The sequence below is a fragment of the Vicia villosa genome, linkage group LG7, assembly GCF_029867415.1.
Source record: "Vicia villosa cultivar HV-30 ecotype Madison, WI linkage group LG7, Vvil1.0, whole genome shotgun sequence".
Lineage (NCBI taxonomy): Eukaryota > Viridiplantae > Streptophyta > Magnoliopsida > Fabales > Fabaceae > Vicia > Vicia villosa.
This window is the reverse complement of record NC_081186.1, coordinates 21,580,435-21,649,937: the sequence shown is the minus strand read 5'-3', so window position 1 is coordinate 21,649,937 and position 69,503 is coordinate 21,580,435. Positions and strand designations below refer to the sequence as shown.

At 36.9% G+C, this 69,503-nt stretch overlaps 1 protein-coding gene across 1 annotated transcript; it reads right to left on the bottom strand.

The window, feature by feature from the left end:
* Window positions 1–36,521: 36,521 nt before the first annotated feature.
* LOC131618754 (uncharacterized) lies at window positions 36,522–37,339 on the bottom strand. Its single transcript, XM_058889918.1, has 2 exons — window positions 37,088–37,339; window positions 36,522–36,740 (listed from the first exon to the last, which is right to left on the bottom strand). The coding sequence occupies exons 1-2, from the start codon at window positions 37,337–37,339 to the stop codon at window positions 36,522–36,524; spliced, it is 471 nt and encodes a 156-aa protein (XP_058745901.1).
* Window positions 37,340–69,503: the final 32,164 nt, after the last annotated feature.

Genomic DNA, 69,503 nt, shown 5'->3' with positions numbered 1-69,503 from the left:
TGGACAGCTTCAAAGCTTTGAATCTTTCTTTAGAACACTTCGCTTATCAGAGCATCAAAGTAGATTGCTTCAGATCTTTGCAATTTCTTGTATTAGTGCATTAGAATTTGTTTGCTTCAAATCTTTGAAAGATTTTCTCTAGATACGTTTCTCCCCTTTTTGAACATTTTCATATTATCACATTCCTACAAAACTATCAGAGACAAAAACTTGCAATTTTTGTTAGGAATGTTGAGACTTAAGCCCATAAACTGATATAATAAATCAATTCAAATAATATGTTTCTCTCCCTTTTTGTCATAACATCAAAAAGCATAAAAGATTCAGATGAAAGACACACAAAAGATGAAGAAAGAGATTTCATTGATAAAACATAGAGAGAGTATAATCAGATGCAATGGACAAAGAAAACAGATGCAATAAACAAAGAAAACTTTAAACAAAGACTCAAAACACAGACTAAGACTGGGTAAGCTTAAAGGCTAAGGCTGCTAGCAGATTCTTGATCTCAGCAGTGTCTTCTGCCTGCTTCTTGGAGGATTATTTAGATCTTTTCATCCAAGTCTTGAACTCAGCATTTGTTTCATCTTGCTTTACTAAACGACTGAATACAGTTGCTTGATTCTGCTGAAGTTCCTTCAGGAGTATCCAACACTACAGAACTTGAAGGGACTGCATTTGGAGCAGAGGCTGGAATAAGTTGATCAGCAACAGGGTTCTCTTTGAACCAATCGAATAGCGTCTCCATGTCTCCAGTCAGAACTGCAAATTCCTTAGGAGAAACCACAGGCTTCTTTGGAGTCCAGACTACCATGGGTAGAGGGATTATCAATATCCATATCATCATAGTCCAACTCCATCTCATCAACAAACGGAGCTTCCTCCAGAGGCTTCCAGTTCACAATATGGTGAAAATACTTTCCATCGCCATACTCCAGAGCCAGTCCAGAAGGACCAGGAGCAACAACAATACAGTCATTCTAGAGATCTAGAAAGTCTGTCTGCACATTCTTAAAGAAAGCCTTCCAGAGCTTTCTAGCGGCCACATGATCCAACTTGGAGTCATAGGCAATCTTCAGATAATCTAACCCTGTCCGTACCTTACGTTATAATAATTGAAAACGCATATCAACAGAAGGTAGAGGTGGGATGGTTCTGATAATAGTTATTGGCTCTTCTGGGTTGGAGATGAGATAGGGTTCAGAGGGTCTTTCAAACAGAAGGGAGGTGTTTGAAGAGGATGAGAAAATAAATAGAATCAGAACATCTAATAGGTAAAATAAGAAAAATAAATAAAGCGAAATTTTCAGACTAGTCCACATATCAGATCATCTCAAAAACTTCATTCTGGGCATAAATCCATACTGATGTTCTTTAGAATGAACTTAAACCTATCTTCAACAAGGGGTTTTGTAAAGATATCAGCCCATTGATGGTATGTATCTATAAAGTTTAGAGAAAGAACACCCTTCTGAACATAGTCCCTAATAAAGTGATGTTTAATCTCTATATGTTTAGCTTTAGAATGTAAAATAGGATTATTAGATTAACAAATAGCAGAAGTATTGTCACAGGACTATAGGAATGTTACTCTCGTATATCTGATAGTCTTCTAGCTGACTTTTTATCCAGAGCATTTGTGTACTACATCCAGCAGCAGCTACATATTCTGCTTCTGTTGTAGAGAGTGCAATTGTTGCTTTCTTTTTGCTGTATCAGGAGATCAAGTTACTTCCCAGAAACTGACAGCTTCCAAAAAGTACTTTTCCTTTCAACTCTATCTCCAGCGTAGACTAAACCAACATTAGTAGTACCTCTCAGATACCTAAGAATTCTCTTAGCAGCAGTTAAGTGAGTTTCTCTAGGATCTGATTGGAATCTAGCACACAAGCAAACACTGGATAAAATATCAAGTCTAGAAGCAGTCAGATAGAGAAGAGGTCATATCATACCTCTGTAGATCTTCTGATCTACCTTCTTGCTTACCTTATCCTTACCTAAAACGCAAGTTGGGTGCATTGGTGTTTTAGCTTCTTTACTTACAGATAGTTTGAACTTCTTCAAAAGTTCTTTGACATACTTAGTGTGATGAACATAGGTTCCTTCAGCAGTTTGGTTGATCTGAATGCCTAGAAAATATTTGAGTTCTCCCATCATGCTCATCTCAAATTCTGCCTGCATAGACTTAGCAAATTCCTTTCCAAGTGTAGCATTAGATGTGCTAAAAATAATATCATCAACATAAATCTAGCAAATTAAAATATCCTTTTTACATGTTTTATAGAAGAGAGTTGTGTCTACTTTTCCTCTTGTGAAACCACTATCCATAAGGAAAAAATTTAATCTTTCATACCAAGCTCTGGGAGCTTGCTTCAAATCGTATAATGATTTCTTTAGTTTAAAAACATGTTCTGGAGACTTAGAGTCTTCAAAACCAAGAGGTTGGTGAACATATAATTCTTCATCTATATAACCATTTAAAAAGGCACTCTTAACATCCATCTGATAAAGAGTGATGTTATTTTGAGTGGCAAAAGAAATTAACAATCTAATAGATTCTAACCTGGCCACAAGTGCAAAGGTTTCGGTGTAGTCAATACCTTCTTGTTGACTATAGCCCTGAGCAACCAGTCTGGCTTTGTTTCTGATCACTTCACCTTTCTCATTCAACTTGTTTCTGAATACCCATTTTGTTCCAATAATATTGAATCCTTTAGGTCTTGGAACCAAATCCCAAACATCATTCCTTGTAAACTGATTTAAATCTTCTTGCATAGCAATGATCCAGCCAGCATCTTCTAGAGCTTGATCAACAGAAGTTGGCTCAATCAAAGACACTAAACCAAATTTACATTTTGCATTGTTCTTTAGGAATGCTCTTGTTCTGATGGGATCATCTTTCTTTCCAATTATAACATCTTATGAATGAGCAGAGTTAATTCTTGAGGATCTTATGAGGGTTGGCTCTTCGGATATTATGAGATTCTCTATGTCGGTGCAAATTGATCTTCTGATACTTCCTTTCCTCTGATCTCTTCATGATCTGAGTTAGAGATATCTATATCTGCAAAATTATCATTCTGCTTTGGCTTTTCAATGACAAGCTTATTATCAAAACTGATATTGATTGATTCCTCGACTATTAGAGTTTCAATATTATATACTCTGTAGCCCTTAGAGCGTTCAGAATATCCAAGAAGGAAACACTTCTGAGCTTTGGAATCAAACATGTTCAGATGATCCTTAGTATTCAGAATATAACAAATACATCCAAATGGATGGAAATATGAAATGTTAGGTTTTCTGTTCTTCCATAATTCTTAAGGAGTCATATTGAGAATAGGTCTAATGGAGATTCTATTCTGGATATAACAAGGTGTGTTAATTGCTTCGGCCCAAACATACTTAGCCATATTAGTCTCATTGATCATGGTTCTGGCCATTTCTTGGAGAGTCCTATTCTTTCGTTCTACAACTCCATTTTGTTATGGAGTTCTAGGACAAGAGAAATCATGGGCAATACCATTTTCTTTGAAATAAATTTCAAAGAATTTGTTCTCAAAATCACCACCATGATCACTTCTGACTTTTATGATTTTACATTCTTTTTCAGATTAAATATGATTACAGAAGTCAAAGAACACAGAATGTGACTCATCCTTGTATTTTAATAACTCTACCCATGTCCATATGTTATAGTCATCTACAATGACCAATCCATATTTCTTGCCTCTGATTGATGCTGTTTTGACTGGGCCAAACAGGTCAATGTGCAGAAGTTCTAAAGGCCTAGAATATGAAACAACATTTTTAGATTTAAACGCAGGTTTTGAAAACTTCCCTTTCTGACATGCTTCACAAAGAGAATCTGATTTATATTTCAAATTTAGGAGTCCTCTGACCAGATTGAGTTTGTTAATCTGAGAAATGTTTCTCATACTAACATGGCCCAATCTTTTGTGTCAGACCCACTGCTCATCGTTAACAGACAAAAGGAAAGTAACCTGTTGTATCTTAAGATCTGAAAGATCAATCTTATAAATGTTGTTTTTTCTTTTGCCTGTAAGTAGGATTGAACCATCCTTTTGACTAACAGCTCTACAGGACTTTTGATTAAAGATTTTGTCATAACCATTGTCACTTAATTGACTTATGGAAAATAAGTTATGAGCTAATCCATCTACTAAAAGAACATTAGTTATAGAGGGAGAATTACCCATACATATGGTTCCTGAGCCTATGATTTTTCCCTTCTGGTTCCCTCCAAACTTCACTTCTCCTCCAGATCTAACTGCCAGACTTTGGAACATAGACCTTCTTCCCGTCATGTGACGTGAGCACCCATAGTCCAGGTACCATGACATGTTTGTCTTTTGGGCTGTGAAGGAGATCTGCAACAGGAATTATCTTATCCTTAGGTACTCACATTCTTTTGGGTCCTTTGGGATTAGTCCTTCTCATGTTCTGATTAAACTGAGATCTTACATAAGTTTTTCCAGAATATGCAACAGCATGTTTTTTTGTGTGTGTGAGATGGAAACTTTTAGAGTGTGATGTGTGTTTGATATCATGAGAATGACCATACTTGAACTGTTCATACAAAGGTTTGTATTTAATGATCATTTCATCAACAGGTTCTAGTCTATATGGGATTTCTCCCTCAAAACCTATAAATATCCTTTTGTTTCCACTAACACCATAAATCATGGAGGCTAACTGACTTCTTCCTATACCTCTAGATAAGAACTTTCTGAAGCTCAAGTCATATTCTTTCAGAATATTGTTAGTGCTTGGAATAGACGTGTCTGAACTTGAAGATGTTTTCAGAGATTCAACATCTTTAGTTAATTTTAAAACTTTTTCTTTTAGTTCAGATTTTTCTATTTCAAATCTCTTAGTTTCAGATGCAAAAATCTCTTTGAGCTTTTTGTATTTGAGACTAAGTTTACTCTTGACTTCCAGAAGTTCTGATAAGCTAGAAACTAAGTCTTCTCTAGTGAGTTCAGAAAATACCTCTTCAGAGTATGAATCGGAAGTAGATTCTTCTTCAGTATCAACTGTTGCCATGAGTGCTATGTTGGCTTAATCATCTTCAGAGTCTGACTCTTGATCAGATGAATCAGAGTCATCCCATGTAGCCATCGTGTCTTTTATTTTCAAACTTCTTTCTGGGCTTTTCCCTCTGAAGCTTAGGACATTCATTCTTGAAGTATCCAGGCTCTTTGCATTCATAGCACACTACCTTCTTCTTGCCAGATCTTCTGTGTTCAGAAGATTCTCCCTTTTCAGGTTTCTTGAAGTTCTTGAACCTTCTATGCTTGCTCTTCCAGAGTTGATTCACCCTTCTAGATAAGAGGGACAATTCATATTCTTCTTCTGACTATGACTCATCAGATCCTTCTTCTTCTGCCTGAAAAGCGTTAGCACAATGTTTATTTTTAGATTTTAAAGCAATAGACTTACCTTTCTTCTGAGCCTCATTTGCATCAAGCTCAATCTCATGACTCCTCAGAGCACTTATAAGCTCCTCAAGAGATACTTCATTCAAATTCTTTGCAATCTTGAATGTTGTAACCATTGGTCCCCATCTTCTAGGTAGACTTCTGATTATCTTCTTAACGTGATCAACTTTTGTGTATCCCTTGTCAAGAACTCTCAATCCAGCAGTCAGAGTCTAGAATCTGGAGAACATTGCTTCAATGTTTTCATCATCTTCTATTCTGAAGGCTTCATACTTCTGGATGAGAGCCTGAGCTTTTATCTCCTTGACTTGTGCATTTCCTTCATGAGTCATCTTTAGAGATTCAAAAATGTCATGAGCAGTTTCTCTGTTTATGAACTTCTCGTACTCAGCAGGTGAAATGGCATTTAAGAATATAGTCCTTGCTTTGGGATGATTTTTGAACTCTTTCTTTTGCTCATCACTCTTAGCCTGTCTAGTAATCTTGACTCCATAAGTAGTTACTGGATATGGGTAACCATCCAACACTAAATCCCATAGATCACCATCTTGGATTAGAAAGTAACTTTCAAGTCTATCTTTCCAATATTCAAAGTTCTCACCATCAAAGACTGGTGGTCTATTGAATCCATTAAAGCTAAAGTTACCATTGTTGCTTTGTTCAGTATTAGTTGGTGTTGGACTAGGATTTGCCATGACGTGTTTTTCTTCCTGAATCTTTTCTCTAACACTGTTAAGTGTTTGCACCTAAAACCGGCGCTCTTATGCCAATTGAAGGAGTGAAAAACACTTAGAAAGGGGGGATTGAATAAGGGTTGTTTCTAAAAATGGAAGATAAAAAATAATCACACAGTTATTTTTATCCTGGTTCGTTGTTAACCAAACTACTCCAGTCCATCCCTTACAGAGTGATTTACCAAAACTGAGGATTTAATCCACTAATCATCCTTGATTACAATGGTATTCCACTTAGACAACTTTTAAGTCTTCTAGAGTATACAGATCACAACTTGATCACTCTAAGAATTTCCTTTTACAAATAGTAAACAATATTACAAAAGTTTAATGTGCTTCTTAATAAGCTATAATCACCAAGTGATTTTTCTCTCAAGATTAAGTTTTAACACTCACTAAGATACTACATATTTGTGAGGTTGAAGACGAAGTTTCTTTGTTGTTTGTGTGATAACGTTTAGAATCAATTTGGCAGCGTAAGGTCCCTTAGCGTGTGTTCTTCAGCAATCAGAACTTCTCTTTTATAGGCAGTGAGAAATGTGACCATTGAATAGCATTTAATGCTTTACATGAATAGTACACTGCTGCATTTACTGTTTCACTCTTTTATCAACTACCTCGAGCCATGTTTCAACTGCTCTTGCTGACTTTGCCTTTTGTAGCTTCTAACGTTCCTTTTGTCAGTCAGACAGATTTGACGTTGTATCTTTTTCATCTTGTACTTGCTTCTGGACTCAGACTATTAGAATGACGTTTGAATATCAAAGTCTTCAGCGTTGGTGCAGATGCAACTTCAGTCATCAGACTTTGGAAGTTCTTTGTAGCGTGATACCATCAGATATTCAGAACCTTGCTTCTGATTGCCATCTTCTAATGCCTTCCAGACCATGTTCTGATTTCCTTAAGACCATCTTCTGATGTCTTCCAGACCATGTTCTAATGAACCCATCCAGATCTTCTGGGTCAGAGCTTCTAAATGTTGATTTAGTGCATACTCTTTTAGACTTTTCCTGAAATGGAAAACGTGAATAATTAGAGTACCATATTGTCTTATAAAAATTCATATATAATGTTATCATCAAAACTAGAAATATCGATCAGAACATTTCATGTTCTAACAATTCGCATTGAGAGGAGGTTAGCCGAGTTAGTCTTGAGTCGTTGTCGCTCTGATACGTAGCACTCGGGGGGGATGAACGCGTTGATTTACTTGCTTTTGATCTATTATGTTTTTGGCAAATACTTGAGTTGTCTTTTGGAGATTTCCACTTTAATTGTGTTAATTTTTGAATTATGATGCTATGAATCTTTGAACTAATTGTTGAGTTTCCGTTGCACTTATATGGAAGTTATTTTATGTTAAAGACTATCATTTAATGTTGTCGGCTCTTCCGTACTTTGTGAATGCTATGTATCCGCTTTATGTGACGAGGTGATTTGTCTTTGAGAATGAATATGTGATATCTCAATTGTTTCGTTTGTGAATTTGTATACTCTGATTTTATTTAAATTCCGCGGGTAGAATTAGGGTGTTACAAAGTGATTCTTGCTGCCCTATTATTTAGCACTCTGAATCGTGGAGTTTGGTTTAAGTGAATTAAACCTAATTTGTGTTTCTCAAGCCCAAGGCCCATGCGCTATCTTATATAAAAGGGCATCTAATCCTAATTTGAAGACTTGGAGAATTAGAAATTAAAGAATGAAGTTTGAGTCCGTGTTTTCACTATGTGGTTGTGTTTTAGGATTCTCTTGTGAGCCAAGAAATTGTCGCCTAGATAATTGTATTGGACTAGTGTTTTTGTTGTGTACTTTGTTTGTGTCACTCTAAGCTTGTAAGCATGAGGTTGTGTCTCTTGATTGAAGCTTCTAAGCAAGATCAAGATTTGTCTGAAGTGTGTCTTCAAATTACTTTGTATAATTGTCTGTTATTTATCACTGCTGTGATTAAGGGGGGTGAGTAAGGACTCAGGTCTAGCAGAAGATTGAAATTGCATTTGGTAGGTCTTAATTGAAGAGTTGTAAACGGGAGAATTTAGCTCTGAATTAATACTGCTTATAATGGATTTCCTCCCTGGCTTGGTAGCCCTCATAGTAGGTTGGTTGAACCGAACTGGGTACCCCACCACCCACCCAATCATCTGTGTTCTTTACTATTTTGTTATGTCCTGCATAATTAGTTAATCTATATCTCAGTGCATGTCATAACATCCGCGACGACATCGATAGTGTATTGCTAGAATTTTCAGTCTCCATTCCCAGATGCCTGCCCCCACCTTCTTCTCCACTTGAGGCGCTCGCCTCATATATTGGGAGGGGGGCACTTGTTCTCCTCTTTTCACTCGTTGCCACGTCTCCACCACCTAAAAGGTGAGACGCCCGCCTCCAAGGGAGATTGGGTCCCACGTCTCCACTCAGCAATTAGAGACGCACGTCTCCAATACCTTACTTGCCACATTTGGCGGCCGTCTCCGTTTCATTTGCTTCACTTGCTACATTTTAGGAAGACTAAGACCACGACTTCCCACAATTCAGGAAACGGAAGTAAGCAAGCAAGCACTATATAAAGAAAAGAATATTCATGTAAAAGTTGTTGGACCATTTTTAGTCCCAGCCACGGTTCCTCACGTCTAGTTTTCCTATTTTCGATTCCAGCAATATTTTTCAGCATTCAATTTCAAGTTATTTTTTCCTTCTTCTTTTCATATTTCTAGGCATATATTTTGTTTTCTCACAATAGTTTCTATACCGAAAACTATTGTGTCATTTTTACTGGATCTAACTGTTGCACCCCAATTTTTGACCTCTGAGATCCCATCATTTTCTAAGTGTTATGATCATTATTGTTATACCCCAAAATTCGCCCGCGTTCTTTTTTTCAAAAAAAAGAAGTCAACAGACTTCTGTCTAAAAATTTGGATTTTTATACAATCTTGGATTTTTATTTCATAAACATCCTGATTTTATGAATACTCAATTTTTAGAATTTTTTATACAGTATTTTGGTTCGCTGTTAAATTTATCCTTTCATAAACACCAAATACTGTTTATCACTTCATACACTGTTTATTTGAGATTTATTTTCAGATAAATAATGCTGACGCAGTTCGTGCAGAATTAAAATTTGCAGGGCGCGGAGTCCGGGTTTCAGATTATACTGGTAACAATTAAATTATTATTGGTTTTATTTCCCACTAATTTTTATTTTTATACTATATTATTTTTTTTCAAAATCTCTTTCTTTCTTTTCAAATCTTTTTTTTTTTTCAAAATCAAATCCTAGCTTTATTCTATACCCTTTTTTTTCAAAACCTACCATACTTTTTTTCAAATCCTACTACTATTCAAAACGGTAACACTCCACTCCCAACGTCTCTATCTCTCTCTTTTCACTCTATAAATACTCCTCATTTTTTCCATAAATTCTCACATCAAATTTCACTCATCTCCCAAATTTCTCAAACTTCTATCTCATAATTATTTTCTCTTCTTCCTCGGCAAAAATGGCAAAGTGGATGGATACACTTTTTCTTATAGTCATCACTATTTTTACGGTGATCATGTCCTTCTTCTGTCTGCATAGTCCTGAAAAATGCGGACCTGCGATGGTTACACTTCCGATCATCTATTTTCTGTTGTTCATAGCATGGATTATTAATCGTCATTTTTAAAGTTTGTTGTATCTGTCGCTTTCAAATAGTGTACCGTCTATTTTATTTGTCGTACTGTTCATTATATTATGTAATATTTGTACTGTTAGTATTAAATGTTGTACTATCTGTCGTACGGTAGTTTAATTATCAAGATAATATTATGTGTGTTAAATATTTATTTTTCTGTGCATTAAATATTTATTTTCAAGGTTATTATCGGTATTTTCGTTCGCGTACAGTATATTTTATTTATTTATTATGTTTGTGTTTTTCTAACAGCTCAGGTAAATAAATTTTTCACCATTAACACAACAAAAACAAAAAAAGAAAAAATTAACTTTAAACTGTTGAATTTTCACTTTAACTGTTACGTTAATACCCGGACAGCTAGTTACCAGTCAAACCCACTATCAGCGCAATTCTCCGTGTTTGTACCATCAGTCAAATCAATTTTTCGCACTTCAAATTTCCAAGATTTTGTTCTAGAAGTCTTCTGATAATCACGTGGTCAACAGAGACTCAACACTGCACAAAAATCAGGTACGCCTAACTGTCTCCTACACAAACAGTCCCTAACTAGGGTTTTTGTTTTTTTTTCAGGAGAACGAGTTTTTGAGACCTCAAATGGATTTCATGGATCTCCATATGTCTCAAAATACCACCAGACAAATTTTCAAACTTCGATTCGCTCAGACGCACAGTCAACAGCTCAAACAGTCAACAGACGACCAGTTTGACCAAAAAGTCAACAGACAGTCAAAAATGCAATTTTTTGTCAACATCCATATTTTGTCAAAAGATTCATCATGTGATCAATGGTTGATCATAATTCATCAAGAAAAGTTCAGAAATCGACAAAACTCAAAATTGCAAAATTAGAGTTTTTTAGCTAAAAGTCAACTGAACTTTGACCGACCATAACTCTCTCATAATTTATCAGAAAAATTCCAACCAAAGCTCATTCTCAAGGAAATTCAATTCTCTACAACTTTGATGTTGGGACCAAGGTCAAGAAATGCTTCCGCCTAAGAGATATAAGTCAAAACATTACGGGTCATTTTGAAAGTCAACAAAAAGCAGTTTTTTGTCAAAGCCCATATCATCAAAATAACTTCTCCAAATGCAAAAACGCTTCCAAAGTGGCTTGTAGAGGACATCTTGGGCTTTCCAAAAAGTTAAAGAACACTTTCATAGGATCAAAATTGAGGGAGATATGCCTTGATGAAGTTGACCTTTTTTGGAAAAAATGCATGAAACAAGTAATGACCAAAAATTTGATTTTTTTCAAAAAGGCCAATTCTTTTGTGATTCAATCTTGATTCTCATATGTTTAAAGGGCATCCACGATCCATCCATGATTCATGACATTTTTATTTCATTTAATTAAATTTTATTCATTTAAAGTTTAATTAAAGTGAGATAATTCAAAGATATTATCAAAGATGCTTATGGTTGCCAATCAAGACCAATTCAAGATGCTTAAATATATTATTGCAAGGTTGAAGAGAATAATACTTGAGTGTTTTAACCATGGTTAAGAAATACACTCATTGAAAATATTCCATTATCATATTTTTTCCACAAAATCAATCATGACAATTTCCACTTGCAAGGCTTCCAAGATCAAACTCTTTGCCTATAAATAGAACTTCATTTTCTTCATTCAAGAGGAGGAAAGAAAGGGAGAAACAAGAGGAGAGCACAACAACAAACACCAAAGCCATAGCATAAGTTTTATATTTTCCAAAAGTTTCAATAAACTTGTAAAAATCAAGGCTCATTCAAATAGCCACTTTCAATCAATTTCAATCACTCTTTTTCCACTCTTGGAACATCATAGAGTAAGTACAATGTAATTTTTAATATGTAGTAGTGTTAGGAGTTCATGAATTAAAAACTCCATATTTATGCATATTTTCAATTTCTCAAAAAAAAATGTTTTAATTTTAGTTTTAAGTTGATAAAATGTTTATTTAATTTTTAACATAAAAATATTTTATTTCTTTTCATAATTAATTTATATTGCTTAATTAATTAGTAATTATGTAAATATTACTTTTTAATTATTTTTAACCAATCAAAAAACTCCAAAAATATTTTCCTTTTAGATTTAGGTTTATATTTTTTATAATCTAATTTTTGACATATAAAATAATATTTTTCTTGTTAAGTCTAATTATTTGTATAATTATTTGTTTAATTAGCTTGTTAATTAACTTAAAATCAAATTCCAAAAAAAAATCACAAAAAGAATGAATTAAGTTTAATTTGTTTTATATTTATTTTTGTATATTATTTGATATTGTTTCTTATCTTTTTCCTTTGTCCCGAATCAGAATAAAAGATCAAATATGGCAGAGATTGTATGCAGTTGTTTTAAGACTTTTGGAAATTTATCGTGTAGTCGCTATGATTCTATCAAGCTTCTGATAAATTTTCATTAATTTTAAATCCGAGATCATCATTTGATAACACGATTTTATATCGTATATTTAGCCTAAAATCCATAGATATTTATAGCATTTTCCGTTTATTATGTTAATTTATTATGATATTACGCGTGTATTTGCTTTATTTCAGGTTTTACACTTCAATTTCGACTATTTGCGAAAAGGAAAGAAAATTGAGCTTAAATGACCAATATTTATGCCTAAAAGATGAAAAGGGAGTGCTGAAGTGAAAGAAGGGTGCAATTAGGACCCAAAAGGCCCAAAAGAGATATTCAGCCCACCATGAATCAAAAGGCGCGTGGCCCAGACCTGCAAGCAAGTGGAGACGCACGTCTCCACGTTCTCTTCAGCCACGTCACCAAGAGGAGACGCCCGTCTCCAACTGCCCAAGATTTTCTCCACTTGAGACGCACGTCTCAAGTCTTCCTGAAGAAACGGAGACCCACGTCTCCACGCCCAGTCTGCAGAAAGTTCCTCAATTCACGGATTCCAACTGCAAACCTCCTCCTATAAATAGGACCTGCTATCCCACTTCCAAAGAGTCCGATTTCCTGCCAACGAAGTGCTGCCGAAATTGTACCGCGAACTGCTTTTCCTTATTCTGTTTTCATTTAACCGTCTATTTTCTCACAACGATTTCTACACTGGAAATTGTTGTGAACTTTTCATAGATCTAGCCTTACGTTAGATTTATCGCTTTATTTCCTTGTTTTTATTTTCTGCCATTTAAATTCCGAAGAACGATCCAGCCAACCTGTGGTGGAAGTTCGAGTACTTCAAGATTCAATTCAATCCAGATTTATTTTAATTCAGGTTTTTTATTTACCGCCTTATTTATATTATTTATCTGCATGATATATTATATGCCATTTAATATGCTTATTGTTATGAACCGAACCAATATATGTATGTTTAATCGTATTAAGATGTCTGGCTAAAATACTAAAGGTGTCGGTATGTAAAGTAAGTTAACCGTAGGGATCCGAAATAAATTGGCTTAAATTATGTTTTATTAATTATCACTTATTTTTGGTTTATATGTCTAGTTTAATTAGTAAGTCTTAAAACCAATAGAGCGAAAGTTTGAGGGATTAGGACGGTCAAAGGTTAAAATCAATAGAGCGAAAGTTTGAGATCTTTAACTGGATAGTAGACATAGGACATTAGTTTTAAGGATGGCGAAAGCGTATTAAAACTAATTGGAACTTATTTATTTTCAAAAAGTGTTTTTACACCCGAATGGGATGGCGAAAGCGTACGTTAGGGATATTAGCATGTTCCGAGTCAACAGAGCGAAAGTTTGAGATTAGGAGATTTAAATAGATAACAACCTCGTAAAATAGGCATTTTATTAATTACATTGTTTCCAAAAAGCTCTTCTAAAATCTAATGGGATGGCGAAAGCGTACATTAGGATTAGGATAGTAGTCTGAATCAACAGAGCGAAAGTTTGAGACGAGGATTTTTAATCAATTGGAATTAGTAAAGATTTTTAATTTAATTATGCAAAAGCCAATGAACCTTCGGATTACCTTTAGTTAAACGAAATACATACTGATACCTGTCTTTTATTATTATTCTTTATTTTCTCACAATCACTTTCCCTAAGGAACAATCGAAATTTTAGTACTCCTAGCTTTACATAGTAACCTTAGATAACGGTAGATCGATTCATAGTCCCTGTGGATTCGATATCTTTTAAAACTACACGACACGACTGTGCACTTGCAGTTATCAGATTTATAGACACGTAAAGTCGCGATCAGAGCACTTTAGGGGGGAGAGTGGTAACCAAGTGTGCTAAAACAATGTAGTCGTTTAGAACAAGCCTACCATTAAACTTAAAATAAAACAAGTTTCAAAAATGATTTTCCACTTCATCTTCAACCTCCAGCAACAACGATGAACAACAACAACATTACCATGGCCAAATTCAAACTTTGTCAAATCTTCATCAATTTTAACAAACTAAGTTTCTAATTGATCAGCAAAACAACACGAATTCAACCATGCCATTAAAAATTATTTATTCATGCCCTAACACGTGAATGTCTGGATTAAAGTGAAGAACCCTAAAATTCAAATTTTAAATTAAATATTGTAAACACATGATCAAGCCCTAGAACCTTAAGGCTTTCAATCCCTACATAATTCTAAATAGAATAGGAACAAATTTTAATCAAAATGATGCTTGAAAAAGTATCCACGAATTCAAGGTCCTTACCTCTAAAAATGGCTTCGTGGGGATCTATTCAAGGGACCTGGGAATGCCTCAATGATCCAAACAGCTTCTGTTAACCTCAGGGAAGCTTTTAGGATGCTAAAAATGTCTTGAAAGTACATGCAACTCAAAATTCGATTTCCACTTGAAAGAGAAAAGTTATAGTTAGTGTGCTATGAAAATGGTGTTCCAGATGCAAAACAGATGCGTGGTTAGCTTCTATATGATGTTTAGAAGCTAACAAACACAAAAGGCTTGAAAATGCACGAGTACATTTTGTTTTGGCAAGTTTGGTTCAAAGGTTCACTTTAATGGAATTTTGAAGAGTGATTTCTGGTTGTAGGTGTTTGACAAGTGTTTGGGAGTTATAGATAGCTTCTAAATAATTAATAGAAGCTATTTGAATGGTTGTTTTAGTTTGGAAGTGTTTGGTTTGAAAAATGACAAGTTATGAGCTTAAAAAGGTCTTTAATGGAGGTTGAAAAGTGATTTTTGGTTTGGAAATGTTTGAAAGGCTAAGAGAGGTATGTACAGCTTCTAATTGATGTTTAGAAGTTGTTCAAACTCTTGTTTGACACCCAGAACTCTTAGAACAAGAATTCACTATAAAAGTGAAAAGAAGAGAAAATGGAGAATTTCAAGTGACTATGGACTTGGAGAATTCTGATATCATTGATGCAAGAGGCAAGGTCCTCTATTTATAGGCAAGAATTAGGGTTGGTGTATGGAAAAAGTTCAGAGTTTTAAGTTCACATATGACTTGTGTACCATCTTGCTTGTTTACGAAGAAATGAAGAAATTATGGTTCCCATGGTGAGTACAATACTTTAAGCATGCTTGATATGATCTTAGAGGCTTTCTTGTTGGATTTTTATTGCTTTTTATGCAGAGGAGACATGGGAGAGGCTCAAGGAGAGTGGACTTTGTGCATAAAGCCTCTTTACAAGAATGGAAGTGTGAACTTTAGTTCCAAAAAGGCATGAAACTTGGACAATGCTTAGAACACTTGGCCCATAGCTCAAAATCATGTGTAATCTTCTGAGTTTGCAAGGGTTTTAGTCTTTGTTCTTCACTTTCTTCATAAAATTCCTTCATTTCAAGTGTTCATGGTGCCATATTGACAAAATCATATCTCATGAATGGAGCCATGGATTTTAATGCTACTTAGCTCTTTGGAAAGCCCTTGCTACATACTTCAAATGAGTAGTTGAAAGTTTCCTCAAACTCTTCTTGGATCATTGAGAAAAATGGCCATAAAGTGGAGGGAAAACTAGGTAAATAATCACTTTTTGCCAAAAGGTGATGCTGACAAAATGATTTTTATTTGAGGAGATCTACAACTTTCATGTTGGAAGTTTTTTGAGTTGTGTAGGTGAAATTTTGAGATCCATGAACTAGGTTAAAATGCACTTAAAAACCCTAGTTTGACTTTTTGTTGACTTTTTTTATTCTTGATGAATTCTTTGAATTTTATTTGATCAAATGTCTTCAATATCCATATGATGATGATTTGGATCTTTAAAAGTCCATGGTTGACTATTTTTCTCAAAAGTCAAAGGTTGACTTGCATATTTGACTTTTTCCAAATGAATGACTGTCTTGTGATTTCCAAATGAATCACACTCTCCTCTTCAAATGAATGATGTGAATGGACTATAATGTTTATTTGGATGCCCTTGAATCATATTTCTAGTCTTCGAACCATCTCTTGATTAAAAGTCAACCCTCTAGAGAAATTAGGTCAAAAATCCTAATTGGAGCTTCTGATGAACTTTAAGGTGATTGATCTTGCATTGACCTATCCTTGGGCCTTAATATTGATTGAAGAACCTTTTGAATCATAGAGGAATGATGAATTTCTTTGTGGGCCTAAAAACCCTACTTTGCTAAACTTCTCCTTGATCAGTCTCCTACCTTAGGACACAAGCAACAACAAACAGGTTTTGTATTTTTTTGTTAGCAAATGATAAATGCATGATGATAATGATGATCCTAGTATTTAGGCTATGATGGGATCTCAGTGGTCAAAAATTAGGGTGCAACAGACCCGCTGTCGAAATCTTTGTTGTTCTAACCCTGCCCCCACGTCTCTTTCGATGATGTTTTGTCTGGGTGGCTGTACTTGGTTAATAGTTGTTTCCTCCGGGGTTTCAACGCAGTTTCGCCTACTTTAGACTGTTGGTTGAGGGGCCCCAAAGAAATCCGCTATTCGTTCCATTTGCGCTGACAATTGTTGGTAAGACTCAGTATTGTCCTAGTTAGTCTTATTAATATTTTGGATCAAGGGAGAAAAAATTGTGTTCATATCTCGAGCAAGTACACCAAAAATATCATGGTTGCTTGCATCCATTTTTTGCCTAAATGCTGCTTGATTGTTGGTAGTCAGTGTAGGCATTTGGTTCGACGGACCCTGTGGACATCGGTATAGACGTATTCATGGCCATGGATCCCGTAGATGTGAGTATGGGCTGAGAACTGTTTATGGCCATGGATCCTGTCGATGTAGGAATGGCATGTGATTCTGTCACGGAAGTAGAGACATTCGTTGTACTTCCAACAATTGTGCCTGACCCTTGTGGGGGATCTTTCCCTCCACGTTCACTGGTCGAATTAACCATTTTTTATTGTATTTTTCGTTTAGGAATTGATTGTGAATTATTTGTAGATTTACCGCTCCTAAGGTTCATACAAGGTTTTAATATACTCTAAACCTATGAGACACTTTTATAAATACTTAAATGACAACTTTTGACACGGTCCCATTGGGAATGCAAATTTGTTTACGGTGATTTTCGGTAAACAACCGCTAGTCCTCCAAACTATCAAATATTCTTTGGTTACTCGCAGGATCAACTAGATTGATCCTAGGACATGTGTCGAAAAGGTGTCTTTTATGATAGTTGAATTCATATTTCTGGGTTTTGCTTTTAAAGAAAAAGATCCTAATATATGATTTGATGTAAAATAATGTGAAGTACAATGCAACGAAATAAATTGCATAAAGTAATTCAAAATGACTAGACTGTAAATATAAATGATTCGAAAATAAATGTAAAGGTATTTAAATGAATTTGTGTTTATAAAATGAAAGATAAGTATTGAAAATATAACAGTGTTACACGTGCATTTCTCAGCGAAAACTCTTTCTCTTACGCTTGATACTTGAGTGATTTCTGAGTAATTTGTAAAAAATGAATACACTTGGATCTACCACTAAGACCCTTATTTATACTAATTCGACCCTAACAGTCCTACTATAATGAGATGCCACCTCTCTCTTTTGCATGCGCTTCAAATTCCTCGAGTTCCACGTGTCTCTTCGATTTTAAACGAAAACATTTAAAATTTAAATCTTCCCGCTCGAAGCGCTCGAAGCGCTTCGACGCGAAGCAGCGTGATTGTAATACTTCAGAATATTCTAGTCTTGAACCCCTTATACTTCGAAGAGGAATTATCTCAAATTTACTTCGACTTAAAACTTCCTGACACATAATAACTTATAGATAGCCCTTTAAAGGCCATTCTTTCTTCGAATCAAATGACTTCGAAGAGCATTATTGGTTGTGTCGAAATCTTCAGCTAACAGTATGCTGCTAAGTTTGAGAATCTAGTGAAGTATTGCCCGCATTATAACAATCTGGCAGCTGAAGTATCAAATTGTCTCAAGTTTGAGAATGGATTACGTCTAGAGATCAAGTAGGATGTTGGGTATCTTAAGATTCATCAGTTTACTATGCTAGTGAATAAGCGTATGATTTATGATCAGGATACCATAACCAAATCTTCTTTTTATGAGAGTTATAATGAGAAGAAAGGGAATAATGAAGATTGTGGTAAGCCGAATAGTACTTCTTGTGACAAAGGGAAACATAAAGTTTATGATGAAAAGAAGCCAAGTGGGGGAGGTGCTATCGCTTCTGTCAAGTGCTTTAAGTGTGAATAGCAAGGCCACCACGCCAACCATTGTAACAATAAGGTGCTAAGATTCTTCAAATATGGTAAGATAGGTCATCGTGCCCGTAAGTACAAGAATGAATGTCTGACTTGTTTAAACTATAATGAACAGGGTCACATCAGTACCCAGTGTCAAAAGATGAAGAAGGGTGCTACTACTTCTCAAAATAATGGCAGGGTGTTTGCTTTGAGTGGCTTAGAAGATTATAATAAGGACAACTTAATTCGAGGTACTTGATTTATTAACAATGTTAAGTTGTTAGCTATTATTGATACTGGTGCTACTCATTCGTTTATTTTGCTTGAATGTGATACTATAATGGGTTTGAAATTGTCTTATAGGAGCAAGAGTATGTTGATCGATACTTTGGCTAATGGATCTGTGACTACTGTGCTATCCTGTTAGAGTTTCCTTTTGACCATTTATGGTAAGAGTTTCGTGATGGATTTGATGTGTTTACACTAGCACCAAATTGATGTTATTCTTGGAATGAACAGGTTGGAGTTCAACTATGTTCATATCAATTGCTACAGTAAGACTATGAGGTTCCAAGAGTTTGGTGACAATGGAGAACTGATGTTTTTATCTGCTAAGCAAGTAGAAGAACTTTTGGAAGATGAAGCTCAAATGTTTGTAATGTTTTCGGCACTACATGTTGATCGTGAAGTGATCAGTGCATTTTAATGCACATTCTTTCATATTTGTATTAAGCATTTCTATGTTTTTATTTATTTATTTTTATGTTTTATATTGTTTTTCAATTTTAGTTTATTTTTGGTTTAATTTGATTTTCGCACTTTATTTCTCAACTTAAGTAGTCTGCATGTAAACAATCATAATTGGAGTTCCAGGAATCCGATTGAGGCTACGACTTTCGTGTTGGAGTTGAAGTCATATTCGGAGCCTATATTTTCCAAATTTGCGTTTGAAGCTGCAGCACTAGTTTATTTTCAGTTTTGGGTCGTTAGTAGTGGGCCTGAGTTTTGTAATTTGACCCAGTTGGGTCATAAACCATTTTGGTTGTTCTCTCTATTACCTAGCAGCTGTGGTACTGTTCATGTTAGACAATTTTCACGAGAAAAACTTTACGATTTGTAGAACTCATGGAGAACTTAACCTTCCGGACGGATTTGCTGTATTCAGGTTCAATGCTTTGAGATTGTTATAACTACAATTAGAATTCTATTCCTTTCAATAATATTATATGATCATTGTTTGCTTAATTCAATTTCCTTGTAATATTGTTGATTAAATTTGAATTGATATATGTTCTTGACTTTTGATCGCAATTTGACTCTGCTTAACCGTTAAATTGTGATATCTTTAAGTGTATGCTTAATTAGGCAATAGGAATATATATCTTACGATGTCGATCACGCTTGTTGAATGATATTGTGTTCAAATAGGATAGAGACCGTAGTTGTGTCATTCGATGATAAGTAGAACCCGAGGCAGTGAATTCGTTTGCGCTATAATCACTTATTTCATAACAGCTTATTTTATAATCACTTTTGTTAATCAAATGTTATTATAATTCGATTCAGAATCAAACCCCCCAATTTCGAATTTGATTAGTTAATATAACACAAGAATCCTTGTGAGACGATATTCGAGTTACCGTTAATGTCGTTACTACAGTTTTTACAAAATACTAGTTTTAGATCCGCGCGCGACAGCAGATTAAATTGGCGCCGTAGTTGGGGATTCTTGTCATTATTAATTTATTTTATATATATATATATATATATGTATATATATATATATATATATATATATATATATATATATATATATATATATATTATATAAATATATATTTATGATATATATATATTTATAATATAATATATATTATATATATATATATGTATATATATATATCTATTATATTATATATATATATATATTATATATATATATATATAAATATATATATATATATATATTTATGATATATATATATATTTATAATATATATATATATATATATATATATTATATTATATATATATATATATATATATATATATATATTATATTATTTATATATATATATATATATATATATATATATATATATATATATTACAAAATCTAGCTGCAATTCCAACTCAAAAGGCCTAGAACATCCTTTGAATCTAGCTGCTCCAGAACCTGAGACTCCAACTCCTCCAGAGAATATAGTTGCAATTCTTGAAGGCCTAGAATATCCTGCTACAGGGATTTCTGTTGAGGAAAATCATGAAGATGTTCTTATGGTTGAAGCTGGTGCAAATCCTCCTGTTCTGGACAACAGCTTTGATGCTGCTTCTGATGGTCCTTCGGCTTCTGTTCTGATAAACATTATGAAGGAGCTCCAACAGAATCAAGCTAACTTGACTCTTCGTCTGGATAAGCACGAGGACACACATGCTGAGTTCAGATCCTTTATGCAGACTCAAAAGGAAGCTACTTAGAAGCCAGTTGAAGACACTGTTGAGATTAAGAACCTTCTGGCCGACTTAGCTTCTAAGTTTAGCCAGTCGTAGTCTGTCTTATGTCTTAGTGTGTTTTCTTTGTTTTTGCATCTGTTTGAATTGCATCTTCTTCTATATTAATTTCTTCTGATTAATTATCAATGAAATATTATCTTTTCTTTCTTCACTCTGTGTGTCTTTTTCATCTGAATCTTTTATGTTTTTTGATGTTATGACAAAAAGGGGGGGAAATGTGATAATTTAATTGATTTATTATATCAGTTGCTGGGATTAAGTCTCAACATTCCTAACATTATTTACAAGTTTTTCTGTCTCTGATAGTTTTGCACGAATGAGATATTCTGGACAAAGCTCAAAATGAGAAGCAAATACATGGGGAAAAGCAATTATAAAGCTCTTAAAGGATTGAAGCAAGCTTAGTGCTCTGAAGCTTCAAGATCATAAGCAAGAAGAATGCTCTGATACAATTGACAATTGATTATAAAGAGAAATTCAAAGCTCAGCAGCTATCCAATGGAAGCTCTGAAGACAAGCTCTGAATATTCTGAAGTTCTATTCAAAGTGAAAGTCTCAACTGAAATAAAAAATACTCAAGGAAGATGAAAATCCTCAGTTGAGGTAAATCAGTCTAAGGGGGTGGACTGGAGTAGTTTGGTCAACAATGAACCAGGATAAAAATCATTGTGTTGATTATTTTTATCTTCTAAGTTTTTGAGATACACTTATTCAATCCCCCCTTTCTGAATGTTTTTCTATCCTTCAATTGGCATCAGAGCGCCGGTTCTAGGTGCAAGCACTTAAGCGTGTTAGACAAAAGATTCAGGGAGAAAAACACAAAGTTAAAATGGTTGAAACAACTTCATCTACTCCTACTCATGAACAAAACAACAATGGTAATGGAAGCAACAGTTTTAATGGCTATAATAGACCACCAGTTTTTGATGGTGAAAACTTTGAGTACTAGAAAGATAGACTCAAAAGTTACTTTCTTTGTCAAGATGGTGACTTATGGGATCTAGTGTTGGATGGTTACACACATCCTGTAAATTCTCAAGGTGTCAAGGTTTCTAGACAAGCCATGAGTGATGCTCAAAAGAAAGACTTCAAGAATCATCACAAGTCTAGAACTATATTGCTAAATGCTATCTCTCATGTTGAGTATGAGAAGATAACAAACAGAGAAACTGCTCATGATATCTTTGAATCCTTAAAGATGACTCATGAGGGTAATGCTCAAGTAAAGGAGACAAAGGCCTTAGCTTTAATCCAGAAGTATGAAGCATTCAAGATGGAGGAAGATGAAAACATTGAAGCAATGTTCTCGAGATTCCAGACTCTGACTGCTGGATTAAGAGTGCTTGACAAAGGCTACACCAAAGCTGATCATGTAAAGAAGATCATCAAAAGCTTACCCAGAAGATGGGGTCCCATGGTGACTGCATTCAAGATTTCCAAGAACTTGAATGAAGTGTCTCTTGAAGAGCTGATCAGTGCCCTGAGGAGTCATGAAACTGGATGCAAATGAACCTCAGAAGAAAGGTAAGTCCGTTGCATTAAAATCTAGTAATAAAAAATTCACTAACGCTTTTCAGGATGAAGAAGAAGATTCTGAAGAGTCAGAATTAGAAGAAGAAGAAGAAGATGAACTATCTCAAATATCCAGAAGAGTAAATCAACTCTGGAAAAGCAAGCAGAGAAAGTTCAAGAATTTCAAGAACTTCAAAAAGCCTGAGAAAGGAGAATCTTCTGGACACAGAAGATCTGACAAGAGGAAGGTGACGTGCTGTGAATGCAAGGAACCTGGACATTACAAGAGTGAGTGTCCAAAGCTTCAGAGGGAAAAGCCCAAGAAAATATTTGAAAAGAAGAAAGGCTTAATGGCTACTTGGGATGACTCAGATTCTTCTGATCAAGAGTCAGACTCTGAAGATGAGCAGGCAAACATAGCACTGATGGCCACTATTGATGAAGAGGGAGAATCTACATCAGACTCAGATTATGAAAAGGAATTTTTTGAACTTTCTAGAGATGAGCTAGTTTCCAGCTTAACTGAACTTCTGGAAATCAAGGCTAAACTTAGTATCAAATACAAAAAGCTAAGAAAGCTCTTTGCATCTGAAACTAAGAAGCTTGAAATAGAAAATGCTGAACTTAAAGAAAATGTTTTAAAATTATCTAAAGATGCTTAGTCATCTTCGAGTTCAGAAAAGTCTATTCCAAGTGTGAACAATATTCTTAAGGAATATGACTTGAGTTTCAGGAAGTTTCTATCTAGAGGTATAGGTAGAAGTCAGCTAGCCTCTATGATATATGGTGTAAGTGGAAACAAGAGAATAGGCATAGGCTATGAGGGTGAAACCCCATATAAACTTGAATCGGTTGATGAAATGGTTATTACATACAAATCTTTGTATGATCAGTTCAAGTTTGGCCATTCTCATGATATAAAGCACACATCTAACTCTAAGAGTTTCCACATAACACACACCAACAAATATGTTGCACACACCAGAAAATCTTATGATAAATACTGTGCTAAACCTCAGTTCAATCAGAACTTGAGGAGAACTAACCATAAAGGACCCAAAAGAATGTGGGTACCTAATGAAAAGATTATCCCTGTTGCATATTTCCTTCAAGGCTCAAAAGACAAAGGGAAACATGTCATGGTACCTGAACTCTGGGTGCTCGCGACACATGACAGGAAGAAGGCCTATGTTCCAAGACCTGGAGCTTAAATTTGCTGGAGAAGTTAAGTTTGGAGGGAACCAGAAGGGCAAAATCATTGGCTCTGGAACCATATGCATTGGTAACTCTCCCTCTACAACTAATGTTCTTTTAGTAGATGGATTAGCTCATAACTTATTGTCCATAAGTCACTTAAGTGACAATGGTTATGACATTATCTTCAATCAAAAGTCTTGTAAAGCTATAAGTCAGAAGGATGGCTCAATCCTATTTACATGCAAGAGAAAGAACAACATTTACAAGATTGCACTTTCTGATCTTAAGAATCAAAAGGTTACTTTCCTTATGTCTGTTAATGAAGAGCAGTGGGTTTGGCACAGAAGATTAGGTCATGCTAGTTTGAGAAAGATTTCTCAGATTAACAAACTTAATCTGGTCAGAGGACTCCCTAATCTGAAATATAAATCAGATGCTCTTTGCGAAGCATGTTAGAAAGGGAAGTTTTCAAAACCTGCATTCAAGTCTAAAAATGTTGTCTCTTCCTCTAGGCCGCTAGAACTTCTGCACATTGATCTTTTTGGCCCAGTCAGAGCAGCATCAATGAGAGGGACGAAATATGGATTAGTCATTGTAGACGACTATAGCAGATGGACATGGGTAAAGTTCTTGAAACACAAGGATGAGTTTCATACTGTGTTCTTTGACTTCTGCACTCAGATTCAATCTGAGAAGGAATACAAAATCATAAAGGTCAGAAGTGATCATGGTGGTGAATTTGAGAACAGATTCTTTGAAATTTATTTGAAAGAAAATGATATTGCTCATGATTTCTCTTTTCCTAAAACTCCACGGCAAAATGGAGTTGTATAACGAAAGAATAGGACTCTACAAGAAATGGCCAGAACCATGATCAATGAAACCAATATGGCTAAGCACTTATGGGCAGAAGCAGTTAACGCTGCATGTTATATTCAAAATAGAATCTCCATAAGACCTATTCTAAATAAGACTACTTATTAATTGTGGAAGAACAGGAAGCCCAACATTTCTTATTTCCATCCATTTGGATGTGTATGCTATATTCTGAACACTAAAGATCATCTGCATAAGTTTGATTCTAAAGCTCAAAAGTGTTTTCTACTTGGATATTCTGAAACATCTCTTTACCTCGACGGAAACATCTCTTTACCTCTCCAGTACATGCATTACTTTTATGACCTGACTTCCAACATTTGAAACATACAATACCAGCAATAGCGTCTCCCCCGATAGTCCTCCTACCCTCAACAACTTTATGTTTGCCCTTACCAGCTAGAGCATTATAAGGCTTTCCACGATTCTGTTGGTGCTTACCCCTCCTTTAATTTAAGATCTTATAGTGAGCATTATTGTCCTCCTCATAAATTCTGCAACTATCTACCAAACTCGGAAAAATACAAATCTTTTGGTATCCAATTGCCTTCTTGATCTCTGGGCGTAACCCGTTCTCAAATTTGACACACTTGGAAAACTCAGCAGTTGCCTCGTTATAATGAGGATAAAACTTTGCCAGTTCCACGAATCTAGCAACATACTCTGTAACTAACAAATTTCCCTACTTCAGTTTGAGAAATTCAATTTCCTTCTTCCCGCAGACATCCTCAGGGTTGTAATGATGCGAGCGCAAGTGCACAAAAATATCGAAGTAATATAAAAGATTGTCGAACCCATAGACACCAATGTCAACCTACTGTAATCTATTGTTGCTTTGTAAAGCTAAAGTTAATGAATGTTCGATTGAAGGGAAACTAAGACTAAAATAAAAATAAAATAAAGATTAAGATGAATATAAGAAAAGAGAGACCGAAACATGGATTTTGCGTACTTCCAGAACTCTGTAATTCGTTGGCTTATTAAAAATGTCAAGAACATATTTAGTAGAAAATATTAGCTTAAAGACTAAACCTCACACTCTCGTGCTTTTGAATAAAGTCACGCTCCTTAACCGTGAGATTTTTCTCTCGCTCGCCCACTTAAATCAAGGAACGTGTTTTGAAAACTAAACAAGTTCTAACTAATCCTAAAGCTTTCTTGATGTGTTTAGGATTAATGCCTACTTTTTACTATCTGGTTCAACCCTCACGCTCTCACAGTAACGGTTCGAACCTTAATAGATCTCCCACTCTCTTGACAAAATCGTGGTACGTAACCTTTCACTCTCGTGACAAGGTTACCTAAATTAATATTCAAAAGATAAACCAAAACCTAAATGAAATTCTGGTATGACAGACTCAGGATGTCACTCACAATGTCAAGACATCTGATATGTTATCAGCTAAGTTAAGGCAGGACAGAATAATCCCCAATTTTTGATTACCCCTAAGAGGAAGAAGTTCATGAGTATTGGGACCATGTTAGTTCAGTCAACATAACCAGATTGTAAACTTCATTGGTTATGTAATAGGTCAAGCTATTAAACCTGGTCATGATGTTATACACGATGTTACAACATCCAAGACTGAACAGATAATACATTGCAAAAGATAAATAACACGGTGAATTGTTTACCCAGTTCGGTTTAGCCAACCTTCTCTGGAGGCTACCAAGCCGGGAATAAGTCCACTATAATATAATCAATTCAAATACCCTCACCAAACCTCCAGTCTGTGATCTAATCACTTAAAACTACCCGTGATATACTTTACCTAAGACACTCCTAGGTATGAGGCCCCCCTCAATTCCCTTAATCAATCACAACCCGTGATCTTCTTAACAATAGTACTGAAGACACTCTTCAAGACACAATACTTGATTTAGCTTCACAGCTTTAAATCAAGAACATAATACTCAACTCTTACCTACAGGTTTCAAGTGAGAACAATAACTTCTATTACATACAGTTTTCGAGAAGGACATGGCAGCCATCCCACAATCTAGGTGGTCTACCTTTACAAACCCTAATGACTACATCTTTTCAATACACGGTTTGCTTACAAAACTAGGTTACAAAGGTTTCTTTTTATAACATATTCCCAATTGGACTTGGGCTTACAATCGCAGCATTACTAGTTGTTACAAACCAGCAAATATCTTCTACTTAAAGAAAGGTCTTCAATCACGAGTTTCCTAATTTATCTCCTAAATTAGAAACTGCTGAATCTTCAATATTCTGATTTGATTCTTCAATATTTTGACTTGATTCTTTTGACCTTTAAATCTGCTCCACATAGGATTACATAATATTCAATAGAATATTCTGTATTTGTTGAGTATCAAACTGAATCTTCATGTTCCAGTTCTGCAGGCGCGATGTAATGAGTTGATGTCATGACATTCCATATAACATCTTGCTTTTGTACTTGTTATGTTATTTTATATTTGCAAGACTTATACATTCTATTATATTTTTCTATTTATTAAATTTTAGCCAAACATAGATGCCAATCAGCCAATAAAAACATCAACAATCTCCCCCTTTGGCTTATTTTTGGCTAAAACTATACATAGATTAAAAATAACATATACAGCAAAACATAACTTCAACTTTCAAGACAACAAAGATAAACACTACAACCTTTAGAATAACATAACTTTTAGATTCTCAGAATTGAGCTTCAATCTCTTCTGTTCTTCAGGTCTTCATAGTATCTTTGAACCACATCATAACATCTTCAATCCATACTGTCTTTACAAAATCCTTTGTTTCTTTTGATAGTAGTGGACTTCAAAATACCTTCGGTCAATTCTCCCCCCTTTTAGCCTTAATATGACAAAGAAATTATCATTGTCATAGAATCCAGATGAACATCAATATCAACTTCCTCTATAAAGTACACACATTGTGATGCACATGAGGAAGAAGATAGGGGAGGAATCCCTTACTTCCTGTAACTTAGAACACAAATCATAAAACCCTTCAGTAGGCATGACCATACAAAGAACGAACAATTTTTGGTGGTCTCACATACGAATTCATGATAGAAACACACATCATTCCCATCCCTCGTTTCTCTTTTTCTGGCCAAAATTTGGCATAGCAACCCATCACAATACCAAACCCAGAGACAACTTATTTGGAGACAAACAAAACTCATACTGAACAAAAATTATTCGTGATATGCTGAGACTGAAGAGCAGAGATGATACCATTATATAGCCACTCGAATTCTTAGAAATTAACGATGGTCTTGGTCTTGGTCCATGGTCAAAGGCGTAATCAGGAAACATTCCCAAAAGCAATTACTCTTTCCAAGTCGGTTTTTGACTGTTTATTCTAGAAGGAGTTATCTTTAAACCCAACACATGCATAATCAGCAATTACGCCTAACACCGTCCATTGATGCGTATAGATAGTATCAATAAAAATTTCCCTGTTTGACTCAGCAGATACTATGTCATTAAACATGTCATGACATCCTGTCAGACATTGTCACCTTTTTACTACTCATGCACATAAACCAAACCTCTTTCACTAACCTTGAGAAAACCATCCAAATAAATGACCGCCAAAAAGGACTAATAACTCCCCCTGTCCAAGATAACCTGTGCTTTTTTAAGCAAAAACTTGCACTAATGAATGGAAACATAAGACTCATCTTCATGTTTTCAAGAGCTCACTCTCTGTTCAGCTAACTAGTTGAACACACTCATTGTTGCACTCTTTCACCTATTTAATTACAGATGCTCTTCACACCCTTGACTGTTCCTTTTGTAGATGATCACTTGACACAAAACATTCATCAGCATCAGTTGAAGACTTCACCATGATAGTATCAATGTATTTCCAGAACATACCACTAACACCTAGATCAAAATCTTCCCATTCTCATCCACATTATGTCAAAATTGCCTGTTTAGACAATAATATTGCTTTTTCAACCTTCATATACACGGTCAGCTAATAACTCCATCTCTGGTTGTCATTCTTTAGAGCACCACATTCAAACTTATGGAGATGATGTTCCAACATTCCTTGGGACATCCAAACAAAGTACATCTGCCTGAGAGGATATATTGCTTCTTTAAAAACTTCCACGTCCGCGGTAGTATACTTTTTCATCAGCTTTCTCCCCTTAACATTACCTGAAGCACATGAGAAAGAGAATACAAGACACCCCCCCCCTCAAACTGAGAGATGACACACTTTACACGCCTTCTTCTCCTAGAACATGAGAGGTGACTCAACTACTCTGACTATCCATAGAGATAACAATCCTCTATAGAGTGAATTAGAACACAAGAAACAATTTGTGTTCATGACTCGAAACAAGACTCTAAAGAAAATATCTTTGCAAAACAACTACAAAGAATGACCTCAGACTTAACAATATCTGAACATTACCCTTGTACCCTATGCTTGTCACAATTTGACAAACATAACCTAGACTCTAGACTTAACTCATATCCGAAAGAAGAACATGAGGGACTCAAACCAGACTCAAAAATATGAAACGGAAAAGACTCAGGAAACCTGAGCAATTTAAATAACATACATGGACATTAACAAATGTCTTAATCAAGAGATGTTATTTGAAAAAGAACAGTATCAGGTGGACTTGCGCAATGGTTGGAACATGCACTAAATCAGAACAAGTGATATACACCATCAATACATGTTTTTAGATGATAATCCAAAGAATGATCCTTACTGGTTTTTAAGGATAAAACATGTCTTGAGTTATGTTCTGACATCTTGTATTACATTGTTCTTCTGGCTTAAAGATTAGTCTTTCATAGACTTTCCATTTGATTAGAAGCAGAATAACATTGTCCTTGTAGATCTTCATACTCTCTTACTCCCCCTGAGCTATAAAAATTAAGAACATCTTTGATGTTCGTCCTTGAAGCATCCTTCATTTGGAATTTGTCACAGTTTCCAAATTTAGAATCTTCAGTTTGCTTGCTACACAAGATTCAGGTTGCCACACTCTACAACTTGAAGTAGAAGAAACTATAATTGTATAACCATAAATCAATCTTCATCATATAAGTCTGAACCTTATCTCTCTAATGTCTTCAACAGTAATGATGATGTATTTTCATGTAGATCTACTTCTTCTCTTAATACAGATATTGCAAATATCCAACTCCCATCAAGATATTTAACAGAATCAGTATGCTTCACAAGATACCATTGCCAAACTTCCTGAACTTGTGAGGATAACATTGAACAATAACATTTAGTTCACACTAGTCCTTGAATACACAACTGGAAGGTCTTCTCATCTAATAGTTACTAAGTCTTCCGTCAAAGTACTCATTAGTTACTCAGTAATATTTACTACTCACACTAGTTCATCTTGACTAATTTCTTCCTCTCAGTCTTGCATCCAGGTTCTAAACCTAATAAGTACTAAATCTCCCGTCGAAGTACTTATCAGTTAGTCAGTTAGAACTTACTACTCTCACTAGAATATTCTGATTGTTCACCTCCTTATTATACTCTTGGCAATAAAAAAACTGAAAAACCTTGAGATGATGTTGTAACATATGATATGACATCATCCTTTATGGTTCTTGGTTAACATCTTTAACATCTAATTCATAGCACTTGGGGTGGAAACAATAGAGTGTAATTATCAGTAGCATCCAGACATATCAAGGAATAGAATAGCCAACATCTTAATAAGCTTTTCTTTAGACTTTCATTCTGATTTTGAGATGATGGATGTCATAGTCTGTACCTATAAAGGATATTTCCTCATTTAGGTTTCTGGAACAGACTCAGTTATGACATAACACTGAAATAGTCAGATTCTTCTGAGCCATCTGACTTCCTTGATTCTACATGACACTACCCTTTCTGGATAACAACTAGGGCAGTCAACATTCGTGACCATATTTCACTATGGTTGAGACACAGTATTTAGCTCCAACAACTGCTCTATGATTATGAATGAAAATCCACATATCTGGTTCCTTTGATCAGAGAAAAGTACTAGATGAAAGCTCATCTTGATTTAAACATAAAGGATCAGAAAGGAATATCTTCACGAGTTTTCTTTAGCACTAAGCTTTTTACTTCTAAACTCCCATAAATTAATATTTGGAGTAGAAGTACATGTTGATCGTGTCTTGATCAACTTATAATCAGATGTCTCCTCTTCCAGATTAGGAGTAGGTTCCAAACCAATGTTCTCACACTACATCAGCTAAGCACCAGAACATCTGTTCTTCAACTGGTAGCTGCATACCAGTACTAATGTCCCAACATTCAGTAGGACATCTGTTCCTCCTTCTAGGAACACTCCAGCCTTGAAACTCTTCAAGGTTCACACTTGCAGATGATTATGAATATCATTGATCAATTGACATTCATCAGCACTAATAAACCATGCAATTATGAGTGTACTTGAGAGATTACTCAAGTATCTTTGACACTTTAATTATAGCTATAAGATTCTGCCATACATTCTGTTGAATATAAATAACCCTAGAATATTTCTTTTACAATAGGGGTTGCACCAGAGGCTATGCAGCGGAAAATAGCCATATATCAACAAAACTTACATAATGCTTACTCCATGAACCAATTGTAAGCATGACATTCAAGGATTGACAGTAACTCAACCCTAAAAAATGCTTGCTTCTGCACCAGGCAACATACTAGACCTAACCAAATTCCTGACCTGATAAAACCACATAGGCACAGAGGTTACCTTATCAACATCTTCACTCCCACATGAAGGTTTTGATACCTTTCTTGTCTGTACATAGATACAGGCTGAACAGTTCAATTCAAATTCTTCACTCTCGCATGAAGTCTTTGGATTTAACTCTCTTTGTTCCAGCATAAACAGCTCTGGTCAGGTTGGTCTAATCATCCACATATAGGTCCATCCTCCACTTCAAGGGACCATACAATTGTTAGCTGGAGATTTCGAATAATATCTATGCTCTTCGAAGATATAGGTATCGAAGAAAGAATGGCTTTTAATGGCTATTTTTTAGATTTTTATATATCATGAAGGTTCCTAAATCGAAGTTGAATTTGAATAGGTGGCCTTTGAGATCTAAGGTGGCCTTCGATATCTAAGGGTCGAAGAAACTTAGAGTATTTTGATATAGTCTCATAAAGGGCACGTTGCTGCGAGTCGAAGAAGGTTCGAGCAGGAATATTTGAAATTCAAAGAGTTTCGTTTGAATCAAGGAGGACATGTGGAGTCCCAGAAATTCGAAGCGCATGTAAGCGAGCAACGTGCCATTTCGTTAGAGTAGAGCCGTTAGGGTCGAATTAGTATAAATAAGAGTCTTAGTGGTAGGATACAAGGGTGTTCATTTTGTACAAATTACTCACAAACCATTACCTTTTATATATTTGTCTTTCCTTTATAAAAACAAAGTCTTCTAACATTCCTTTATTTTTTCGTCGAATCTTTTATATTTATAGTTTCATTCCTTTATATTTCTGTCGAAGCCATTTATGTTTATTGTCTAACAATTTCAATTTACTCTTTGCAATTTCTTTCGTTGTATTATGTCTTGTTTTACTTTATAGTCATTTATAGATTAGGATCATCTCGTTGAAGAACCAAAACTTAGAAAGTATGAATCTAACCATCATAAAAGATAACTTTTCGAAACATGTCCTAGGAACAATTTAGTTGATCCTGCGAGTAACCAAAGTATATTTATAGTTTTGAGGACTAGAGGTTGTTTACTGGAAATCACTGTAAGCAAATTGGCACGCCCAGTGGGACAGTGTCAAAAGTTGTCATTTAAGTGTTTTTGTTTTGTCTTATAGGTTTAGAGTAAATTAAAACCTTGTATGAACCTTAGGAGTGGTAAATCTACCACTAATTCACAACCAATTCCTAAACGTAAAGAAAAAATAAAATGGTTAATTCAACCAGCAAACCGGGAGCACAAGATCCCCCACAAGGGTCAGGCACAGTTGTTGCAAGTGCAAAGAATGTCTCGACTTCCGCGCCAGAATCATAGGCGATACCTACATCGATAGGGTCTGCGGTCGTAAATAGTTCTCAGGCCATGCCCGAGTCTACGTCGATGTCCACAGGGACGAAACTAGTACTTAGTTCGGCCACGGCTCCTCCCTTCACGATTACAACATAAATCCCGCTGTTTTCGACAAATTTTACAAGTCAGGGGCAACCATTCACCCCCAGACCAACAGGATTCGAAGGATATAGACCTTGGAACTAACAACCTTATGGAATGCCAGCATCCTATATAACAGGTATTTAGGGTGGCGGACCTACATACACACAACCCGTTACTGCGACTTTTTCGCCAAATGCAGGTTTGGTTGGTCGAAGTGTACAAAATCAAGGCCCGTCGGGCCAAATGCCTACACTCACTACCAAAAATCAAGCGACATTTAGGCAAGAAATGGATGCAAGCAACCATGATATGATTGGTGTGCTTGCTCGAGAAATGGGCTCAAATTTTTCTCCCTTAATAACAAATCTTAATAGGACTAACCAAGATAATATTGAAACATACCAACGATTGTCCATACAAATGGGGCGTATAGCAGATTTCTTAGGAGCCCCTCAAACTTCTACTCAACGCAGGAGCAACCAGGTTGTAATCCAGAAGGAAGAACCAATCATAGAACAAGTTCGACCACCTAGGCAAAGGCCTGGCAAAAAGATATTGGGGGCGGGGTTGGAACGGCAAACCCAGAGAACTGACGCTATTCCATAAGAAATTCCTGAAGAACAGCCTAGGGTAGTTATGGTTAATAGAGAGAAAAATGCAGACGAAGTAATTAACAGGGTTAGGCAAGATAACATGACGACGGAAAATAACTTAACAACCCTGATTTAGAGGATTATGGCCAATAACGGCCTTAACACTGGACTTCGACGTCCCAATTACACCTCCCTTGTGGCAGATTATATCTTGCAAACGGAACTTCCAAGAGGTACCAAAGTGCATAAATTTACAAAATTTTCAAGGGACACTAGTGAATTGACTGTAGAACATATAGCCCGATATTTGACTGAGGCAGGTTGTAACAGTCCGAGCCTTCGGCGTTCCCGGCACTGTCACCTCATGATCTTCTCTACCCCCCTCACTAGTAGAGTTTTTGCCTTTCGTGGGAATCGAACCCTGTACCCTGGGGTTCAAGTACATGTTCATTCCATTCCCACTACCACTTGAGCTAAAGCTCAAGTGGTAGTGGGAATGGAATGAACATGTACTTGAACCCCAGGGTACAGGGTTCGATTCCCACGAAAGGCAAAAACTCTACTAGTGAGGGGGGTAGAGAAGATCATGAGGTGACAGTGCCGGGAACGCCGAAGGCTCGGGCTGTTACATAAAAAGGCGCCTTTTTATTATAACACCCTGATATCCGCTGCACGCATCAACCGTGTCGGCCAACCGAGCATGTTACCGGCTTAATCAATAATCCCCCCTAGGTCGGCTTATCGGCTGCCCAGGAAATATTGTTTTTGCCTCCCGCAGGAATCGAACCATGTAGCTAGGGGTTAAGTACATATTCATAGCAATTCCTGCTACTACTTGAGCTAGTAGCTCAATTGGTAGTGGGAATGGAATGAACATGTACTTGAACCCTAGGGTACAGGGTTCGATTCCCACGAAAGGCAAAAACTCTACTAGTGAGGGGGGTAGAGAAGATCATGAGGTGACAGTGCCGGGAACGCCGAAGGCTCGGGCTGTTACATAGGTGATTTAGAAAATAGCGAGAATTTAATAATCAAATACTTCCCTAGCTCACTAACAAAAATGCATTTACATTGTTCACCACCTTACCTCAAATTCCATAGATACTTGGGCTCATCTAGAGAGAATGTTCTATGAGCAGATTTACATGGGACAAACCAAGATTAGTTTGAAAGAATTGGATACCATTAAGAGGAAATTTACAGAGCCTAATGATGATTATTTGAATAGGTTTCGTTTATTGAAATCAAGATGTTTCACAGTGGTACCTGAACATGAATTGGTCGAAATGGCCGCAGGTGGCCTAGACTATTCAATTCGAAAGAAGTTAGATACTCAGTATTTGAGAGATATGACCCAGTTGGCAGATAGATTTCGACAAGTTGAACGATTGAAAGTTGAAAAGGCCAAAGCAAATAAAAATTACAAGAAAGAAAGAGTAGCCTATACAAGGTTGAACATGTCGAGGTTGAAGCCTTCAATGACTCACATGGCTTTGATGAGGTCGAAATAGATTTGGCTGAATTAAAAGAGGCACCCCCATATTCTTGTAAATTACTCACTCCTTCCAATGAAAAAAACCCTTTCGAGGTAAAAAAGAATGACAAATTCCCTAAGAAAACATATATATTTGACGTCACCAAGTGTGATGAAATTTTTGATCTTTTAGTAAAAGATGGCCAGATGATAGTACCTCCTAACTCTAAAATTCATCCGTTAGAACAACAGAAGAAAATAGGTTTCTGTAAATATCATGGATTTTAAGGCCATAAAACCTCACAATGTTTTCTTTTCAGGGATCTAATTCAAAATGCTATCAAGGATGGTCGTTTGAAGTTTGCTGAAAAGGGTAGAAACAACATGAAGGTTGATGTTGATCCCTTAAATGTCGCTGAAAATTCTAGTAACTCACACATGATGTCGTACTGGATGTTATGACATCCACAATTACACAGAATAAAATGTTAAAACAGAATTGCAAAAAAACATTAAAGAACACAGCAAATTGTTCACCCAATTCGGTATACGACAATACCTACTCTGGGGGCTACCAAGCCAGGGAGGGAATCCAATATAAGCAGAATTAATTCAGAGTTAAACTCCCCCGTTTACGACTCCTCACTTAAGACCTACCTAATGTAATTCCAATCTATTCCTAGACCTGAGTATCTCCACTCACTCCCCCTCAATCACAACAGTGATTACAAACAAACATTAAACAAATTAGAGAGAAGACACGCTTCAAAAACACACCTTGATCTGCTTAAAAGCTTCAATCAAGAGACACACACTCGTGCTTAAAATCTTAGAGTGACAAAGTACATAAACAACCTATTCCAATACAATCATCAAAAGACAATTGTTTGGAGTACAAGAGACTAAACACACAGCTACAGAACTATGGTTCTTCACAATTAACAAATCTTTCTCTCTGCATTCCACATTAGGATTGCAGGCTTCTTATATGAATCTCTTGGGCCTCGGGCTTTCCAAGAACCAAATTAGGGTTAACCAAGTTAACCTAATTTACACATCATCAGGTTGTTACAGAATGCGTTGTTAACGAAATCTTCTAGACAAAATATTCAGCACACAATAAAAGGTTTCCTAAATTGTAGATTGAGAGAAATCAAGAAACAGAAAAATAAAACATAACAGCTCCTGCTGTCAGACATGGATGTCATGACATCGGTCATGACATTCACTAACAAAAATGTATTAGCTTAAACATATGCAGCCTGCATAACACCATATAAAGCATGTCATGACATTGGTCAAGACACTAAACACCCAATAATGTTTTACCACAAAATGCAGTCAATTTAAAAACATCTACAATCTCCCCCTTTGGCAAATTTTAGGCTAAAACAACCTGTCACACCATATCAGAGAACCACTTGCAGCAGAAAACACACAACCATACAGAGTCAGAGCTAATACAGTACATCATACCACACAGACAACATACACTACTACTTCCATCAGTATACACACGACGATCACAACTGTTTTTACTTCTACAACAAACATTTAATCATAAAAAATGGCTATACTACCACATCACATGAGCAGCTGTTAAGTATAACAGAAATAAACTGCTATACTACACATAATCAAACAGATCAACACATATCAGAATTGTTGATCACACATACTTGTTGTTCTGGTTCTAGGGTGACAATTATTATTCTCCCCCTGTTTGGCCATAAAGGTTGTCAAAGCAAACAACTGTCTTCTCCCTTTTTTTTTGAAATTTATGGTTCCTCAAAGATGCAGACTCCTAGCTTGCTTCGCAAGTTTTCAAACTGTGTAGCATCAAGAGCTTTTGTGAAAATGTCAACTAGCTGAATTTCAATGGATACATGTTCCAAGCAAATCAACTTGTCTTCTATAAGTTCTCTAATAAAGTGATGTCGGATATCATTATGTTTGGTTCTGCTATGCTGAATTGGATTTTGGAGATGTTGATAGAACTGAGATTGTCACAGTACAAAGTCATAACATTTTGTGAAACATTGTATTCAGTCAGCATTTGTTTCATCCAAACCAGTTGAGAACAGCTACTACCAGTTGTTATGTATTCTGCTTCAGCAGTTGATAACGATACACAGTTCTCCTTCTTGCTAAACCATGATATGAGATGGTTTCCTAAGAATAAACATCCTCTAGATGTGCTTTTTCTGTCATCAGCACTTCCAGCCTAGTCAGCATCACAATATCCAGTCAGGATAGGGTCACACCCGTGAGTGTATAATATTCCATAGTCAAAAGTTCCATTTACATATTTGAAGATTCTCTTGACTTGGTTTAAGTAACTTACCTTTGGCTCTGCTTGATATCTAGCATATACTCCAACTCCAAATACAATATATGGTTTGTTGGCTGTTAGATATAGCAAGCTTCCAATCATGATCCTGTACAAACTCTGGTCAACACTTATGCCCCCTTCATCTTTAGATAGCTTTAGGTGTGTTGGTGCAAGAGTTCTTTTGTGACTCACAATTACCATTCCAAACTTTTTGACTATGTTCTTGGCATATTTTCTTTGAGACAAAAAGGTGGAGTCTTCCATTTGCTTAATTTGAAGTCCAAGGAAGTATGTCAATTCTCCAACCATACTCATTTCAAACTCAGTCTACATTTGACTGACAAAGTGTTTTACCATTCCATCTGACATTCCTCCAAACACTATGTCATCCACATATATATATGTGCAATCATGATCCTTCCATCTTCATTCTTTACAAAGAGAGTTTTGTCTATTCCTCCTTTCTTATATCCATTAGTGGTCATAAATTCAGTTAATCTCTCATACCAAGTGTAATACGGTGAACTGACTTTTAAGAAAATATCGCGGTAAGCAAGAGTCGCCACCGACTTTTATTTTATCCAATATATAGAAAGGCTAAAAGAACAGAAAAAAACCTTTTAAAAGAAATTTTAGTTCGGAGTGTAATTTATACAAAGGGAAGGTGTAAGGCACCCTTTGCAACCAAAAGTTTAGAAATGTATAGAAGAAGAAATAAGGACTTTAGCTCATAAATGAGCGTAGCTTTTTGAAGTTTTTAAGAAAAGGGTAGAAAAAGAATTTAAACCAGAGCAAGCAATTAAGGGCAAATTACCTTGACATAGTAAATGAGTTCTTTTAGCCTTTCAGGGCTATTCATACCAAATGAGGGTATGAAGTCCTTTTATTGAAGGTTGAAGGGTCGTCGAAATTATCGTTCGCCATAAGACTGTCCCTTGCCATAGAGAGGGCATGTAGTCTAATGGAAGGATAAGAATAGTCATTATTAGGCAACTAGGAGGACACCTCAGCAATAATCGAAAGGGACTATCACATCATCGTAGGCAACCTCGAGGGACGAGATCATATAACCGAACCGAAGGTAGCAACATTTGGGACTTATGATCTTTAGTGATGAACTGGGGGCAACATTTGCTGAGGCGTCCTCGTATCCGAGGGACTTGACTATTCTGCACAAAAAAGGCAACAAGGCAACAGGCAACAGGCAGCAAAAGGGGTTACCATAAAAGGTGTGTGGGTGCACAATCACGTGATTCAATTCAGATAATATTATCTTATAAATTAGTCATTCTAAATTCAGTTCGAGGTTGCACTCCCTAAATTACTAACCACGCAGTTTATAATAGCAGTTTAAGTGCCTTCAAGCCCACACAATACAACCAGGAGCAGTTACAAAATAATCCATGGGGAAGGGGAAAAAAGTAATAAAATAAACTCCAACAGAGCAATAGGTTTAACACAAGTAATAATTAAAGGAGAAATTAAAAAGTAACAAGTTTTAGGGTTACCGAAGGTTCGAGCTTTGACCGGTTGGTTAACCCTGAAAATTGGCAAAGGAAGAATAAACAAAGGGGTGAGTGTAGGAGGAGTTCGTTGACTACGTGGGACAAATCCTGGCCTCAGGCAAAAAAACAAAATAAAAAGTAAAATAATATTAAATTAAATAGGGATTCAGGAACTTAACTTTTCGATCGACATGGCACGTAGTCGGAAGATCTTGAGATAACACTGAAAAGTTGCACAAGGAAAAGGAAATTTTTTTAGTGTATGAATGATCTAATGATAAACCTCATAAACCCTGATTAGGGACAAGTTAACTATGATTAATAAAATAAATAAAAAAACAAATTAATTAATTATTGGTTTTCAACCTAATTAATTAAATCGGAAAAAATAAAATTTCGATTAAATTACTTAACCCTAATATGTATTTCAATCAATTAAAAAATATTAGTAATCAATTAAACAATTAAACAATTAAATTAATTTAAACATTTAATAAAAATTATTATCAATAATTAATATTAAATAAATCATTTTTATTTTTAATGTTTTTTATGAAAAAAAGAAATTTAGAACAATTTTTGTTAAAAAGGGATATTTAAAAGAATTTAAAAAACAATATATAAACAATATAAATAAATAAAGAAAATAGGTTATATAATTAAAAGTAAAAAAAATTAGAAGATCTTAACTGTGATCCAGTGCTGCAGGGCGTAGAGAGACCATGGTGCGCATGCATGCTCCAGTGCGTTGGATTGGATGCTGGAACGATCTAACGGCTGATGGAATGAGGGTACATGATATCACAAGCGTCTTAATGCACTAGACCTGTCTTGATTCAAACCAAAACGCGTGCGAAGCCCCAACCAATAGGGGAGTGCCACCTCTCCATCTTCTTCCTTGAAAATTTCAGACAGCTCCTTTTATAGCGCTTTTTACAAAAGCGCTATAAAAACATGAACCTTTTATACCTGCAATTTACGAATACATCCAAACAACACAAAAAATATTTCGCTTCCATACTACTATGAACGTCCAAGGCCCCTGAGTTCAAAAACACCATCGGTTTCCCCTAATTTGGCCTCAATCGTAAAGCCCCAATTTTAGAGCTCGAAACCCTAATAATGGTGTTAGGCTTGAACATGCACAGAAAGACAATTAAAGCTCCAGACACAATGAAAACCATGTCACAAGTAATAATATGCAAATAGATTTCAGTATGAATGCTTGAATCAAACAAATCGAAGATTTTTAAAAAGATACAAACCGTGAGTTGTATAGGACTGTTCTTGATGTGTGGAGGCTTGGTGATGATCTGGAAATCTTCAAAAGAGTCTCAGGAACCTAATTGAATCCTCAAAAACCTTTGAATCCTTCTGCAAGCATGAAACCGAATTGAATTTTTTCTTGAGCTTTTGGAAGTTTGTTATGGTTCTTGGAGGCAAAGAATTCATAACCTAGTGCTCTGCAATCTTCATGCTCTTATAGGAGAATGTTTTTAGGTCAAAAACTTGGGCCAAATCTTTTTGTAGCTTGATTTGCAAGTTAGGAAAATATGATTGAAAATATGTTTTGAAAGCTTCCAAATTTGGTCTCAATTTCAATCTTTTTCCTTCAATCTTGTATTGCACGAAATTTGATTGATTATTTTGTTTAAATGGTGATTGGATTTGATTGGGATGGAGTCCTTAACAAAATATTTGATTTTCCATGATTTTCATAAATTAATTATCACTTTTAAATGATAAAAAATTTATATAAAAATCAAATAAAATTCAAAAATTTGTGGGAATTGAGTATGGAGTCTTGGATAACTTGAGGATCAAGTTTTGGCCATAAAACGTTGGGCCTCTTTGCAAAGAAAATTATTTTGAACCCTTTTCCTTCACATTTTTCTTCTCAAAATTGTCCAACTTTGAGAAGGCATATCTCCCTCAATTTTTAAGGTATTGAGGAGTTCTAGGACTTTTTGGAAACCTCAAGATGTCCTCTACAAGCCACTATGGAATCTTTTTTCCATTTGAAGATTTTATCTTGATGATATTGGCTTTTACAAAAAATTGCTTTTGGTTGACTTTCAAAAAAGACCTATAATCTCTTGATCCATATCTCTTAAATGAAGCATTTTTGGACTTGGCTTGTGAGAGACAAAATTGTAGGGAATTCAATTTCCTTCAAAATGAGCTTTTGATGAGAAATTTCTGATGTTCCAAGTGAAAGTTATGGCTGGTCAAAGTTCAGTTGACTTTTCTCCTATGAAAACCCTAATTTAGAAACTTTTGAATTTGTTGATTTCTGATCTTCCCTTGATGAACCATGATCAATCCTTGATCAAATGGTGAATGATACTTTCGAATAAGGTTGTTGACAAAAAATCAGGAGTTTTGACTATACTTTGACCACAGTTGACTTTTAGGTCAAACTAGTCGACTGTTGACTTTCTGAACAATTGACTGATCAATCCTTGGAATTAAAACCTTAATTTTGTCATGGAGGTAGTTTGAAACATCATAAGCCATATGAGATGCATTGGAGCCTTTGATTCATTCATTTTCTTCAGAGAGATCAAAACCCTAATTCTTTGAACCATTGTTTAGGAGGGTGTGTCTTTGAGTCTTGAGCATTGATAGGAGAAATGAGATGGGAAAATTTTGGGGTATGACACCAAGTTCTAGGAGCTTGTTTCAAGCCATAGAGAGCTTTTATTAGTTTGTAGACATGATCAGGCAGATTTGGATCAGCAAAACCTTTAGGTTGTTCCACATATACTTCTTAATTTAAGTATCCATTCAGAAAGGCACATTTTACATCCATCTGATATAGCTCGAACTTCAAGATGCAGGCTACTCCTAGTAGTAATATGATTGACTCAAGTCTTGCTACAGGAGCAAAAGTCTCGTCAAATTCTACTCCCACTACTTGAGTATTGTATCCTTGTGCTACTAGTCTGGCTTTGTTTCTAGTTATGACTCCTTGTTCATCAGACTTGTTATTGTATATCCACTTGGTACCAATGATATTTGTTCCTTCTGGTCTAGGTACTGGTTCCCATATTTCATTTCTTTTGAACTGTGCAAGTTCATCTTGCATAGAACTAATCCAAAATTCATCTGTCAAGGCTTTCTTCACATTTTTTGGTTCAATTTTGGACACAAAGCAGGAGTTGGCAATGGTTCCTCTTGATCTGGTCATTATACCACTGTTGAGATCTCCTATGATAAGTTCCTTGGGATGATCTTTCTGAATTCTGATAGATGGATCTTTGATGATTGCTTCAGGTTCAGGTTCTGAGGGAGTCTCATTACTCACTTCAGGTTGGTCTAACCTCTCAGCCTGAATTTCAAGGAATGTTTCGACATTCTCTAATACATCGAATTCTCCATGTTGGTCATCAACAATAACATTGATGGATTCCATCAAGACTTGTGTTCTGGTGTTGAATACCCTATAAGCTCTGCTGTTTGTGGAGTACCCCAATAATATACCTTCATCACTTTTGGAATCCATTTTCCTTCTTTGGTCACGATCTGTCAAGATGTAGCACTTGCTACCAAACACATGAAAGTACTTAATAGTTGGTTTCTTACCTCTCCACAGTTCATAAAGAGTAGAGGAGGTTCCTTTTCTCAATGTTACTCTGTTATGGACATAGCAGGCTGTGTTTATAGCTTCAGCCCAAATGTACATAGGCAGCTTCTTTGCATGGATCATAGCTCTGGCTGATTCTTGTATAGTCCTATTTATCCTTTCTACTACTCCATTTTGTTGAGGTGTAATAGGTGAAGAAAATTCATGACTGATTCCTTCAAATGAGCAGAATTCAGCAAATTTGGCATTCTCAAATTCCTTTCCATGATCACTCCTTATTCTGATTACAGCACTTTCCTTTTCTCTTTGCAGTCTGGTGCATAGATCCTTAAACACCTCAAACACATCTGATTTTTCTCTAATGAAGCTTATCCATGTGTATCTGGAGTAATCATCAACCACCGTATATGCATACATTTTCCCTTTAAGACTTTCTACCTGCATTGGTCCCATTATATCCATATGTAATAGATCTAAAATTTTGGAAGTAGTGAGTTGATTAATCTTTGGATGAGACGTCATGGTTTGTTTGCCAGCCTGACATTCTCCGCATACTTTACCTTCATCAATCTGTAGCTTTGGAATTCCTCTCAAAGCTTCCTTGTTTATGATCTTCTTCATTCCTCTCTAGTGTAGATGACCCAGTTTTTGATGCCATAGTCTCACACTCTCACCTCTTTTTCTTCTTTTTCCATGGAACATATAGATGAATGACTTGCGGTTTTGGGTTCCCACAAGTAACAATTGTCTTTGGATCTGACTCCTCTTATGACCTCTACATTTTCTTCATTATTGATTACACATTCATCTTTGGTAAATTTGACTCTTAGACCTTGATCACACAATTGACTGATGCTGATCAAGTTTGCAGCTAATCCTTTTACCAGCAGAACACTGTCTAGTTGAGGGGCTCCAGATTGTCCTAGTTTTCCTACCCCTTTGATCTCTCCTCTGGCTCCATCACCAAAAGTCACATAGCTAGTGGAATGCGGCTTGATATCTTCTAACATGTTCTTCATTCATGTCATGTGTTTTAAACATCCACTATCAAAATACCAGTCTCCTTTGGTTGACACCCTCAAGTAGGTGTGAGCAATTAAGGCAGAGACTTTAGCAACCCATTGTTGTTTCTTGATAGGGTCGTGCTGCTTGGGCTTGTCTTGAGCCGTTTGATGGGGGTAACCAAACAGTTTGTAGTAAAACGGTTTTAGGTGACAAAACCTTCCACAGTAGTGGCATCTCCATCTTTGAAATTTCTTCTTTGTTTTGTTCCAGTTTCTCTTTCCATGATATCGTGACATCGGTCCTGATATCTGGTTGACATGGTGAGCTTCAGGTTCTGACCTTTTGCATCCTAAATTGGATTCAAGTTTATCCAAAAATCCTAACCCAGACATGTTCCCTACTTCCTGTCCAAGTTCTAGAATCTTTTCCAGGGAGTCAGTTCCATTAATCAGCATTTTGATCGATCTTGACATCTGATCTAGTTTGAAGTTGAGTGTGCTGACTTCACCATTGAGATGTACTATGGTTGCCAGATGTTCTTTTTTCTCAACTTCCAACTCTTCTATAATTTTCCTTTGCTTCTCCCTTATTTTACATACTTCAGTACTCTTGACACATAGCTCATCGTATGAGACTGCCAGTTCTTCAAAGGTAGGGTCCTCATTACTAAATTTGTATTCAGGTGTACATACACTAGTTAGTGTAGCACCTTTTTTTCAGTATCACTCTCTAAATCTCCATCAAGCCGGGTGACATACATCCCTTTCTTTTGCTCTTTGAGGTTGGTAGAACATTCAGCTCTAATGTGTCCATATCCTTCACATCCATGACACTGAACCCTTTTTCCTTGATTGGGCTTATCTTCAGCTTTGAATCTTCTGCTAGGATCATCGGTCTTGCTGATGTCATTGAAAGTGTTCTTGACATTGGGTCTGGACTTCTGATCAACCCTTTTAATAAACCTGTTGAATTGTTTTCCAAGCATGGCTATGGCTTTTGATAAATTTTCCTCACTTCGACCATTGCTTTCTCTTGAATTATCTTCTATGTTGGAAACAAAAGCTATGTTATTGTTCTTCTTTTTAACACACTCACAAATACTCATCTCAAAGGTTTGTAGAGAACCAATGAGTTCGTTTAGCTTCATGGTGCTGATGTCCTGAGCTTCTTCTATAGCAGTCACCTTCATAACAAATCTCTTATGTAATGATCTGAGGATCTTTCTTACCAGTTTTTCTTCAGACATTTTTTCTCCTAAGGCTCTTGAGTTATTTGCAATCTCAAGGACATTCATGTAGAACTCATGAATGGTTTCATCCTCTTTCATCTTGAGATTTTCAAACTTGGTGGTAAGCATTTGAAATTTAGACATCTTCACCTTGGATGTGCCTTCATAAGTTGTTTTGAGAATATCCCAAACTTCTTTAGCTAGATCACAATGCTGCATAAGTCTGAATATGTTTTTGTCAATTCCATTTAACAAGGCATTCAGTGCCTTGGAATTTCCCAAAGCTAGCTCTTCCTCAGTTTTGCTCCATTGTTCTTCAGGAATTCGAATAGTGGTTCTATCTTCCATAACCTTCTCAGGATGTTTCCATCCGTTTTCCACAGCTCTCCAGGCCTTGCTGTCTACAGACTTTATGACAGCTACCATACGAGGTTTCCAGTAGTCATGGTTAGAGCCATCCAGGATGGGTGGTCTATTCCCAAATAATAATAATTCCTTCTCCATAGTACTAGAATTTTGTTGTCCCTAGATCTCACCCAGATGTAAACAGGCAGGGTGTCTGCTCTGATGCCAATTAAATTAATATTAAAATTATACGGGTGTTACATATCTCCTTAGGGATAATCAGAGTCAACGTAGTTCGGGCACAGGGTTGTACGCCTTTGAATTTGATTTTGATTTGATATGGTTTGGAGGCTTTTTGAATTGCCTATCGTAGTTTTGAAATGCGAAGTTCGTAGGTATTTTGAATTACCTTATCGTAGTTTTGAACATCGCAGTGTTGAAGAGATGATAATCCGTAGTGTCGTGGTTTAGTGTGTTTTGAATATTTGGGCGTACAACCCTGATTTAATATGTCACCGTTAGTTGCGATGATCAATAGGTTTGATCATTATAGTTAACAAATTAATGGGCATTGCTGGTTACTCTGATCGATAGATTCGATCGTCGCGGGCAGCAAATTGAATGTATTTTAGATTTAATATTTTTTATCTCTTGCCTAATGCGACTAATAGATTTAGTCGGGTCGAGAAGAGAATTAATTAAAGGTTAATGTTTTCTTTGCCAAATGGGCAGTGCGATTGGACAAATCCTAATATTTATAATCTTTATAGGGTTTTTGTGATTTTTAATAATTAAAAAGTAATTAAATAGATTAAATCGATATAATCGAAATAATCGGGAGGAAATCCTAAACCCTAGTCTAATACTAATTTATATGCTAATTCTAATTTAAATAAATTATATACATTAAGAAATATTAATATAATTAAACATTTATATAAATAAAGTATAGATAACATACATAAAAAAAAGGAAACCTGGGCTGAGATCATGTATGGCTGATCTTTGAATGTACTTGGTGGGCTGCAAGCTTTAAGGCGTAGATCTGATAGTGATAGGATCCTGTGGCTGAGCATGGAGGTATATGATGGGGATGCGTGGGGAGGCGACACCGGACTCAGAGACAAGTAATACACAAAAAAACATTTGCACCGGTCAAGACTCGAACTCATGTCTTTGAGATTTCCAACAAAACGCGCTAACCGTCCGCGCTGCAGCTTTTTAATTGAAATAAACCATTCTCGAATCAAAATATATCAAATCTAAACGATTCAAAATTTCAAAATAAATCTACGCGCTCAGTACTGCTCCTCTTCTCCAATGGTTCTGAAACCTTTGCTACGAATTGCCTTCAAGTCCGCCGCGACCTTCTTGGTGGCAAAACTTGTGAAATCCAAAACTCAACCAAAACAACAATAAAATCAAACTGAGAGGTGTGGTTCAACCGCAAATCGTCCCTTGAACTCAATAGAATCGTTAATTTTGGCTGATTTCTTCTAAACCTCAACGCCCCCAATTCAAAGCTTGCATAACCAGCAATGGTGATTCTCGATACAAGCGATTAAACAACGATTGGATTGCCCAGAACACTTCCATACATAATTGTGAACACATACATATAACCAAAATCAATTTATAGTGCAAAAAGCGTCACCATTGAAACTAAAAAAAAATAAGCAAACCATGACTAATATCTCTATGGTTCTGAACGCTTTGATCGAAGGTGATGATTGATATAGCTCCGGGAAACCCCAAGGAATCGATTGGTATTCTTTATTTGGCCTCTATCCTCCTGAAAATCTGAATCCGCGTTTTGGTGGTTCTTGAATTGTTTGTTCTTCAATGCCTTTTGCAGCGGCCCTCCTCCCCCCTCCTATTATCAGTAACTTCTTTATATATGTCAGATTCCATTAGGTTAGAAAACTCAATCTAATCTTCCTAATTTTTGGAGATGGTAATTTGATTGAAGATTCATATTAAAACTTTTTAGAATTGGCCTAATTTCCCAACAATCTTGTACCAATCACTTGCTCATAAATTTTGCTTGATAATGGTGATTAAATGTTGATTGGAATGGTTGGGATAAGGAGCCAAATCAAATATTTGGTTTTTACTTGATTTATTCTTGATTTAATTTGCATTTTAACTAATAAAAATCCAAAATAAATAAAATAAATAATGGAAAAATGCAAGGATGGACTTGGAGGTCGTGGGCCATATTAGGAATAGGTTTCAAGCATAAAAAGCTAGGCCCATTTAGAATAAATTCAATTTTGACCCTTATTTCCTTCATATATTTCAACCGAAATTCACCAACTTCGACAAGGAATATCTCTCTCAATTTTTAAGATATGAAGGAGGTCTAGGGCTTTTTAGAAACCTCAAGATGTCCTCTACAATCCACTTTGGAACATATTTTTCATTTGGAGATTTTATCTTGATGATATTGCTCCTGACAAAAAACAGCTTTCTTGCGATCTTCTAGAAGGACCTGTAATGTTTTGAACCATATCTCTTGAATGAAGCATTTCTGGTCTTGGCTCGTGAGAGACAAAGTTGTAGAGAATCAAATTTCCTTCAAAATAGGCTTTGATTGGGAAATTTTTGATGCTCCATGTGAAAGTTATGACCAGTAAAAGTTGAGTTGACTTTCTCCTTAAAAGCCCTATTTTGAACCTTTGCATTTGTTCATTTCTGATTTTTCATTGATGGATCATGATCAACCTTTGATCAAATGATGGATATAACCTCACACACTTAATGTTGACCAAAAATCTTGAAGTTTGACTGTATTTTGACTATAGTTGACTTTTAAGTCAGCATAGTCGATTATTGATCATCTGAGCCATTGAGTGAGCGATCCTTGGAATTGAAGCTTGACTTTGAACATGGATAAGCTTTGATACATATGTGACACCTTTAGATCCAATTGAGGCCTTAGAGATTGAAATTCTCTTGATAAAAATGCAAACCCTAATTTATGAGGTCCTTGATTAGGAGACTGTTACTTGAATAAACCCTTGAACCCTGAGCCATTGAAGATGAAAAGAGGAAGGTAAATTTTGGGGTATGACACAAGTGTACTATTTTGCCTCTTGTAATAATAGGGAAACTTCCCCGAATATCGATCTCAGGGACTGCGTAGGAATAATGAGTTCAATTCAAAGTTCAATTAAACAAAAACTTCAATTGGGTTTTGTTTGGTGATTATCACTTAGCGAAAAGTAAAATAAGCAGTAAATGAAATTGAATTTTTAACAAATATGAGTAACATTCTAGGGATAGTGGATGATTGACAATGTAACAACTCTGAAATTTCTATTGCAACAACTTATTTTCAATAATCAATTACCGGTTCTTAAGGTTGTTTGTTCCTAAGTCCTTAGTGAAAAAACCTTTGATCCTTCATCCTAAACCCTAAGTCCTTAGAGATTTACAATGAAATCAAGCAATTAAGCTATCAAGAATATCCGGTTACTATAAGGTAATCCTAGTCCTAGGTAATATCAATTATAGCATATTCTCATGAAAGAATTATCAATGTTTGTCCAACCTAAACGATAATCATACATCAATTCCGATTTGTCCGAAAGGAAAAGCATTAGAAACATCAAGAGAATAAATCAACAATGAAAAACATGATTGTTATTGCAATGGCAAACTCAGAGTCATTACAAAGTGAAATCAGAGCCCCCCTAGCATTGGGGGGTTTAGCTACTCATAGTATTCAAAGAAAACATAATAATGAATAGAGACATTACAAGAAATTGGAGGAGATTGAATCTTCAATTGCTTCCGTTCATGAAGATCTTCTTCTCTCCCAAACCCTTGCTTTCTCCAATCTTCTCTTATATTCTTTTCCCTAATCCGTCAAAAGCTCCCTTCTCCTTGCACTAACTGTGTTTAAATAGTATCAGCATTAGTGTCAGCAAAAAGTCCACAGTGCCCTTCATGACCAGATAACTTAAACAGATCAAAAAGTGAAGCTTCTGTCCGCATCCATCTACACGGGCCGTGTTAATTAACACGGGTGCCCGTGTTGATTCACTGACTGACGTAAGGTTGTAATTTTGCGCAGGCCCATCAACACGGGCCATGTTGATTAACATGGGTGCCCGTGTTGATCCTCTATTTTCAGCTCGTACACTCCTTTACTGAAGCTTTCAACATGGGGCCGTGTTGATGTACACGGGTGCCCGTGTTGACCTCCTGATTCAAGAATTCCCATCTTTCAGCCTTCCAGAGTCCCTCAAGTCCTACCATTAGTTCCTCTGTTCACACGCATCAACCTATAACACTAACACTACCAAAAAACGGCATAAAGAGGATCTTTTGACATAAAATTTAAACCAAATGCAATGTAATACTATAACTTAATAAATATGATAAACTTAGCTTAAAAAATAATAAAACAACCGAATGTGTTACCGAGATGATGAATTTGTGCTGGATGAAAGACATAACTTAATAGAAATGGTGACTGATCAGTCACTCTAAGCTTTTAAGCTTGAGTGTGTGTCTCTTGATTGAAGCTTTTAAGCAGATCAAGGTGTGTTTTTGAAGTGTGTCTTCTCTCTAATTTGTTTAATGTTTGTTTGCAATCACTGTTGTGATTGAGGGGGAGTGAATGGAGATACTCAAGTCTAGGAATCGATGTGAATTACATTGGGTAGGTCTTAAGTGAGGAGTTGTAAACAGGGGAGTTTAACTCTAAATTAATTATGCTTATATTGGATTCCCTCCTTGGCTTGGTAGCGCTCAGAGTAGGTATTGTTGTATACTGAACTGGGTGAACAATTTGTTGTGTTCTTTACTATTTTTATGCAATTCTGTTTTAACGTTTTATTCTGTGTAGTTGTGGATGTCATAACATCCAGTACAACATCGCGTGTGAGTTACTAGAATTTTCAATTGAATTAATAATTAGAATTATTAAGGTTTTTTTTGTGAAAATAATGGTTTATGGCATTTGGGCCATGTGAGAAATAGTAAAAGAAGGGGGTGTGATATAGGAAGGCCCTTTACTAATTTTATTATTATTTTCATAAAATAATTAGAATTGGGAAGGAAAGAGGAGAACGTGAAAAGAGAGAAGTTGGAACACGAAGAACGTGGAAGAGGAACAAAGAGGAAGAGACCAAAGAGCAGGAATTTGGCTAAGGTAAGGAGGGACTCTTCCAATTATCATCTCTTATTGTGATTATAGATGAATAGTGTGTGAATAGTTGTATTGTTGAGTCAATTCTGTTTGTATATCAGAGTTAAGTTTTGGGTTCTAAGAATTGGTTTAGATGTTAGGATTTTGGTGTGTAGATTGATATGTGATGATAGATTAATCTGTATTGAATGAATCCTGTGAATGAAAACGTAGAATTGGACTGTTTTAGACTCAAAATCGTGAACTGGTATGAGTAGAAACGAGTGAGAATTGGACTGTTACGAAACTGCATAATTCTGGGCACTTTCTGGTTTTTCGCGTATGGAACAGTGTCATACGCGTATGGGATGAGGTCATACGTGTATGAGGGACTTTACCCAAGGGCTATACGCGTATGATACGCAACTGCCCTGCCCCAAATACCAAGTACTGGTGATTTGCGTATGAGGAGCGTATGAGGATGCTCATACGTGTATGGGAATTTTTAAAAGAGGAAATTGATTCTGGTGATACCCGTATGGCATGGTTGATACGCATATGGGGTTGTCTTCAGGCCATTTTAACTCTGATGAAATGCGTATGGTACGCGTATGAGGGATGGTGATACGCGTATGGACGCGTATGGACTTGATGATACGCGTATGGTCGCTGTATGTGAAATTTCTGTTTTGTGATTTTCTGGAAAGTTTAATGATGTGTAACTTTCGATCTGTAGGCCTGTTTTGTATGCTGTTTGAGACTGTGTAAACCTTGTATTGTGATTTTGTGGTTTACTGATGATTGATTATATTGAATGATGTTAATGTATATATGAACATGCTTAATAATGATGATGATGATGGTGAAATGAGTATAGATGATGCTACTCATAGAATGGAGATGATGAAAGTATGTTATATATATGTTTGCATGCATTCATAAGCATTGATGAGGACTGAATCCAAGATGATGAGAGGATTCAGTGAATGGCAGAATTCCCATTGTGTGGAATTTGTGCTGGCAGGACCGTATCTGGATGATGATAGATCGGTCGGTGGGTGATTCCCATTGATGATGTTGGTACCACATGCATAGAGTCAGTTGCATTCATTTGTATGGATTTGATAACATGACTATATGTATACTCTTGTATTGTTTTGATGGCATGTATATATGTTGATGGATGATCTGGATATAGATGAGTTGGGTGAATAATATGACTGTTGATGTACTGTTATTTGTAATGCAATAATATTTGTTAATTGTGAATGAGACTCACCCTTACACTATATTTTTCAGATTGAGGATAGCGGCTTCGACTCGGTGAGGATTAGCTCATGAGTCAATGTGTCGGTTAGCGTCGGGTCATGCTCTGATAGGTGTAACACTGGGGAATGTTGTTTTAAGTTTACGACATTAACTCTGTTTTGTTTATTTTATTTGAGGATTAAAGTATTGATGATGTAATGCTAGTTTGATGATTTATTCCGCTGTGTAAACATGAGATAGTTTATTTCTGAGTTATGTTAAGATGTTTCTTCAGTGAATGCATGACTTATGACCGATGAGGTTTATTTTATTTATTAATTGTGACGCCCTTGTGCATGTTACTCTGATTTAATTTGATTAATTGCCGCGGGGTTTAGAAGGGTGTTACAATAGTGGTATCAGAGCATAGTCGGTCGTTGTGACCAGAGTCTTAGCGTCAGTCTTTCTGTGTATGCAACTAATACGAGTTATTTATCGATACTTTTGTTTCTGACTGGATTGTTTGTGATTAAGCAGAGCAATGGCTGGAAGAGGTGGAAGAAATGATGATGCTATTGCTGAAGCTCTGGGCATGATTGCTGGTGTGCTTGGAGGAGGAGCTGTAGGAGTAGGGATTGGTGCTGATAGGCAATTGGGGAATTTTCAGAGGAACAATCCTCCATTGTTCAAAGGCACGCATGATCCCGAGGGTGCTCAGAAATGGCTTAAGGAGATCGAGCGGATTTTCAGAGTCATTGACTGTGCTGAGAATCTCAAGGTGAGGTATGGCACTCACATGTTATCTGAGGAGGCTGGTGACTGGTGGTTGGAAACCAGAGCTGAATTGGATGCTGATGGTATAGAAGTTACTTGGGCTATATTCAAAAGGGAATTTCTGAGGAGGTATTTTCCCAAAGATGTTAGGGGCAGAAAGGAAATTGAATTTCTGGAGCTGGTCCAAGGTAATATGACGGTACCCGAGTATGCTGCAAAGTTTGTGGAGCTGGCAAAGTATTATGTACACTACAACAATGATGAAGCCAGTGAGTCCTCAAAATGTGTCAAGTTTGAGAATGGTCTTCGTGATGAGATCAAGCAGGGTATCAGATACCAGAGGATTCGGAGGTTTGTTGACCTAGTGGATTGTAGCAGGATTTTCGAGGAGGACAATATCAAACTAAGGTCATCTCACTCTCGCGAGTTAGTTGACAGAAAGTGGAAGAAGCCTATGGATAGGGGTAAGCCATATGGTAAAGGTAAGTCTGCTGATTGGAAGAAACCCAGTGGGGGAGATTCTAGTGCTCGTATCAGATGTTACAATTGTGGTGAGGTGGGACATCGTCGGAACGAGTGTAAGAATGATCAAAAGAAATGTTACAAGTGTGACCAGGTGGGTCATATTGCTCCTGATTGTAAGAGGAAGAGTGTGACTTGTTACAACTGTGGTGAAGAGGGTCACATCAGTCCGAATTGTACCAAGCCAAAGAAGAACCAATCGGGAAGAAAGGTTTTTGCTTTGACCGGGTCAGAGACTACTCCAGAAGACAGACTGATTAAAGGTACGTGTTTCATTCGTGGCACACCTTTAGTTGCGATTAATGATACTGGAGCAACTCACTCTTTTATTTCTTTGGATTGTGCTGAGAGGTTAAATCTTGAGATATCTGACATAAATGGAAGGATGGTTATTGACACTCCTGCGTCGGGTTCAGTAACTACTTCGTCTGCATGCTTAAATTGTTCGGTTGACATTTTTGGCAGAGAATTCGGGATGGACTTAGTGTGCCTTCCGTTGAAACAACTCGATGTAATCCTGGGAATGATTTGGTTGGAGTTCAACCGTGTTCATATCAACTGTTTTGCGAAGACGGTAATTTTTCCCGAAGAGGTTAGTTCTGATGATCTAGAAATGACAGCTAGACAGGTGAATGAGGCTATAGGAGATGGTGCAACAGTGTTTATGTTATTCGCATTGATGAATGTGAAGGAAAAAATGACAAGTAGCGAATTGCCTGTGGTGTGTGAGTTTCCAGAAGTCTTTCCAGAAGATGTGAATGAATTACCACCGGAAAGAGAAGTGGAGTTTTCTATTGATTTAATTCCGGGAACGAGTCCAGTGTCGATGGCACCGTATCGTATGTCGCCGTCTGAGTTGGCTGAACTAAAGAAGCAGTTAGAAGAATTGCTTGAGAAGAAATTCATTCGTCCTAGTGTTTCTCCGTGGGGTGCGCCTGTATTGTTAGTGAAGAAGAAAGAAGGTTCAATGAGACTGTGTGTGGATTACAGACAATTGAACAAGGTTACTATCAAGAATCAGTATCCATTGCCGAGGATTGATGATTTGATGGATCAACTAGTTGGAGCATGTGTATTTAGTAAGATTGATCTGAGGTCTGGGTATCACCAAATTCGTGTGAAAGATGATGATATTCAGAAGACTGCTTTTAGGACAAGGTATGGACATTACGAGTATTCGGTAATGCCGTTTGGAGTTACTATTGCACCTGGTGTTTTTATGGAGTATATGAACAGGATCTTTCATCCTTATCTCGATAAGTTCGTGGTGGTGTTTATAGATGATATCCTAATATAATCTAAGGATGAAGAAGAACATGTTGAACATCTCAGAACGGTATTGGAGCTGTTAAAAGAGAAGCAACTTTTTGCCAAACTATCGAAGTGTGAATTCTGGTTGGAAGAGGTCAGTTTTCTTGGACATGTGATTTCTAGGAATGGTATTGCTGTCGATCCTACAAAGATAGAAGTTGTGTCTCAGTGGGAAGCTCCGAAGTCAGTGTCGGAGATTCGTAGTTTTCTTGGTCTTGCAGGTTACTACAGGAAGTTCATTGAAGGATTCGCGAAGTTAGCTTTACCGTTGACTAAGTTAACAAGGAAGGGTCAGGCCTTTATTTGGGATGTAAAGTGTGAAGAAGGATTCCAAGAGCTGAAGAAGAGGTTGACTAGTGCTTCTATCTTGATTTTGCCGAATCCGACAGAATCATTTGTGGTTTATTGTGATGCATCACTGATGGGTTTGGGTGGTGTATTGATGCAAAGTCAACAAGTAGTCGCTTATGCGTCGAGACAACTCAAAGTGCATGAGAGGAATTATCCGACTCATGATTTAGAGTTAGCAGCTGTAGTTTTTGTTTTGAAGTTGTGGCGGCACTATTTGTATGGTTCGAGATTCGAGGTATTCAGTGATCATAAGAGTCTGAAGTATCTCTTCAATCAGAAAGAGCTGAATATGAGGCAGAGAAGGTGGCTAGAATTCCTTAAAGATTATGATTTTGGTTTGAATTACCATCCTGGTAAGGCAAACGTCGTGGCTGATGCATTGAGTAGAAAGGCTTTACATATATCTATGCTCATGGTGAAGGAATTGGATTTGATTGAACAATTCAGAGACTTGAGTTTGGTGTGTGAAGGTACTCCTACTAGTGTTAAATTGGGTATGCTGAAGCTGACTAGTGGTATTCTTGAAGAGATCAAAGAGGGTCAGAAAGATGATGTTGAATTGATCGATAAGTTGACTTTGATTAACCAAGGCAAGAATGGTGAATTCAGAGTTGACGAGAACGGTATACTGAGGTTTGGTGGCCGAGTTTGTGTTCCTAATATTGATGAACTCCGAAAGCGTATTTTGGAAGAAGGACACCGTAGTGGGTTAAGCATTCATCCTGGTGCTACCAAGATGTATCATGATTTGAAAAAGTTGTTTTGGTGGTCTGGAATGAAGAAAGAAATTGCTGAGTTTGTTTATTCTTGTGCTGGTGAGAGCGCTGTGATTGGACCAGAGATTGTACAACAGACTACAAAAAAGATTAAGATGATTCAAGAGAAGATGAAAGCTTCTCAGAGTCGTCAGAAGCGTTATCATGACAAGAGGAGTAAAACACTTGAATTTCAAGAGGGAGATCATGTGTTTATGAGGGTTACCCCTATGACAGGAATTGGTCGGGCATTGAAGTCAAAGAAGTTGACTCCGCGTTTTATTGGACCATTCCAAATTTCTGAAAGAGTGGGAGAAGTGGCATATCATGTCGCTTTATCGCCGATGCTAGCAAACTTGCATGATGTGTTTCATGTGTCTCAGTTGAGGAAATACATTTCGGATCCGTCCCATGTGATCCAAGTAGATGATGTACAGGTGAAAGACAACTTAACAGTTGAGGCTTTACCTGTGAGGATTGAAGATCGAAGACTGAAGCAATTGCGTGGCAAGGAAATAACTTTAGTCAGAGTAGCTTGGGTAGGACCGGCTGAAGGAAATGTTACCTGGGAGCTAGAGAGCCAGATGAAGGATTCTTATCAAGAGCTCTTTACCTGAGGTATGTTTTCGAGGACGAAAACTCTTTTAGTGGGGGAGAGTTGTAACACCCGTATAATTTTAATATTAATTTAACTTGGAATATTGAATTAATAATTAGAATTATTAAGGTTTTTTTTGTGAAAATAATGGTTTATGGCATTTGGGCCATGTGAGAAATAGTAAAAGAAGGGGGTGTGATATAGGAAGGCCCTTTACTAATTTTATTATTATTTTCATAAAATAATTAGAATTGGGAAGGAAAGAGGAGAACGTGAAAAGAGAGAAGTTGGAACACGAAGAACGTGGAAGAGGAACAAAGAGGAAGAGACCAAAGAGCAGGAATTTGGCTAAGGTAAGGGGGGACTCTTCCAATTATCATCTCTTATTGTGATTATAGATGAATAGTGTGTGAATAGTTGTATTGTTGAGTCAATTCTGTTTGTATATAAGAGTTAAGTTTTGGGTTCTAAGAATTGGTTAAGATTTTAGGATTTTGGTGTGTAGATTGATATATGATGATAGATTAATCTGTATTGAATGAATCCTATGAATGAAAACATAGAATTGGACTATTTTAGACTCAAAATCCTGAACTGGTATGAGTAGAAATGAGTGAGAATTGGACAGTTACGAAACTGCATAATTCTGGGCATTTTCTGGTTTTTCGCGTATGGAACAGTGTCATACGCGTATGGGATGAGGTCATACGCGTATGAGGGACTTTCCCCAAGGGATATACGCGTATGATACGCAACTGCCCTGCCCCAAATACCAAGTACTGGTGATTTGCGTATGAGGAGCGTATGAGGATGCTCATACGCGTATGGAAATTTTTAAAAGAGGAAATTGATTCTGGTGATACGCGTATGGCAAGGTTGATACGCGTATGAGGTTGTCTTCAGGCCATTTTGACTCGGATGAAATGCGTATGGTACGCGTATGAGGGATGGTGATACGCGTATGGACGCGTATGGACGCGTATGGACTTGATGATACGCGTATGGTCGCTGTATGTGAAATTTCTGTTTTGTGATTTTCTGGAAAGTTCAATGATGCGTAACTTTCGATCTGTATGCCTGTTTTGTATGCTGTTTGAGACTGTGTAAACCTTGTATTGTGATTTTGTGGTTTACTGATGATTGATTATATTGAATGATGTTAATGTATATATGAACATGCTTAATAATGATGATGATGATGATGATGATGATGATGATGGTGAAATGAGTATAGATGATGCTACTCATAGAATGGAGATGATGAAAGTATGTTATATATATGTTTGCATGCATTCATAAGCATTGATGAGGAATGAATCCTAGATGATGAGAGGATTCAGTGAATGGCAGAATTCCCATTGTGTGGAATTTGTGCTGGCAGGGCCGTATCTGGATGATGATAGATCGGTCGGTGGGTGATTCCCATTGATGATGTTGGTACCACATGCATAGAGTCAGTTGCATTCATTTGCATGGATTTGATAACATGACTATATGTATACTCTTGTATTGTTTTGATGGCATGTATGTATGTTGATGGATGATCTGGATATAGATGAGTTGGGTGAATAATATGACTGTTGATGTACTGTTATTTGTAATGCAATAATATTTGTTAATTGTGAATGAGACTCACCCTTACACTATATTTTTCAGATTGAGGATAGCGGCTTCGACTCGATGAGGATTATCTCATGAGTCAATGTGTCGGTTAGCGTCGGGTCATGCTCTGATAGGTGTAACACTGGGGAACGTTGTTTTAAGTTTATGACATTAACTCTGTTTTGTTTATTTTATTTGAGGATTAAAGTATTGATGATGTAATGCTAGTTTGATGATTTATTCCGCTGTGTAAACATGAGATAGTTTATTTCTGAGTTATGTTAAGATGTTTCTTCAGTGAATGCATGACTTATGACCGATGCGGTTTATTTTATTTATTAATTGTGACGCCCTTGTGCATGTTACTCTGATTTAATTTGATTAATTGCCGCGGGGTTTAGAAGGGTGTTACAAGATACGTAGGCACTTGGATAACCAAGGCGAGTCCCCTTCCCTAAAACCTCAATTCATTCAAATCTCATTTTTCCCCTATTCACTTCCTTAGCTATAAACCTCAATATTCATCCATTAACCTTTACTTCGAACATAAAAACTTAGGAAAGGGTTGAGGGTGCCTAACACCTTCCCTCGACCTGATTATAATAACTTACCCTGATCTCTAAACTGCGTAGGGTTTCCTATTCGCCCTTCAGAATAGGTGGCGACTCTAAAAGCTCAATTTTTAGGGCAGGTTGCTACTGCTGGGGATACACTTAATGGTGAATTATTAGGCTCCTATAGGTTTTGACAGGGTTTAGGTTTTTGGAAAACTTTTTTAGGTTTTGGCGAATTTTCTAGGGTTTGGCTAATCCGCCATTCTAGGGTTTACGGTTTATTGTAAATATTTAGATTTTACTTATTTGTTTATTTACTTGCAATTTCAATTATTTACATCAATTACATTTATTTACAGTAATTTAATTAAATATTCGTTTACGTGAATATTTGCTATTTTACTGCACTTTTTGGGTTGTATATAAATTGTTGTTAAAACCTAAGTGTGGGAATTATATTTAAGACCAGAGGGGAATTACATCGCCTACGAGTCTTATTATAATTCCACTCAGAGTGGGTTGAATATCCGGAAAGGTCTGATACGAGGCTTGACCTTGTTCAGGGCTGGACTTGGTATTTGGCTGATCTCTCTGGGAACCTACCCCTAAAACTCGAACCTCATGGATAATTGAGTTGTTCTAAAATCCAAAGAGACAAATAATCTCGGCGGCTATGAATGACCCCATGAGACCTTCTAGGACATACCAATGGGAAGGGTAGGCACCCTAAGCCGTTACGTCGAACCTATGAACCTAGGGCTTATGTGCTTACTGCGAATGCCTTGCATTTTAATTTTTGCAGGTATTCCTATGCGTTCCATGGCCTGCAGGGACTCTATTTCTAAGACTATGTCCTTCCTATGAAGGACACTTTCATTTATGCACGTTGATTGGCATCTCGATGGCCATGAGACTTAGTGACTGTCATGAACAGTCACCATGTGCTTACGTCTACGCGTTCCCTAGCCTGTAGGGATTTTTTTAAATCGCGTCCTTCGTACAAAGGACATCTTTGTTAGCATACATCAATTGGCCTCTCGATGGCCATGCGATTCAGTGACTGTCTTGAACGGTCACCCAGTGCTTACATCTATGCATTCCCTAGCCTGTAGGGATTCTATTTCTAAAAAATCGAATCCTTCGTACGGAGGACATCTTCGCTAGCATACGTCAATTGGCCTCTCGATGGCCATGCGATCTAGTGACTGTCTGGAACGGTCACTCCATGCTTGCATCTACGCGCTCCCTAGCCTGTAGGGACTTTCCTTTTATATCCTTGTATTCTTACAACTACGTGCCCTTCCACGAAGGACACCTTAGTTTACACACATCGATTGGCCTCTCGATGGCCATGCGATCTAGTGACTGTCTCGAACGGTCACTCTGTGCTTATTCCCGCGCACCCTTTAAAGGGTTTGGATTTCCATCTATACATATTTCATTCCTAGCATCCGATATCGTCCTTAGATAGGTAGTGTTCCGCATAGAGAACCTTCCCACGAGGGACAACTTCATTGGTACACGTCGAACAGCCTCTCGATGGCCATGAGACTTGGTGACTGTCTTGAACGGTCACCAGCCGCTACCTTCTACATACTCCCTAGTCTAAGGGATTTCCATTGGCGTGTCATAACATCTATCTTGCAAGGATTTCACGAGGGTATAAAGTCTCCTCTAAGGCTATCTCTAGGATTATACGTCACACGTCTGCATTGCATACACGGAGTTATAAAAAAAAGGGAGTCTCTCGCATACGCATGCATTTGCATTTTCATGCATTCATACATTTACATTTGCATCTTCGCCCACATCCATACTTACCGTGTTAGCCGGTTTCCTACAACTCACAAAAAAATCATCAAAAGGATCGTAGACAATGGAGAAAGGAGGATAAATTATCGAGAACAAACTTGGACTCACTAAGAAAAAAAGGGATGTCTTTCGCCATGTCGACTACATGTCCATGCCTTGTTGTAACAGGATTATAAATATAACAAAGGTTATCGTCGAGCAAGGATTAGTTCAACAAAGAAATTCCCAATAGATACACTCAAGATGTATCTAGTCATCAAGGGGTCCATCTTAGAACACATCAATTTTACAAGGACACTCTAAGATAACTCGAGGGGGAAAGGGTTTGTCCAACTGGGGCAATATCCTGAACGAAGAGGCATAACTACGATGGAGAGAAGGCAACATGTGTTAATCCCACACCAAGGGGAAAAAGGGTCATGAGTTTTCCTCATCAATCTACGAATTCCGAAGATTGCGAATGGTGTGACGTTATCCTTATAAAAAGCAAAAGAGGTTCAGTCAAAGGAAACTCATGAAGTTCTAATACGACGAAAACCCACCGATAGCAATTTATTCCCGACAGGTTTGACGTACCCAAAGAGAATTCGAGGTTACCCTTCACTTCTACAAGTCCAGAAACCAAGGAGTAAAGCAACGTCGACGGATTTACAAAGGAGATTGTCCCTAGGATCAATAGGTGTTTATCATGTCAAAACTTCAACCCCTACGATCGCTAAGTGCCACTCAGGATAAAAGTTGTACCTTCGGATTAACAATTCTAATGGGATGACCATGTAGGTTTTGGAGTCAATTCATTCGCTCACTACTACGACATTCCAGTCGCACACTTCTATTTTCAAGTTAGGATTATTAACAAACTTAAGGGAGAATGACGAATACAAATAACTAAGTCTCGCTAAACATATGCTTTCAAGGTAAGACCGAGCCGAGGATGTACAGGCATTGTTTCAATTCCCAAACAGTGGAGATATAAGGATGTTAATCCCTCGTCACCCCCTCGAGCCAGGAGTTGGAGATTGTTTCTACTTTTTTCAAATAAACCTTGATGTCAACCAGGGACAGGGTAGATTTCGATTAATTCAATGGTGTACTTTGGTTGTCAAGAGAATCAGTCAATCCGAGCAAGGATTCAAGCAAAAATTCAAGCAAAGGTTCAAGCATAAGGTTCAAGCATATCTTCTTCCTCGCATTCATCCAAGATTGAGGAAGCAATGGAGATAACATTCACAACATCTTCTTCCTCAATACATCATTCAAGACCGAGGAAGTATCAAAGTCGAAGCTTGCAAATCAAAGTCAACATGGCAGTCACAATATTCAAAATCCAAGGATCAAATCTCAAAAGGAGCATTCAAAGGAAAAAGGAGGAAAATGCCCGCTAAGTCAAAATGGAAAATTCCATGAAAGAAAACAAAATGACTTTGGCAAAAATTAGGGCATCCCGATGAATCAAATCCAAAGGAATTGGTTCATGCAAAATAAGGGATGAAGAAACAAAACAAAGGCGAAATACAAAGGACAATCGGGTGACTGCTAAATCATCAAAGCTTCACATCAATGCTTGGATCTCTACTAAGGCTTCTGCTCAACATCAATACTGAAACGATTCTCTTGCAAACAAAGCACATTCATTGGATTAGGAGAATTTTTAGGATTCGGAGAACATCAAGGAGAAAGGGGTGGGTTAAATAAATTTCGAGCCTTATATCCATTGTTTCTTAAAACCATGAACCAGGCCAAGTTACAACATTCAAAAGTCCTAATTGAGGCAAGGTTAACTACGAAAGCATATTAAGCGGGATTTTGTTATACTGACTCCTAGGTTTATTAAAACTATTTCTAAACACTATGCTTCTTCAAGCATTCATTTCTAAAAACATTCAGTCCTAATTCATAACGGACTTCAATCTCAAAACTTGCATACGCATCGTATTGGAGTTACTTCTCTAAGGGTACAACGTCATCTACGAATATACACTTAACATCGAGGAGATCTCGAAATGGGTTAATCAAAGGCGATCATTTCTAATAAAGACTCTGGAATGGGGGGAACCACATCTAGGGCGTTCTCCTGAACAGGGGCAAAATTTCAAGGGTTACAGGGGCATACAATCAAAAATCCTATTTACTAAGGGGCATTCTTCCTAAGGTTCAGTCGACTTGGGGCACATCTCGAAGCAATAAACAGGGGCATGTCAAACATGGGAAGAACTCAAATTCAAAAGGATAGAACACTTTGGATAGCCCTCCATATCTTGGAGATCAAGGGCATACCCATTCAATCCAAACGTCGAGGCATATGACAAGGTTATTCCTCAGGGCACTTCCTTCACGACTTGGAGATCATAGGCATCTTTTCCTACTAAACATTGGGGCATTGGATATCAAATCCATAAGGTAAAAAATTCAAAGGTTAAAGGTGTGGAGAACCTCTAAGGTTAAAGGTGCGAAGAACCTCGAAAGGTTAAAGGCGTGGAGAACCTCAAAAGTTCAAAAGCGTGGAGTAACTCAAAGGGTCAAACTAGGGCAAAGCACAATAAAAGGAAAAGGCGTTCTCACACTTTACAACATCGAACAAATCTTCCTTCTAACTACGATCTTCAAAAACAGGTATCGGGGAATCACGATAGCATCCAACAAACTTTACAACTTTAGCAAGCTATATACGCTTTGGTTATCAACAACCTATCATTGGAGCATCATGCAAATACATATAAATCATGCATTACATACATTGGTTGATGCATTACACCATACCTTTTTAGGTAGTCTTCGTTAAGATAAATCTCACGATCCTCTCCAAGAACCTCTTCAGGTAGTCTTCCTTGAGACGAATTATCATCCTTTCTAGGAACCTCTCTAGGCGGTCTTCTCTAAAACAATCACCTGATTGATGCTTCCCGGTAACCTTACCGATGCCAGTAACCTTACTGAGGTATTCTTCCCAATCACCTGATTGATGCTTTCCGGTAACCTTACCGATGCCAGTAACCTTGCTGAGATATTCTTCCCAATCACCTGATTGATGCTTTCCGGTAACCTTACCGATGCCAGTAACCTTACTGAGATACTCTTCCCAATCGCCTGATTGATGCTTTCCGGTAACCTTACCGATGCCAGTAACCTTACTGATGATAGCAACCTTACGGAGATACTCACCCGATCACCTGATTGATGTATCCCGGTAACCTTACCGATGATAGCAACCCTGTTGTTCATTTCATAAACAAACTACGCATATGCATGAGCATTATCCAAGCCGGGATAAGCATAGCCGTGGTGTAGGTGCAAATATGGTTTAAACAGGTTCAATAAGGAGATAAAATCTTGGGATTGACGTCGGCATCAGCATACATACATACGCATTAGCATATGCATATCATCTAGTGCATTCACATACTACAAGAGTCTTCTGACCCACGAGTCGTGAGTGTCCAACCCTCGTGTTGTGATAGGTGTATTTTCTGATCCACGTGTCGTGAGTTTCCAACCCTCGTGTTGGGATAGGTGTCTTTTCCGACCCACGTATCATGAGTTTCCAACCCTCGTGTTGTGATAGGTGTGTTTTCCGACCCTCGAGTCGTGAGTTTCCAACCCTCGTGTTGTGATAGGTGTGTTTTCTGACCCCCGAGTCGTAAATTTCCAAACCCTCGGGTTGTGATAGGTGTTTTCCGACCCTCGAGTCGTGAATACTTGACATGCTATTTATTCCGACCCTCGAGTCGTGAGTCTCCAAACAAGCAATCCTTTTGGGATTATTCAAACTACGATAGTGAGTAGGTATGGCTAACTGCGACGACTTACTAGAATGATAGTAAGTGGGCCACACCATCTACGATAAACTTACTAAAACTACGATAGTAAGCAGGTACGACTAACTGCGACTACTTACTAGAACTATAGTAAGTGGGTCATACCATCTTCGATAAGCTTACTCAAACTACGATAGTGAATGGGTATACCAACCGCGACGACTTACTAGAACTATAGTGAGTGGGTTACCTACAAACTGCGAGGGCTTGCTAGCGCTATAACAAGTGAATCTTTTTCATGCAGGTAAGTTTGCTAGAACTATAGCAAATGGTTCATCTTATGTAGGTACGCTTGCCAGATTCATGGCAGGTAATTCCTTTGGTGCAGGTAAGTTTGCTAGAACTATAGCAAATAATTCCTATTGGTGCAGGTGAAATTTGTCCGAATCAGGGCAAATAATCCAAATGGTGCAGGTGAGCTTGTCAGAACTGTGACAGGTAATCCAAAAGGTGCAGGTGAATTTGTCCGAACCAGGGCAAATGATCCAAATGGTGCATGTGAAATTTGTCTGAACTAGGGCAAATGATCCAAATGGTGCAGGTGAAATTTGTCCGAACCAGGGCAAATGATCCAAATGGTGTAGGTGAAATTTGTCCGAACCAGGGCAAATGATCCAAATGGTGTAGGTGAAATTTTTCCGAGCTAGGGCAAATGATCCAAATGGTGCAGGTGAACTCTGCCCGAACAAGGGCAGATGATCCAAATGGTGCGGGTGAGCTTGTCAGAACTATGACAAGTGATCCTATTGGTGCAGGTGAGCTTGCTAGAGCTATAGCAAGTGATCTGGGGTTCACAAACTACGGAAACTTACTAGAACTATAGTAAGTGGGGTTCACAAACTACGAAGACTTACTAAGAGCTATAGTATGTGGGGTTCACAAAATAACGAAAGCTTGCTAGCGCTATAGCAAGTTAACTATCTTCCACACAACAAAACTGCGAGTCGTCACTATTGATAGTTACGTTTACCCATCACGTTAGTCCCTCGGTAGTGATCAAAGGGTTTTCGAAAGATTCTTCAATGGGGTTTATCACGTTAGTCCCTCGGTAGTGATATTCTTCAAGACTACAAAGGGTTCACAAAGGGTTTTACAATATGGTTTTATAAAGGGTTCTCCAATGGGGTTTATCATGTTAGTCCCTCGGCAGTGATCTACTTCGGAAAAAAAACAAAGGGGTTATGCAAAGGGTTCTACAACAAGATTTTCAAAGGTTTCTTCAATTGGGTTTATCACGTGAGTCCCTCAGTAGTGATATTCTCCAAAACATCATCAATAACAAACAAAGGTTTTATTTTTCTTTTTCAAAATTTACTAACATACTTCAACTAACATGGCTAATAGTCATGCATCATTCAACTAACATATCTCATTCATACATAATGCATATGCATACATTGCTCTCATTTATTTTGGGAAGCTCACTGCATCATATATCGCATGCATCATAACATTGCATAAAATTCAGGTTGCCTTTTAGGCCGTACTACAAATAAAGCAAGTGGTTCCTTTCGAAAGCATCTGCTTCACACTAAAAAAAAAGGGCATTTACCTTGGGTGGCATCTGTAAGCCCATCTCCCACAGAACTTCTTCCCAACAAATGCAAATTTCAGGGCATTCTCAGTGTTCAATCATCTTCTACCTTTAGATCACGATAGGCAGACGTGCCTATCTGACTCTTCAGGTTTAAGAAGATTGAACAGGGGCAGCTGTCATACCCCAAAATTTGCCTTCCACTTTTCATCTTCAATGGCTCAGGGTTCAAGGGTTTATTCAAGTAACAGTCTCCTAATCAAGGACCTCATAAATTAGGGTTTGCATTTTTATCAAGAGAATTTGAATCTCTAAGGCCTCAATTCGATCTAAAGGTGTCACATATGTATCAAAGCTTATCCATGTTAAAAGTCACGCTTCAATTCCAAGGATTGCTCACTCAATGGCTCATATGATCAATAATCGACTATGCTGACTTAAAAGTCAACTATAGTCAAAATACAGTCAAACTTCAAGATTTTTGGTCAACATCAAGTGTGTGAGGTTATGTCCATCATTTGATCAAAGGTTGATCATGATCCATCAATGAAAAATCAGAAATGAACAAATGCAAAGGTTCAAAATAGGGCTTTTTAGGAGAAAGTCAACTCAACTTTGACTGGTCATAACTTTCACATGGAGCATCAATAATTTCACAATCAAAGCCTATTTTGAAGGAAATTTGATTCTCTACAACTTTGTCTCTCACGAGCCAAGACCAGAAATGCTTCATTCAAGAGATATGGTTCAAAACATTACAGGTCCTTCTAGAAGATCGCAAGAAAGCTATTTTTTGTCAGGAGCAATATCATCAAGATAAAAACTCCAAATGAAAAATATGTTCCAAAGTGGCTTGTAGAGGACATCTTGAGGTTTCTAAAAAGTCCTAGACCTCCTTCATATCTTAAAAATTGAGAGAGATATGCCTTGTCGAAGTTGGTGAATTTCGGTTGAAATATATGAAGGAAATAAGGGTCAAAATTGAATTTATTCTAAATGGGCCTAGCTTTTTATGCTTGAAACCTATTCCTAATATGGCCCACGACCTCCAAGCCCATCCTTGCATTTTTCCATTATTTATTTTATTTATTTTGGATTTTTATTGGTTAAAATGCAAATTAAATCAAGAATAAATAAAGTAAAAACCAAATATTTGATTTGGCTCCTTATCCCAATCATTCCAATCAACATTTAATCACCATTATCAAGCAAAATTTATGAGCAAGTGATTGGTACAAGATTTTTGGGAAATTAGGCCAATTCTAAAAAGTTTTAATATGAATCTTCAATCAAATTACCATCTCCAAAAATTAGGAAGATTAGATTGAGTTTTCTAACCTAATGGAATCTGACATATATAAAGAAGTTACTGAGAATAGGAGGGGGGAGGAGGGCCGCTGCAAAAGGCATTGAAGAACAAACAATTCAAGAACCACCAAAATGCGGATTCAGATTTTCAGGAGGATAGAGGCCAAATAAAGAATACCAATCGATTCCTTGGGGTTTCCCGAAGCTATATCAATCATCACCTTCGATCAAAGCGTTAAGAACCATAGAGATATTAGTCACGGTTTGCTTTTTTTTTTAGTTTCAATGGTGACGATTTTTGCACTATAAATTGATTTTGGTTATATGTATGTGTTCACAATTATGTATGGAAGCGTTCTGGGCAATCCAATCGTTGTTTAATCGCTTGTATCGAGAATCACCATTGCTAGGTTATGCAAGCTTTGAATTGGGGGCGTTGAGGTTTAGAAGAAATCAGCCAAAATTAACGATTCTATTGAGTTCAAGGGACGATTTGCGGTTAAACTACACCTCTCAGTTTGATTTTATTGTTGTTTTTGTTGAGTTTTGGATTTCACAAGTTTTGCCACCAAGAAGGTCGCGGCGGACTTGAAGGCAATTCGTAGCAAAGGTTTCAGAACCATTGGAGAAGAGGAGCAGTATTGTGCGCGCGAATTTATTTTGAAATTTTGAATCGTTTAGATTTGATATATTTTGATTCGCGAATGGTTTATTTCAATTAACAAGCTGCAGCACGGACGGTTAGCGCGTTTTGTTGGAAATCTCAAAGACATGAGTTCGAGTCTTGACCGGTGCAAATGTTTTTTTGTGTATTACTTGTCTCTGAATCCGGTGTCGCCTCCCCACACATCCCCATCATATACCTCCATGCTCAGCCACAGGATCCTATCACTATCAGATCTACGCCTTAAAGCTTGCAGTCCACCATGGACATTCAAAGATCAGCCATACATGATCTCAGCCCAGGTTTCTTTTTTTTTTATTTTTATGTATGTTATTTATACTTTATTTATATAAATGTTTAATTATATTAATATTTCTTAATGTATATAATTTATTTAAATTAGAATTAGCATATAAATTAGGATTAGACTAGGGTTTAGAATTTCCTCCCGATTATTTCGATTATATCGATTTAATCTATTTAATTACTTTTTAATTATTAAAAATCACAAAAACCCTATAAAGATTATAAATATTAGGGTTTGTCCAATCTCACTGCCCATTTGGCAAAGAAAACATTAACCTTCAATTAATTCTCTTCTAGACCCGACTAAATCTATTAGTCGCACTAGGCAAGAGATAAAAAATATCAAATCTAAAATACATTCAATTTGCTGCCCGCAACGATCGAATCTATCGATCAGAGTAACCAGCAATGCCCATTAATCTGTTAACTAAAATGATCAAACCTATTGATCATCGCAACTAACGGTGACATATTAAATAAGGGTTGTACGCCCAAATATTCAAAACACACTAAACCACGACACTACGGATTTTCATCTCTTCAACACTGTGATGTTCAAAACTACGATAAGGTAATTCAAAATACCTTCGAACTTTGCATTTCAAAACTACGATAGGCCATTCAAAAAGCCTCCAAACCATATCAAATCAAAATCAAATTCAAAGGCGTACAACCCTGTGCCCGAACTACGTTGACTCTGATTCTCCCTAAGGAGATACGTAGGCACTTGGATAACCAAGGCGAGTCCCCTTCCCTAAAACCTCAATTCATTCAAATCTCATTTTTTCCCCTATTCACTTCCTTAGCTATAAACCTCAATATTCAGCCATTAACCTTTACTTCGAACATAAAACCTTAGGAAAGGGTTGAGGGTGCCTAACACCTTCCCTCGACCTGATTATAATAACTTACCCTGATCTCTAAACTGCGTAGGGTTTCCTATTCGCCCTTCAGAATAGGTGGCGACTCTAAAAGCTCAATTTTTAGGGAAGGTTGCTACAACTTGCTATTTTACCGATCAAGTTTTTGGCGCCGTTGCCGGGGACTGCCATAATATTGAGTTTAAGTTGAGTTCAGTTAGAATTTTGTTGCTCTGCAACTAAAATTTTATTTTCTGCACTTTTTATTTTTGTTCCTCATTTTAATAATTGTCTAATCTGTTTATGCAAGGTAAGGCCTCGGCAGAATTTCTTTTTGACGCAGAAATTGAAAGGACTTTGCACGCAAGGTGCAAACAAGTTCGTCAAGCTAAACTGGAATCCGAGGAAGAAGTGATTACAGTTCATTCAAGTTCGGAATCTGAAAGTGAACCAGAAATTATGGGTGAAAATCCTCCTCCTCCTGAGAGACCTCTCGGAGACTATGGTGCTACGAACACACTGGGTGGTAGACTAACAATTGTCAACCAACCGGTAAATGCGGCAAATTTTCAATTGCATCCGAGCACAATAAATCAACTGGAAAGAAAACCTTTCACCGAGAAGGTTAATGAAGATGCAAACAAGCACCTATAGAGGTTTCTGACTATGAGTACGACTTTAAAAATTGAAGGGCATACAGAAGAGGCGAAGAATCTGAGAATGTTCCCATTCACCTTGGCCGAAGAAGCAGAAGAGTGGTTCTATTCTCTTCCAGCAGGCAGTATCATGTCATGGGAAGAGATGGAGAAGGATTTCTTGAATGAGTACTTTCCCGCCTCGGTCTTTATAAGGAAGAGGTATGACATTTTGAATTTCAAACAGCAGGAGGGTGAACCCTTAGGAGATGCTTATAAAAGATTCAAGAGGGCCCTAGTAGCATGTTCCACTCATAACATGGACAAAACTGACCAAATGCAGATATTTGTCAATGGGCTCAAAATGAAAACAAAGCAGTTGATCGATACAGCAGCTGGAGGCTCAACAAATTTCACAACAGCCTCCGGCATTATCAGGATCATTGAAGCGATAGCTGCAAATGAGCATTTGGAGTTGTATGACAGGTGTACAAATAAACCTGAAAGAGTCATTGATCTGAAGTTGGAAACTTCAAAAATTCGGGTTGAAGATGCTATAGTTGCAGAGGTAGAAAAGAGATTAAAGGCTATGAATATAGGTACTGAACAGGTTGCTCAAGTCCAACAAGCTCAACCTGTAATCTGTGAAATTTGTAATGGCCCTCACCAAACTGTGTGTGTCATACCCCAAAATTTGCCCGTCTTAATTCTAACTTTTAAATTATTTTTAACTTTGGTCTTATAAGTCTTATTCAATTTTACTAACATTTTATCAGTGAATTATTATGCTGTTCATTTAAGAATATATGAATAGTTTACTTTAAATTATATGTATTTCTTAAATAACAAATATTTGTTCACCCTTTTTAACTTTCAAACGTCATTTTTATTTTGAATAATTAAGGTAGCGCAGTTGGTAAGGGACTAAGACTTGCATGTGAAAGACCTGAGTTCAAATATCACCTTTGACGCT

Coding starts and splice junctions, on each gene's coding strand:
- LOC131618754 (XM_058889918.1), bottom strand. CDS start 37,339: ATGGAAGACTCCACCTTTTTGTCTCAAAGAAAATATGCCAAGAACATA. Junction 36,741..37,087: donor GATATCAAGCAGAGCCAAAG/GTAAGTTACTTA, acceptor TGACAATCTCAG/TTCTATCAACATCTCCAAAA.